Source organism: Erigeron canadensis, chromosome 2, assembly GCF_010389155.1.
Source record: "Erigeron canadensis isolate Cc75 chromosome 2, C_canadensis_v1, whole genome shotgun sequence".
Classification (NCBI taxonomy): Eukaryota; Viridiplantae; Streptophyta; class Magnoliopsida; order Asterales; family Asteraceae; genus Erigeron; species Erigeron canadensis.
Window position 1 is genome coordinate 23,456,751 of NC_057762.1, and position 72,089 is coordinate 23,528,839.

The 72,089-nt window shown below is 35.7% G+C and overlaps 1 pseudogene; it reads right to left on the reverse strand.

The window, feature by feature from the left end:
• Positions 1-44,299: 44,299 nt before the first annotated feature.
• Positions 44,300-55,324, reverse strand: LOC122587901 (annotated as a pseudogene).
• Between the last annotated feature and the right edge of the window lie 16,765 nt (positions 55,325-72,089).

The following is a 72,089-nucleotide window of genomic DNA, read 5'->3' on the forward strand; positions in this document are numbered from 1 at the left end:
TGGCAGTTGGATACAGGCGTAAGCCGCGTAACCCTTAACTCTAAGGGCTATATGGTTTTTTAATGGTTTCCATGGTTGTCACTCTTGTTTTAGTTCTCATTTGATCACTATACTATATACATATATATATACTAGTCCTAATACCCGTACAATGTACGGTAGCATTGTATTATAAGGAAATTTGAATTTACCTCATACATGATTCGAGAATATGAAAGAAATTCAGGTTAAAGTAAACCGATGATAGAAATTAAATTATAATACACAATAATGATAAATATAATGTATGTTTAGTTATAATTTTGGAATTACCTTAAGTTTTAAAATCACATCAAAACCGAAACTTGTAAGTATGGTGGATGTTGAAAAATAGCCTTTTGATTTCGAATCGTAAACTTAAACTTTGAAATCTTCAGGTTAATAACTTATTATAAATGATATAAGTAATAGGAATTGAAGAATTGAAAAACAAAAAAAAGATAATTAATTAATGAAAAACGATCAATCAAATAATAATGTCTTTTGTATTAATAAGTCAAAGAGTTAGAGTATATTTTTAATCCTAATAAAAAAATTGAATCTATATACAATTAAAAAATGTTAATTTAACAAAATAAATAAATTAAAAGGACACGTGCCGATTAAGGATTACGTCACGTGTCGTTTTAAAAATATCTCAATTCTGTTTTACTTTATTGGTAGATAATACACCATATGCAAATGTACAACAAAATTAAAACACCATAAGTGTGTACGTTGTACGTTTTAATTTCCTTTGAAGTTTTACAAATTATGATTAGGTACAACTGATTTTCATCCTCTAACATATTTGATTAACTGGTTTGATGATGGAGGAATAATAGAATATAATGCTAGTAGGATTTCTACAATTCCATCTACACAATATGAATACCATCTATAAGTGATCAACTAGACGGATTGTAACAAGTTTAGTAAAAAATTAAGCAGCAGGTATGGCAGGGTGCGGAATTTTTTTTGGTTCGTTCAAAAAATCGGTTTTTAGTATATTGTATATAAGCAAAGTAAAATTTTGATTGATCACTTGAAATTTAGGATATATTTTTAATCAATTGAGTTTTAAGACATTTATCTTTCTAAACTTAACAAACGAAAAGAAGCCAGGAATACATCATTAATAAATAAAATACGTAATTAACTAAGAATATGGGTGGCCACTATTTATATATATCATTATTAAGCTTTATACACTTTATTTATTTAACATACAAAAAGAAATTATACTTTCTTAAATGGAGTATACTTTTTCCCATAGCTTCCCCCCTATAAAGTATAAAAACGCCACCACACTAAATTAGTGGGTTAGATGAATGATTGGGTGTTTAAATCTTAATGCAAGATATAAAATAAATAAAATATGTAAATATATATGATGTTACTACATGTCGTTGCATGGTTCGGCTAAAAACTTACACACTTTCTACTTAAAATGGAATCTTCTATAAACTTCATATGATCCACTACAAATACGATAACATCAAAGAAAATTCTCACATACTTCAATTAATTAATATAGCATAATAGCCAAATGTTAAGTAAGAGTGTAGCTAATGCTATGGTATATGACTATAAGCTATAGCCATTAATTATATTAAATAAATGCAGAATCAAGACTTTAAAATATGAGTGGGGTCACCAACTCACATAAAACCATATATTATACGTGTAAAAAAGCATACATTTTGATATGTGGGGTTGCTATTCCTAATCAAACCATGTGGTGGGTGGAAAATAAAGAAAAACTTTAGTGCCTTAATGTATAGTATAGTCTAGTTCCCCTAATGGCTTCAATTTTCATATTCATTTCTATGCTACGAACATTGTACCTATTCGTGCATGCTACATGGGGTTCGCAATTTGTCTCTTCTGATTTCATTTAATAAGTAACATATAACGTGTCATTTTGAAGGTTAGTATCTAGAATAAAAGTGAATTTCTTACTATACAAATGTCCTAATTACGAAAAGACTACGTTCATCTTCTTTAATATTCTAATAAATATATATGTGGGTTACCGTTGTAGAATATAGTCCATCTATCTATACTTCTATACCCCCTATTAAAAATTATATGAGGTGTTGAAAAGTTTACATGTTTGGGACATGCAATTTTACTCTTTTACCATTTTCCTTAAAACAAAACTAAATATCCTTATACTCTTTTTCTCTCTCCAAAACAACACACAAAATATTCTTTCTTTCGATATACCAAAACAATGCACAACTCCTTTAGTTTCGTGAATAACCACCGCCGTCGTCCATAATATCCGTCGCAACGTACAGGTACCATGCTCGTCTTTTATGATCTTTATCTTAATTCATGTAAACAACTTATTAATTTCAATTCTTCTTTTTTTCTTTTGTTTTGTATGATGCAAGAAAAATGGTTATGTACGTGGTCTCATTTGATTTAACATAATACACAGATGTGAAATCAATAATATTAATGTTATATGAAATGGTATGAATTAGCAACTTTCTTCCTTTTCAATTGTGCAAAAGTGACCAAAATCATATGAAGTTTACTTGCTTGATTTCGAAAAACAATATAGTAACACTTTCTATATCTAGCTTGAACTTTTTGAAGATTTGTCACATCACTTTTTTTTTTTTTTTGGAAAATTAGGTTGATTATCCAACACATATAACCAAGGAAAAACCTTTTTCTTTTTGAACAACAAATACATTACTAGATACTAACACAAAAAAATAATCTTAAAACTATCTCAATATTAAGGATTAAACTTTGCTCTCTACCCCAAGAAACAAAAGTTTTTATCAAATGGGCTAATCCCATATTGACAACAAAAGAAAAACCTAATATCCAACAATGAATTACTTACTCAAGTGTATTTCCATACTCTGATACTCGCGTACTATATCATTTCCTACCCTCATAGAGATAATAGATAGTGAGATCATGTGAATCTCATGGGCATTAACTATAATTAAACTGATTCGAGCCTGAACACCATTTCTAGAAGACTGAAATAAGGATAGAAAGTCCTTCCAACGTTTTTTTTTATTTTAAAAAAGGTGAATTTCACTTGAAACTTCGTGTCGTGATTCGACAACGGGAGATCTAACATATATTATTCTATCTGAGTGAGTGCTAGAGAGTTCCTTCAAACTACAGAGAACAAGGATTGGACAAAGTAAGCTATCACCACTCGTACAACGGAGCTAAAAAATCAATGCTTTAAGACTACATTACACCTAAGCCTCTAAGTCTCTAACATTCTTAGGAGCTCTAGAACCGAATTCCATTTGATAATACCATTTTCGTGGTCTATCCATTCCACTCTTTTAGTCTTCTACACTTCAAGCTAGCTTAGATAGTATAAAAACTGGCACTCAAAACACGGAGATCGAGTACTGGAGTAGTAATAAATTGCAAGTGCCACCAAATCTGGATATAAGTCATACGACCCGTTATTAATAGCAAATTCACTTTTCATCTTGACAAACATGTAGAACACTTATCAATAATATGAAAAGTACTTGATATTAACATTGGGTTCAATGTTTTAAAAACCGGTATATTATTTATATCGGTGTGGAAAAAATGTTATTATCGGTATTACTAGAAATATCGGCCGGTATGACTATTTTAATTTATTTTTGTTTTATATAAAAATCCTACAAACTTGCTATAATTTAACGAAAATAGTAAAAATACAATTATAATACACTTTAAAAATATTATCAAATAGGTAACCATAACAAAATATAAGTTTTAAAGTTCACAAATAACGAAAAATAACATTAAAGTATCATAAAAATAATTTTATAAAAAAATGAAAATAGCAGAACGCTAATACTGGGAATACCAGCTAGTATTGAATAGTGAAAATACCGGGCTTAAAATACCGGAGTACCTTACGATACCGGTCGTATACTGGTATTTAAAACATTGATTGGGGTTGATTATTGTAAAATAAGTATTAAAGTAATACAAATAAAACAAGATTTTGATTTTTGGATCATATAATAAAAGTAGTCCATGAAAATTCATGAAACACAAATATATATATATATATATATATATATATATATATATATATATATATTGATGTATGGTTTTTTTCATGATGCATATTGATTTTCAATAAAAAAAAAACTTGTTGTTTTATTGGTTTTTACTTTAATACTTGTTTTATTTTAACTAAAATTTATTAACATCACTTATTGTTATTACAAACTTTATAATTAGTGTTACATAATTAAAATAATGATGCATATTACTAATTGATAGGTCTAAAAATATGAAGATAACACATGATGTGATAAATGATTAAGATTAAGAGTTAAAATTTGTATAAAATTATTGTTTTTTTTCCTTTTGAATTCTAACAATTGAATTCTAACAAATGATGAGAACTGCAGCAGTATCCTATTTCTCCTCACATCATCTTCTCTATTTCTTTACACGATTAAATAAATAACTCACCTCCTGAATGTGAGGGGTGCAAGACGGAAGATGGAAACTGTCCACAGTACAAATGCTATGCCCTAAATTTTTTAAATATATTTATATGTATTCTAAATTAGTCATATTTATCAAAATAAAAATAAAATAAAGTTATTAAGATTAATTGACAAGAAAGCATGTTTCAAAAAAGAGACACCAAATTTTTAAAGAAAAGGTCTATTCCTACAACATGTGAACTTTATAGAGAGCGTATATGCTGTCTTTTTTCCTAGGGTCTTATATATTGCAATTAACCCCTCCCAGTTTGGTTGAATGTGTATAAATGGGCTTCGTGGTGAACTTTTTGGCCACCTCGACCATTTCTTATTGGTATAGTGAACATACAACATTTTCTTTATCCTATCAAATAAACTTTTTTTTAACGAGAGATATGAATCACTAACGCATATAGTGCCATCATGGTATTGCCCGATTATATCCCTACTAGGAGAAACATAGTAATATCTATGTGAGAAATCTTAGGATAATTCTGGACACCAATGAATAATATTTAAGGTTGTAATGTTGTATAGGAGAAACATTGTAATATCATAGCCATTAATTAAATCCACTCATATTTTTGGATGGCATATATATTAAGGGAGATATTTATGGGTCAGTTTGGGGTTAGTCAAATATAGAGATTATTTCATATGTGCAAACATGTATACTATACGGTGCATTATAGTGTGTATATATATCTCAACATATGCGAGTGTAAATGATGACTGATGAGTAAGGGGGCACACTTTAGGGGCCCAATGGCGTGTGCCATATCCAAATTGGTTTCGGCTGCCAATGTGTATGCCTTTTAACAAAATACTTTCTTAAGAGACGTGTTTACCTATAACTAATTCAAAAAGAGAGGAAAAACAAACACATTTTTGTACGAAAAATCATGTAGGGTTATGATATGGGGACATGGCAATTTAAGAGGTGATTGTTGTTATTATAGGCATAATTCATATAGAGAAGTGATATTCATATTAAAACAATTATGTATTTATCACAAATATATTTTACTGATTTGTACAGTATGTTATAAAAGTTGTACATTGTGATAATTTAATCACTTTTTGTGGTACTAATATCATTTCCCATTCATATATAAACTAGTAATTTTCTAATATATTTGTTTAAACATAAGTCTACACCCGTTTAGGTATATCATTTATCTTTAAGTATTGGAGGATTACTCCTTGATCTATAAGGTGTAATGGGGAAAATTAGATTGTTGCTACTTCGAGTGGCGGTTTCCAATTGGTGACCACAAGATGTGACACCACAAACCGAAGTAGGCTAAGGAGTGTGTGTAAGACTATGAGGGGAAGAGAGAAAGTCACTTGGTTGGTGCCTTGATCTTCTATTTATAGAGGTGTTGCTAGGGTTTTAGAATTTGGGTCATGGGCTTTAAATGCTTGGGCCTAAATCAAGTCCATGACTTTACATAGATTAGGTAATGTTCAGGTCTGAAGGTTTCAGGAGCCTCCGCAGCTTAGGCCCGGAGGCTACGTCAGAAGCCTCCATGGAGCAGGATCCGGAGGCTATGTCAGGAGCCTCCATGGAGCAGGGTCCGGAGGCTATGTCAAGAGCATCTATGGAACAATCCGGAGGTTATGTACGCAGCCTCTAAGAATCGATCTAAAGGCTATGTCCGCAGCCTCTAAGGAGCAACCATGCTCATGTTCGGAGGCTACGTTTGGCTGGAGCCTAATAGCCTCCATAGGGTATTAGAGAGATTATTATCCTAGAGCTTTTAGGGAGATGGTACATTATCATGTACCGTGATGTTATGCACAATGACTAAGTCTAGGTTTAAAAAAAAATGTGTTCATCTTGTTTTAATATTACCTTTTATATGTTAATATTTAAAGTAATCTATATAGTAAGAACTTCTTTATGAAATGTGTAAAACACTCCATGACAACAAAACAAATAAATCATGGGGACATTTAGCATCAAAGTTGTCCAATGTAATATGTTATATGTTAATAACTTAATATGAAACATTTGTCTATAGTTTAAAATAAAATGATATGAAGAGCTAATGAATACTTATTTTGGAACTTCTCACTTGAGATGCTTTGTTTGCACCTACGATGCTAGGTCGCCTTTGGCTTTATTAAAGAAACGTATAAATTAACTTTTCGATGCCAGGCCACCTTTGGCTTTATTAGAAAAACGTCTAAACATTTCGTCTCCCTTCCTGACCGATTGTAGCTAATTACACATTGAATTTGGTCGATGGTCACAACCTGTGAGTCGATATGGAACTAGTTACATGTCGATTTGGGCTCAATGGTGTTGGGTATAGGTAGAATGATTATACTAATGGTCATTACTTATTAGTTTATAACATAATTGGGGTGATTTACTTCATCTTAATGATCATTAGAAGAAGTTTGGTATACATTGAAATGTGACATTGAAAGTTTTGGTGTCATTTGCCGTTATTTTGGACTAGACTAGAAAGATGTCGGATAGGAATCCAAAATACTGAACGGTAGAAAAGTGACTTTCAGTGATAGATAGGGACATGTGTTGACTTAAAGAAAAATGAGGGGGCGTAAAGTGTAAAAGTAGAAATTTTGGTTTGGTTGAGTCACGACTTTGTGAAATTCAGTGGGAAATAGACAGAAGTATGTGTAGTAAGGAGGTAGGACCTACACTGACTTTTGTGAACCTCTCCAAAAAAAGAAGGGGTTGTCAATCGTTGTCATAGCAAGAATGGGGGACCAAAAGGAAAATTAAAAGAATCTAAGTCGCATCCTATTCCAGTGTCATCTAATTTTTTTAAAAAAGGGATCAAATTATGTTAACATGACCAGTCATTTTAAAGTTTGAAAAATGATTAATCCTTTTAATTCATTAATTCATTAGTCTAAAAATTTTTCTAATTAATTTGATGGTGACATGTGAAAATTCAAAGGGGGAGATTAGGAAAAACATTATGTGAAATTCACTTGTCACATTCATAAGTTTTTAGGAAAATTTTTAAGATAATGTTTAGGAGAATCCATCATTTTCCTTTAAAGTAATATTGATCCTGAGAGCACTCAATGGGTTATTCCAATACACCCCAATGGCCCAATCACTATCAACTCAACATCAAATCACCAAAACCTGTTTCCAATACATTTGTCTTGATTTACATCCACGAAATCCAATATATTTCAATACTCACCGTTTAAATTGATAAACACAAATTTGTGAGAGAAAGGAATAAGAAACAAACACAATACGAAGCTAAATAACCGCCATGGTCTCCACTACATTTCCTCCAATACAAATGCCAATACACTACACCCCCAATGGTAATGGTGTAGTGTTGAATACTATGGAATGCAAACCCAATGCACTCCCCGTTGGGAGTGCTCTTAGATGAAAGAGAGTGATATCCCGAACACTATTCAGCCATCCATAACAATAGGGTGGTGATCTGTACACCACCAACTTTTAAACGTATTGTTAGGTTATATAACAAATTATCATATTAAATCACAAAGCACGCAGCGGAAGATAAAACTATGTAGTTAATTAATTAACCGAAAGAGATAGCATATACCTTTAATTAAAGATCAAAAGTAAGAAACTTTTATGAGGATTTGAAGTAAATCCCTCTACGATTGCACACACGACACACGGATGTACGTATGCTAGTACTTGATCACGAACCAAACAACCTTTGTTCTTTCCTTAATAATCGAACCAACCAAAACCGGAATCCCTTTGCTTTTGGGTGTGTTCGGCCGAAGCCAAGAGAGGAGGGAGAAGGAGAGAATTGAGAGGGTTTTTGTTTTCCTTGAATTGTATGTAAAAACCCTTAACCTAAGCCTTATATTTATAGGTATAGATTAGGGTTAATTTTCTTGGAAAATAAGTTAAATTAATAGGTTGCAAACCCATCAACAAAACCGCCAATGCTCCCAGAAATATTTAAGTATAATTTATTAAAGTATATTTAAATGGTTGAGGCATTTATTATCCCTTTGTTTCAGATACCTTATTAAATATGAATATGGATCAAGGTCATTTCATAATTTAACGATTATGTTTCTCATTCTATAACTAATTAATTATTACCAAATATAATCGAGAACCATCTCGATTTATTTGGGCACGGCCATGCAAACATCTTAATTAGTCCTAATGAGGGCGCCAATGGTATCATACTTTAACTTTCAAGTTGAAGGAATAAATCATGTATTGACTACACGTGTCAGTCATCATATTTCACTACACTTTCTGAAAATAGCCCTTTATGTACTCCCTTATTTAGGAGAGTTAGAACTATATCAAGTAAGTGCAATTCATACATGCTGATCTGCTTGTATCTCAAGTCTAAGGATAAATAAAGTAACCATTTACGAATTTCACTTAATGACTCCGATCCATAAAGTGCTAAATTCGTTAGTGGGGTAGTCCGATATACATCAACTATGGATATCATGTGAGTTTGGTGGGATCATCCATTATATATTCCAAGAATATAACCAATCACTCAGATTTGTCTTAGTTTAATTATATTCCCATATAATTAATCGACAATGGACAATTTAGAATATTTAATAAAATATTCAAGGATTAAACATGCAAATATAGGACACAATTTAGTATTAAATGAAATCAAACATATCAAGTACTTTATTTCATTATGAAAAATATATATTATTTAACATCCCTTATCCAAATACTGAAACAACAGATTTACATGAAATAACTAGCTAATTTAAGTCCTATACCCTCAGCATGCCTTTCAAGCTTGGGCCTAGACAAAGCTTTTGTGAAAGGATCAGCTAAGTTAAAATCTGTGTTAACTTTGAGTAATTTGATCTCCCCTAGTTCGATCTGCTCACGAACATAGTGATATCGTCTAGCATAATGTTTGGCACCTTTTTGAACTTCGGGTTCGTTGGTAATGATTAATGCACTAGTGTTATTACAGTACATATCATTGGGTAAGTCATTTGAAGGGATCACGTCAAGCCCGCTTATGAACTTCCTTATCCAGACGGCTTCCATTGCGGCTTCTGAGTTGGCAATGTACTCAGACTCTGTTGCAGACACGGCAACTGTGGATTCTTTTAGATCATAGCATTCCACCGTACCTTCATTTCAATAATGAAGACGTATCCTAACTGATATTTTGAATCATCTTTATCAGTCTGAAATCCAACATCACAGTATCTATTCACTTTGAATTCTGGATCAGGATTTCTTCCATACACCAAGAATAATTCTTTAGTAGCACACATGTACTTAAGAATATTCTTTACAGCAATTCAATGATCCTATCCAGGATTTTGCTGATAGTGGCTAACTATATTTTGCACGAACACAATATCAGGTCTAGTGCATCTTACCGCATACATAATAGATTCCACAGCCGAAGCATAAGGGATTTTTTGCATACGCTCCACCTCATTAGGTGTAGAAGCACTGTTCTTCCTAGATAAATTAAGTCTTACTTGCATGGGAATGAAACCATGCTCAGAATTCTCAATCTTGAAACGCTTCAAGATCCCTATCAATATAAGCACTTTAACTTAATCTAAACAACCGCTTTGATCTATCTCGGTAGATCTTGACTCCAAGAATAAATGTCGCTTCTCCTAAATCTTTCATGGCAAAACACTTTCCAAGATGGGATTTAACATCTTGCAACATTGGAATGTGTTTTCCTATGATCAATATGTAATCAACATACAAGACAAGGAAAGTAACATTACTCCCACTAGCTTTGCGATATACACATGGCTCATCAGGATTTTGAACAAAACCAAACTTTTTGATTTCTTCATCAAACCGCTTGTTCCAACTTCTATCAGCTTGCTTTAGTCGATAAATGGACCTTTGAAGCTTGCATAATTTGTTGGGATATTTTGGTTCAATAAAACCTTCAGGTTGATCCATAAAGACTTATTCATCCAAGTAACCATTTAAGAAGGCAGTCTTAACATCCATTTGCCATATCTCAAAGTCATAGTACGTAGCTATAGCTAAGAGAATCCTAATAGCTCTAATGTCCACAACCGGAGAAAAGGTCTCATCATAGTCAATACCGAAACGTTGAGTATAACCTTTTGCCACAAGACGAGCTTTATAGGTGTGTATATTTCCATCCATGTCTGTCTTCTTCTTGAAGATCCACTTACACCCAATAGTTTGAGCATTTTGTGGAAGATCAACCAAGCTCCAGACTTGATTGTCTTTCATGGATTTCATTTCCATCTTCGTAGCTTCAAGCCATTTGTCAGATTCCGGATCTGATAATGCAGCTTTGAAATTCGGAGGCTCATCGAGATCTCCTAAAACGTTTTCTTCTACCATCAGACATAATCTGTCAGTTGGACGTCTTGTGCTTTTGGACCTACGAAGTGGAATCGCTTCATCATCATCGACTTGAGGTTCATCACTTTGAACATTTTCCTCCCCAAGTTGATAATTGCTAGGAGTTTCAGAAGGTGAGACATCTTCCTCTTGAGTCTCATCAAGTTCTACAACCCTCCCACTATTCTCTTGAGCTAATTTCTTTTCAAAGAATTCAGCATATCGAGCAACGTGAACAGTGTTTTGACGGGATCATAGAAGTCGTAACCCATCATTTCTTTAGGGTATCCGACAAAGATGTACTTAGTAGTTCTGGGTTCAAGTTTGTCAGGTGTATCGCGCTTCACAAGTGTTTCACATCTCCAGACTCTTAAGTAAGACAGATTAGGGACATCTCCATGCCATAATTGATATGGCGTCTTGTCAACCTTCTTGGTTGGAACCATATTGAGAATGCCTACAACAGTCTCTAGAGCATAATCCCAAAACGAAAATGGGAGAGTCGTAAGGGTCATCATAGATCTCACCATGTCTAGCAAGGTTCGATTTCTCCTTTCAAACACTCCATTATGTTGAGGAGTGTATGAAGGAGTAAGCTGTTGGACAATTCCACATGCTTTCAGATAATCCTTAAACTCTTGGCTTAAGTATTCACCACCTCGATCCGAACGAAGAATCTTGATGGTTTTGCCGAGTTGATTTTCTACTTCAATTTTAAACTCTGTGAATGTTTCAAACACTTCATGTTTATGTTTAAGCAAGTAAACATAACCATAACGACTGAAATCATTCGTAAAAGTTATGAAGTAGCTAGCTCCTTTCCTTGACACATGTCTAAATCGGCTACATACATCCGAATGTATTACTCCAAGTAGTTCCTTAGTCTTTTCCGATTTTATGCGGAAAAGGTATTCTTGTCATCTTGCTGAAAACACAAGACATGCATTTGTCAAATGATTCATCATTTGATTGTAAGATCCCTTCACGTTGATGTTTTTCAATGCTTTTCTTGCTAACGACAATTCCAAAGACACACATTTATCAAATGATTTATCATTCGATTGTAAGATCTCTTCACATTGAAGACTGTTAATGCGTTTCTTGCTAATGATAATGCCGAAGACGCGCATTTATCAAATGAGTCATCATTTGATTTGTAAGATATCTTCACATTGAAGTCTTTAAATGCGTTTCTTGACAAAAATTAAACAAGATGACAATGTCAAAGATAAATAGAGTCCAATTTAACTTGACTCTTTTTGCTATTGAATTATCATTTGAATCGCATCAACACTTATAATTCAGTTAAGAAGATACTTGAAGAGCTGGTTAAACCAACTTGCTTCTTTTTCTTGTTCAACTGAGCTAGATACTTAGGACAATTCATCTTCCAGTGTCTCACCTTAGCATAGTGATGACAAGACTGGTCTTTAGCCGTACGCTCCTTTTTCCAAAGGGTCTTTTAAGGTTTTTGAGACTAAACACTTTGTTTTCTCTTACCAAAGTTCTTGCCTTTAGCTTTACGGTTGTTTTGCTTTCTAAACCATTCCCCCCTTGATCATAAGAACTTGGGGTGTCTCAGATTTCTTGAAAGGTTTTCTTCATACTCAATCAACTTGATATGAAGTCCAACTATGCTATGCAAATTGTATTTGTCTTTTATGCTAATAACAATCGACAGAAGATACGCATAGTTTAACCTTTCCAAAATGCTCAAAGTAACTCTTCATCTTGAGTACATGAGCACTCACCGGTTTCCCATACTCGTGTTCAAGTTATGGAGTGACTCATTTAACTCAAGTAACTCAACTCCAAGTTGTTTTCCGTACATAGACTTGAGTTATTTGATCATATCACACGGATTTTGCAATCCGAATTGCTTTTTGAAGCTCAAGAGACATGCTTCTAGCATCAAATAAGCAACCTCAATATGTCTATTGTACTAAGTATTTTTTGTTTCCAACTGCAAAGCAGTGACATTCGCATCAGGAATAGCGGCATCTGAGTTTCAATGACATTGGTTTTCTTTTCAACTCTTAGAACAATTCTCTATTGACAAAATAGTCATTGAAGTTGGTTTTAGAAAGTTTTTCCCTTTCTAGCATTGATCTGAAAGCCGATTGGTATATGTTTTGTGAATGATTTGTTTCCTTTTACAAAACAGATTAAGTTCAAAAATCAGTATTTTCGATAATTAATCCTTAAGAAATTAATTACCCAATGTTTACAAAATAAACAATTAATTCCATTAAGGCTAGGATCCAATTGACAAACAACCATTTCATCAGTTAATCTGCTAGAAATGATTGCACTCAAAAGGTAAATGACGAGCAATAATTGCATTACTTGTGCAATTCCTAGTAAGAATGGGACCTACAAAATGAAACTTGATTCATCAAGTGATTTGTAATCATGTTTTGTCCCATCTTTTGCCACGGGTTAAGGTCTCACCGCTTAACTTGCTTTAAGTCTCCAACCAAGAACGCGCAAATTTGTCCACCACTGTGTACCAGTGAGTGGGATTCGCCATGCAACTGCCATTTCACAACTGTGGGCCAGTAAGTAAAACAACAGCCACATGTGTCCTTTACAAGTTGGATGGCAAATGACTTGAGTTTATTGGGTCATTCAATTTGATGTGTGATCAAAAAGTTATGTTTTGAAGATTCATGCATATCTTCTAAACTTAATATGTTTATAAAACTCATTTTTATTGCATTTAAATACAAAAGATCTCGGTAGCTCCATTTGAACTCACAAAGAAGCGCAAGGGCAAAGGTTTGCGATGAACGCAATTAAAAACCCGCCCTTTTAGAAGGCTAACGCACTCCGACTTATACCTCTCTTAGAGTTCGTTCAAATGGGTGAGCCGGTGTATCTTTTGATTTTAGGGCACCAATTTTATAAACAAAATCATTATTTCAATAGTTATTAGTCAAGTTTATTTTTCCAAAAACAATTTTGCACACAATTTTCATAAAAGGCAAAATTAAACTTACTAAATTTACAACTTAACAATTAAGGTAACTTACTAAATATTCAACTTAACAATTAAGGTAATCAACCTAATTTTGGTCACTATGGTATAAGATTTGGATCTTTTTTTATAAGGAAAAAGACCACATATATCTAGTTGCCTTGATTGCGTAAGCCAAAAATTTTATAACAAATTATCTACCATAAATAAAAAGTTGCTGATCTGGAAAATCCAGCAGCTTCACGACCAAATCTGACCTTGAAGAAGGCCGAACTGGGATTCGCACAAAAAATAAAAGTTGTAGCCCTATGAGTCAAGCATCTACTGTAAAATTTTGAGCTTCCAACTCCTTACGGTTGATTAGTTATGATCGTTTTAGTGAACTAGTGTGAAACAGGGATTTTCACAAAACATAATCACATTGTCACACAATTAGTTATTCAATTATCTAGCATAATTAACCTTAATGATCAAGATTTCATATCAATATATCTAAGTAATAATCCTGAATAATTTGCATGAAAAATTCATGATTTTTACTTCTTTTTAACCATTAAATAATTTTAGGTATACAATAAATACATGCAATTTATCACATAAACATGTAATTAATCAAAACTTGGATTAGGAACCCTAAAAAACAATTTTTTTTTATTTTATGGAATTTTCGAACCATATATATATATTAAACATTATTTGTTTCCTATTTAAATAATGTAATTAAATTACAAAATTAATTTAAATATATATATATATATATATATTCGAAATTATAAAAATCAGGAACCCTAACCCCTTTCAAGTTTTGATTTAATTGGTAATCAAGAAACATACATAGTAGGCTCGTGATACCATTGTTGGGTTATATAACAAATTATCATATTAAATCACAAAGCACGCATCGGAAGATAAAACTATGTAGTTAAATAATTAACCGAAAGAGATAGCATATACCTTTAATTGAAGATCAAAAGTAAGAAACTTTTATGAGGATTTGAAGTAAATCCCTCTATGATTGCACACACGACACACAGATGTACGTATGCTAGTACTTGATCACGAACCAAACAACCTTTGTTCTTTCCTTAATAATCGAACCAACCAAAACCGGAAACCCTTTGTTTTTGGGTGTGTTCGGCCGAAGCCAAGAGAGGAGGGAGGAGGAGAGAATTGAGAGGGTTTTTGTTTTCCTTGAATTGTATGTAAAAACCCTTAACCTAAGCCTTATATTTATAGGTATAGATTAGAGTTAATTTTCTTTGAAAATAAGTTAAGTTAATGGGTTGAAAACCCATCAACAAAACCGCCCCCCCCTTAAGGATGATTAGGAAACTTTTAGAATCTTCTAATTACAAATTAAGTCCTCCTTAGCTAACGCCGTTAGCTAGTAACCGTTAGTTTTTAACATTTCTAACGACCATTCGTTAAATTAATCCGTGATCATATTAATTAAATACATTAAGTATATTAATTAATATTAAATACATTTGTGTCGAGACGTGTGATCCTGTAGGCTTAAATCATTTCTGGACATACGTTCATTTTACGTGATCATATACTAACACGTATACCACCAAACATGTTTTAAAGTGTTGTATTGTATAATAATGTGAAGTATGTTTAGTGGTGTGTTTGTGCACCAAACCGAGATTAGGTTTAGAAGGGAGAATGATGGGTGTTTTTGGTTGTTTGTTGGCGATTCCCCGAAGGTAGAGTGAATCTCTTTACGCCGGAAGAGCTTATTTGTTGTATGATATCCCAAAGTGAGCCCCGTCTTCCTCCTTTTATAGAAGAAGATTTTCTTGAAGAATAAGTAAACGACTTAGGGTTTCCTAAGTCTTAGGTTGGAGATATAATTTCCTTAGTTACCCATCGGAAATGATAGGACCAAATCCCGAAATTATAGGAAACAATCCTTATCCTTTTTACCTTACTGTGGAAGCCTTCGTGTTGTAACACATTACTTATTCCTTCGTGTGACAAGATCTGCGTATTGCTGAGAAGGTACGTCATCAAGCCCCCAGTCCAAGGGGATGTTTTTGCAAATCAAACATTGTCTTGGACTATTCCTGCTAAATCAATAATTAATGAGGACTTGCTGTGGTAAATGTCATCTAAGAAGTATTGCACGAATCTCAAGTATCTATATCGACGGGTATGGTGTCTTTCTCAGTTCCACAAAACTCTTCTTTCATTCAATACTGCTCTTATTTTCCTGTTTCTCTTTCCATTAACTCTCTGTCAATCTCTTCTACTTCCGCCGCCATATTCTGTTCATTTCCTCTTCTTCTTATATATATTTGTTTTGCAGATCTTCCATGTCTTCAAAGAGGAAAGTTACTGATGTTGGTTCTTCCGGCTCTCCTTTTGATGTTGTTGATTCCATGCTGAAGAAAGGGAAAGGCACCGCTGATGTGTCGCCTATTACTTTCTCTGGGACCTCCGCTCGCAAGTTTATGGAGGAAGAGCTTTTATCAAAGAACCTTGGTGATTGGGAAAATCTTCTAATTAGCAGTTTGTGTCGGGAGTATGAATATTCCCAATACATGTTGAAGGAATCTTAGTGTGTTGTTGGAAATCTGTTTGACAGGATATCAGATTTGGAAAAACGTTTATCGGAGCAAGATGTTATCATTAGGGCTTTGCGTGGTGGCTTGGCGAAGCGTCATGATGAGTTACTACAGAGGGATCTCGAGAATGGAGATCTTTTAAAGAAAGTTGATGGTCTTGTGAACCAAGTGATCCCTTATATTTGTGAAACACTTGCAACAGGTCCCGAGGCGGTGAAGTTGGTTGATCTGGTAGTGAATGCATCAAAGAAAAAGGGAGTGCTCTCTGCTTCGCACTCTGAACATGATCCTGGCTATGTGAAGGCGAAGGAGTCATTCGATCAAGCTATCAGGAACTTGTCTGCCTATCAAAGTAATTTTATTTATGATGTTACTCATTTATCTGACCCTGATGTGCATGACTTTCTGGTTGTGAAGCCTCGCTTGGATTAAACTCTTTATTTCATTTTATGGAACTTTATCGTAGAATATGTTTAGACTATGTATCGTCTTTTATTTCATTCCATTCTTATTGGGTTATCTACTCAGGCGTCCCTGCCAGTTTGTTCCCATTTGAGGTTGCGACCCTCCACCTAGCAGTTAGGTGATTCGGTATTTTGTTCACGGTTGGTGGTACCACGTGAGTATCTAAATCTTGTCACGATTATCTTTAAACTCCAGAGAATTTGTTCTTCGTTAAATGCAATCACATTTGAAGTTGAGGGAAGTCAAGGTGGATGACTTTTAATTATATTGTCTGAAGTTTCTTTTAAATTTATGCAATTATTTTGCAAACCAACTTACTTTATTTGTCAAAAGGATTTTCGAAGCAACACCTAATTTTCCAAACCATTTCATGAGCAACTAATCATTTCCAATCTCTGAGAACGAACTCAGACTTATCTCTTAACTATATTACAAACGATCGGGTCCACTGCCCGTGGGTGCGTAGTAGTGAGTTTTTAGGTAGTTTTAGTTTTATAAATTTAAAGCTCGATTTTGCACATCAAGTTTTTGGCGCCGCTACCGGGGACTGTGTGCCGATTTAGTTGTGAATTTAGTGGTTTGATCCTTCCTCACGCGTGAGGGAGTTATTTGCTTTATTAGTTTAAATTTGTTTACTTGAATTATCACAGGTGCATTTGACGTGTGGTGTTAGTTGTGTTTTGTAGGATTCTTTAATAGTTGATGATTTTGCGTTCTTCGGGGAAACCTCTTTTTAGTCCATTGAAAACTCCACCAAGACGCAAGATCAACTTTACAGCACCACCAGATTCAGACGAAGAAGGCTTCTATCTAGAGGAATTCTTTGAGCTTGCACTTGTGAAGGAAGAAATGGGTGACAATCCACCAAGAGACCCAAACGACATCCGGTATGGTGACCGAACCCGAACCATTCCTACGGCTCGTGGTTCCGCCATTAGACCACCGGGTGTTGATCAAAATTTCAACTCAAAGCCCAACCATCTCAAAAGTATTGAAGAGCAAAAATTTGATGGTAAGAAGAAATGGGATCCTTATAAGCACTTGGAGAGGTTTGAGAAGTTAGCAAGGCTTTATCAATATGGCCAAAACCAAATGAGTGCCGTTAAACTTGAAACCATTCCTATTACTCTCACCGGAGATGCCGAAGATTGGTTCAATGATCTTCCCGAGAATTCAATCCCTACATGGGATCAACTCAAAGAAGATTTTATTGGGGAGTTTTATTCGGTTAGAACTCAAAGACAATTGGAGAACTTGATAAGGTCCTTTGTGCAAGAAGATGGGGAAGATGTTGTCGATGCATGGATCCGATTCAAGGAAATGTTGAGAAGTTGTCCGGGACATGAGTTGACTAAGGAGAAGTATGTTGAACTATTCTTTGATGGTTTGAATAAGAGTTCCAAAAGAGAGATGGGGTATGCTTTCGGTGGAAGTTTTAGTAAGATCACTCCAAATGAAGGTTATGACATTTTGGAGCGTATGGTGAAAGATAATGCGGCCATGAACGATAAAAGATTTTTGAAGAATGAGAGCCGATTCAAGCAAAGTAAGGTTGCAAGAGCAGATCAAAGCAATAGTTCTAGTGTCATTGATGAGATACAAGCTTTGTCTGCAAGAATGGATAAAGGATTCGCTAATCAAGAATCACGGTTTGGATATCTTGAACGTGATATGAAGGTGCTTGCTGATGGGTGTGATCACTGTGGAGAGACACACTATTCTGAGGAGTGTCCCAACCGGGGACCTGAAGATGTTAGTTTTGTGCAGAATCAGCAAGGAGGTTTTCAGAGAAACACCGGTTTTCTGGTAACAGGTGGCAAAGGAACAATTATCAAAGTTAGCCACAGCAGCAGGAAACTCAACAAAGCCAAGGATCGGGCTCTTCTTCTTCTACTACCGATCCTAATGCCGAGTTGAGGGAAATGATGAAGCAGATGATGAGCAATCAGATGGAGACAAACACAAGTATCTAGAAAATAAGGGAGGATACCAGGGAGTTGAGTGAGAGGCTAGATAGGATTAATGGTAAGGTGGAGATGAATGCCAAAAATCAGGATATTAATTTTAAGGATCTTGAAAGTAGGATGGCTGCTATCACTAGGCCCCAGGGTGCTTTGCCTAGTAACACTCAGCAGAATCCGAAGCAGAATCAAGGGTCTAACAATGGTCAGAAGTACACTCCACCCCCTGTTCGTCAGGAGCAAGCAAAGGCCAATACTACTCGTACAGGTAGATCCTATGCCCCTCCTCCTAATCCTAATGATTTTGTTTCAGATGTGCAGGATACAGGAAATGAAGAAACTGAAGATGTTGATGAGGAGATTGTGATGGAAGATCAACTGACTATGAAGACTCCGGTTACTCCACCAAAACCGGACGTGACACCCGAGGCTAAGCCATATAAGCCTAAGGTTCCATTTCCACAGCGGTTCAGAAAAGCTAAGCTGAAGGAACAATATGAGAAGTTTGTTAATATGATTAAAAATGTTCACATTAATGTTCCTTTAGTTGATTTGATACAGGGAATGCCAAACTATGCCAAGTTTATCAAAGAACTTGTGACGGATAAAGGAAAGATGGATGGGGTGAATGCAGCTTATTTGAATGCCGAGTGTTCTGCTATCTTGCAGAGCCAACAGATTCCACCCAAGCTTGAGGATCCAGGGAGTTTCTTTATCACTTGTTCGATTCGTTCTTTGACTTGTAAGGCACTTGCCCATTTAGGTGCTAGTATAAACTTGATGCCTTACTCGGTATGGAGTAAGTTGCCTTCCGGGATTTTGAGACCTACTCGCTTGAGTATTCGTTTAGCTGACCATTCTTTTCAGTATCCCATTGGAATTGCTGAAAACATGACAGTCCAAGTAGGTCACATAGTTTTTCTTGTTGATTTTGTGATCCTCGAAATGGAGGAAGATACTAAGGTACCCTTGATTTTAGGTAGACCATTCCTTAACACCGCGGATGCTATCATCCGGGTGAAAGATAAGGAAATTTCTTTGGGTGTGGGTACTGATAGAATTGTATTTAATGTTGAAAGATCTATTAAGCATTCTTACTCTAATGATGAGTCTTGTTTCAGGATTGATGTCATTGATGATGCTTTGGATCAGGAATTTGAAGAATTGATGGAGATTGAGGTTGATGAAGAGCTCACTTGTTTAGGAGCTAGTGATATTGATAATGATGCGCTATTTGCAGAGGTTATGGGACTGAGTTTTGATGAGACACCTCCAGAAGATGAGAGCCTCGAAAAAGTAGTTGCTGATGGAAGCTCAAGGGTACCGAATTCGGTTGATGTACCCCCTACTGACCTGGAGCTTAAGCCATTGCCTGCCCACTTGGAGTATGCTTAGTTGGTAGGTAAATCCTCTCTACCAGTTGTTATCTCGTCTTCACTCTCGAGTGACGAGAAAAATCTTCTTTTGGCCGTGCTCTAAGCTCATAAGCGGGCTTTTGCTTGGAAAACTACCGACATTCCAGGTATTAGTCCTGATTTTTGCATGCATAAGATAGATTTTGTTGATGATGTTAAGCCTGTTGTCCAAAGACAAAGGAGGCTTAATCTAAATATGAAAGAGGTTGTGAAAAAAGAAGTAATTAAACTGTTAGATGCAGGGATCATTTTCCCGATTGCCGATAGTTCTTGGGTAAGTCCCGTCTACTGTGTTCCCAAAAAAGGGGGCAAGACGGTAATTGAAAATGAGAACAATGAACTTTTGGCTACTAGAACAGTTACGGGTTGGCGGGTTTGTATTGATTACCGTAAGCTTAATAATGCCACCCGTAAGGATCATTTTCCCCTCCCATTCATTGATCAAATGTTAGAAAGATTAGCAGGCAATAAATATTTTTGTTTCTTAGATGGATTTTTAGGGTACTTTCAAATACCCATTGATCCAAAAGACCAGGAAAAGACCACTTTCACATGCCCCTTTGGTACTTTCGCCTACCAACGAATGCCTGTAATAACACGATTTCTGCTCTTGATTCGATCTCAACAATGGTGGTTCAAGTGTGTGTGTTCTTGGTGTGTTTAGTGTGTGTGATTTTCTAGAGAGAGAGAGAGAGAGAGAGGATCTGAATTAAGTTGTATGTAAAAATGGATCAAAAAGGCTTATGATTTCTAAGGAGTTGGAGGTATTTATAGTCTAAATCTACAATTAAGTTAATTGACACTCCTAGTCCCTCATCCTTAGAAATCATTTCACCATGTCTTAACAACAACTAAGTCCACTAATTTAAATTACAATTTATCACTATTTTTGGATTTCTAACATTCTCCCCCTTAGTGATATATTGTAATGAATGAAGTACGTGTTATTTTGTCTTGTAGGAATTAAGTTGATGAGCCAGATTGTGAAGATAATTGGTGTGATGAAACAAGTCTTCAAAGCTTTCTCATCGTCTCTGGAGAACTTGAATCAATCTTGGTCTTGGACTTCTTGAAGTTAAAACATGATGAAATTCTCAATGTTGTTTTTGAACAGAGAATAAAATGAATGAGTCTAGAATCTTTAAAAATTGTTGAACCATGAATTAGAATTGTCTTTTGAAGTGTGGAAGGTATAAAATTGGCTTTGGCTCTTCAATCTTCGATTCTTGAATGAAAATTTGTTTCCTTGGAAGTATCAAAAACTTAAACTCTCCCCCTTGATATATGCATTGAAGCTTCTTGATCAAGTATTATTATATGACTTTGAAGATCTTGAATGAAATGTGTTGATGAAGACTCTTTCGAAGCTATTGTCTTGAATCTTCCAATCAATCTTTCAACTTTGTAGCTTTGATCTTTGTCATTTTGCCTTAAACACTTTGGAGAGTAAACTTTTGAACAAGACTTGAATTAATCATGCTCCCCCTTAATTCATGAGTGTAAGCATTTTGGAGCATCTTTGAACATCATATCCTTATCTTTGTAATTATCCTTTTTCAAGTCAAGAACTCAATTCTGAAAATTTAAGCTCAATTGACTGAAATTTCATTAATTGCAAGTTTTCCCATCAATCCCATAAAATATTCTCTCTTATATTTTATCTGTGACCTCCATACACTCACTACAACCTTCTTACTAACTCCATGTTTGCACAAATCAAGCTCAAAGATTTTTTTTCTCAATCAATCATAATCTTTTTCTCCCCCTTATAATGATAAAGTTGGAAACCATTGTCATTATGCAAACAATGATTGATCGAATACGAAAAGAAAATGTCACAAGTTAAAACTAGACTTGCATGGAGAAGTATCAAACAGCAACACATCAACTCAATTCAATAGTCCTAACCCAAAGAATTCTAAGGGTAACTAAAATGTAAGGTTGAAGTTGTTGATACAAATGTTATAGTATGATATTGGTGGTTTTTGTGTTTGTGAGATGAGAAAAGGAAAAACTGGATATGGATGATCCATTAACATGTTCAAAAATCAAAAAGATTAATGAAATGACCGAAAGAAATGTATGACAATTTTCGGATTTCCTATGTATCATTGAATTATGCATAAAACAATTTTCTAACATAGTTCGGTCTTATAGCTTTTCAACTACGAGATTGCTTCAAAGAATATAAATCATGGTCAGTGTCACCTAAAGCGTTCAATAACCACAATCTATTATCCTTAAAGACTTTTTAGGAAACATCCGAGGTCACTGATAGACTTCTCGTTTACTCAAACAATTACACTCGTGCAATTATGAGACCTACGTTCAACGTTGGAAAAGATATTAGCATTGGTAGGATTTCCATTTGATCATCGTGGAATATCATTGAAGATATCACTACAAATGTTCTGGCTATATCACATAGATATGCAATAGTATCACAAAGATATGACTCAAAAGTGTCTTAAGAAAATGAAAATGATCAAATGAATGATCGAGCAAGATAGCTCTAGACACAATGTGATCAAATGAAGTTGGGGACTGGAGCAGAATGTCTCCCTTTTTCAATATCAGCATCTTCGAAATGAAGAGTCAATAAACATGTGAAAAATCTCCGTGAGAAATGAAACAAGTATTTATTAAGAAACACTTGAGTGGTTAGGTAAAGATGTGCAACGCTTCACTGGGTTCATGAAGTCTTTATCAAGATATCAACAAATGACTTCCGATAGAAATGTGTTGTACCCGGCGATTTGAGAGTTTTTAGAGAAGGGTGTCATTTCTTTTAACCCTTTTCTCATAACATATCACCATAACCTCTCACTTTTCGACTTTACTCCCTCCATCCTATTTGCACGAAACCATCGTCACTCAAAATACCTTTACAATCTAATGGAAGAATTGAATACTCTGGGATTAGAACTTATCGGTGATGATGAAGTTCATGGAGTGAATGAATCTCTCAAGTGCAAACTAAACACCGAACTTCAATTGATGAGAATCATTTGAAAATCATCAAATGTGTGTAAGAAAATGATTTGAAACACAAACTCCCCTTGAATCTATGCAAAGGTAGATCTTAAAGAATTTTTATAGAACAGGTAGAGCAAAAATTGGTTTTTGTGAAGTCAAAAAAAATAAAATCTTTGTTATGATATATACATGGAAAACAATTTGAGAATCTAAAAGTGAACAAGTTTTTAAGAAACACAAAGTTTTGCGTCAACAACAATGTTCATAGTAAGACTACTAGAGAGTACACAAAGGCGTTCAATCTTTCGCATCTTACATCAACAAGTTGGATGCAAATAAAACATTTAAGCACAAATTTAACTCAATCAATTGTTCAAGATGAGACAACTAGGGAGTACACAAAGGCGTTCAATTCGTCGCTTCTCATGTCAACAATTGAGAGTAACAAAATCTTTTGATAAGAAAAATAATTCTTTTGAAAAAAAATAAAACTTTTTAAGAACGGGTTATACACAGAGTATGTATAAGCCATTTTGAAATAAATAAATTGTTTAAGCACGGGTTACATACAGAGTATATGTAAACCACTAAGATATAAAAGAAAAAAGAATAAAGAAAAATCTTTTTGTTATTTTTCCAAAATTTTATATTTTTGTATTTGATTTATGTCTTTTCAAATTTTGTATTTTTTTTTTCAAGAATGTATCAAGAACAAAATAAGTTAAGGTTCAAGATTTAACATGCCAAGCTTAGAGATAAGAAAGTTAAACCTTTTCTCATCCAGTGGTTTAGTGAACAAATCTGCAAGCTGATAGTCAGTTCCCACAAAATAGAGTTCGATGTCACCTTTCTCAATATGATCTTTGAGAAAATGATATCTCACATCTATATGCTTTGATCGAAAGTGGTTTACTGAGTTGACTGCAATAGCAATGACACTTTGAGAGTCACAATAGATGGGAATATGATCATATTTCACACCATAATCAGTAAGCTGAGTTTTCATCCATAACACTTGAGCACAACAACTAGCCGCAGCCCTTCAGCTGTTGATAGTGACACACAATTTTGTTTCTTGGAAGACCAACTCACAATCTTATCACCCAAAACTTGTAAAGTACCGGAAGTGCTCTTGCGATCAAGCTTACAACCTGCATGATCTGCATCTGAATAAGCAGTTAAATTGAATCCAGTATCCCTTGGATACCAGATACCTAAATTGGGTGTACTCTTCAGATAATGAAATATTCGGTTCACAGCTTGAAAATGTAAATCAGTTGGAGCAGCTTGATACCTAGCACACATACATGTTGCAAACAATATATCTGGGCGAGATGCTGTAAGATACAACAATGAACCAATCATACTTCTATATCTCTTTTGGTCAAATGGTTTCCCATTTTTATCAGCATTAATACTTGTACGAGCAGCCATTGGAGTTGAAATTGAAGAACAAGTAGTCATATCAAACTTTTTCAACATGTCATGAATATACTTACCTTGTGATATGAAAATACCATTTGGTAGTTGTTTGATTTGAGGACCCAAAAAGTAGTTCATTTCCCCAATCATGCTCATTTCAAAATGATTAACTATTAGAGATGAAAAGTTTCGGCAAAATGTTTGACTGGTTGACCCAAAGATAATGTCATCAACATATATTTGGACAAAAGAACATGCTTACCTTGTTTACGAATGAATAGGGTAGGGTCAATTGTGCCTTTGGTAAAGCCACCTTTAATCAAGAAAGTAGATAAGGAATCATACCATGCTCGGGGTGCTTGCTTAAGACCGTAGAGAGCATTGTCTAACCTGTAGACATGGTTTGGTCTTTTGAGATCAACAAAACCTTCTGGTTGTTCAACGTAAACTTCTTCTTTGAGATCACCATTCAAGAAAGCTGTCTTCACATCCATTTGAAACACAGTGAAGTTTCTTAATGCAGCATAAGCTAAGAAAATCCGAATGGCTTCCATTCTCGCAAGTGGAGCAAAAGTTTTGTCGAAATCAATACCAAGGTGCTGGCAATAACCCTTTGCAACTAGTTGAGCCTTGTTCCTTACTACCACTCCATTCTCATTCTTCTTGTTCTTGAAAATCCATTTTGTGCCAATAGGTTCATTTTTCCTTGGATTTGGAACTAATCTCCATACTTTCAGTCTTTCAAACTGAGCGAGTTCATCTTGCATAGCTTTAACCCATTCTGGATCTTGAAGAGCTTCAGAAATAGTTTTGGGTTCAATGTTGCTAAGAGAAAGTGCAACCGGACACTCATTTATTGAAGTACGAGTAGTTACTCCGGCTTGTGGATCTCCAATGATTTGATCTGTAGGATGATCTTTTCGCATACGTGACCATTTGCGATCATGAGAAAGAGTATCTTGTTGATTGACATCAACATCATCATCATTAAAACCAGAGTTTTGCTGAGAGATGGAATCATAGCTTGGTAGAACAGCTTCCTCGTAAGATGGATGATCAAAATCAAGAGGCACATATACATTTGGAGTGTTTATCGGATTGGTAGTCTGGGTAAATTGGGTAGGTTGTTCTTGAACATTCACTGAAGAAGAATTATCAGGAGAGGATTGAGAAAAAGAATCATTAGAAGAGGATGAAGAACTACTTGAAGAAGTAGCATTTTGCTCAGAAGAACTTGATGATGATTCATGATGGTTGTCAGGAACTGGATCATTGTTTGAAACTGGTTCCACGATGACTTGAGGTTCTTCATCATGAATTGGTTTAGAATTGTAGAATTCTTCAAAAAGAATATCTAACTCATCACTTGTTGGAGCTGGAAACTTCTTGAATTTAGATGCTAAAGTAGAAGTTCTTGATGAAGTATTTGAAACACTTGGATCATTACTTGTTGGTAGCAAACTTTCTTGCTCAAAGATCATACTCGACATCTCATCAAACCAAACATTCATTGTTTCTTGAATCATATTTGTTCGGCGATTGTAGATTCGGTAGGCAATCGATGTCTTGGAATAACCAACAAAGTAACCTTCATCACCTTTCTTCTCGAACTTTCCAAGATTTTCCCGATCATTCAGAGTATAACAAACACACCCAAAAATATGAAAATAGTTGATGTTGGGTTTCCGTTTGTTAACAACCTCATAAGGAGTCTTCTCAAAACGCTGATTAATAATGGACCGATTCTGCGTGTGACAAGCAGTGTCAACAGCTTCAGCCCACATGTTGGAAGGTAACTTAGAATAAGCAAGCATGGTTCTTGCAGCTTCCACAAGCATTCGATTTCTCCTTTCAACGACACCATTGTGTTGTGGGGTACGAACCGCAGAGAATTGGTGAGTAATGCCTTTGGATTTAAAAAATTCATCAAACACGACATTTTTGAACTCAGTTCCGTTATCCGAACGGATGTAACGGAATGGAAGTTGAAGATTTACTTGAGTAGAAGTGATGAAATCGATGAAAGTTTAAGTTGTTTCATCTTTGGAGGCAAGAAACTTGACCCAAATATATCTTGAATAATCATCAACAATAAACAAGATGTATTTCTTCCCATTTCGGCTTTGTACTTTCATTGGCCCACAAAGATCCATGTGAAGCAAATGAAGAGGTGCTAATGAATTTGGAGATTTCTTGGGTTTATGAGAAGCTCGTTTAATCTTCCCAACAGCACAAGAAGGACACACATGCTCACTTTCATACTTATAGTCTGGCAAGCCTTCAACAAGATGCTTGTTGACCAAAGTATTGATGGTAGGAAAGTTTAGGTGAGAAAGCCTTCTATGCCAAAACCAAGAATTCTTTGATGTAGCCTTCGAAATGAGACAAATATTATCGGTTGGTTGGTTATCATCGAGATTAACGGTAAAAAGGTTATCATCGCGGTCGCCACACAAAATGTCAACTCCATCAAGAGTTTGAACTTTGCAAAGAGATTGTCGAAAAAGAACTTGAAGATTGTTGTCACAAAATTGTCCAACACTGAACAAGTTATGACTTAATCCTTCAACATAGTGAACTTTCTTAATGACAATTCCATTGCGTTCAATATCACCATAGCCTAGGATAGGAGCGAAATTGTTGTTACCAAATCGAACAGTTCCCATGAATCGTTCGATAAAGTTCTTGAGCAATGCTTTATTGCCAGTCATGTGTTTTGAACACCCAGAATCGAGTATCCAAACACAGATGGTTATTTCCTGCAATCAAAGAAATTTAACCGACTTTAGGTACCCACTTGAAGACGGGTCCTTTGTGGTTAGTTAAAACAGGCAGGGTATATAACTTAGGATATGCATACAAACATGCTTTAGTATCAATATAGGCATTAACAAGCACATTATCAACAAGCACATTTGAATAAAACCAACGAACATTAACACACGAATCAAAAGTAACATGTCTACCACCATTCAAACCATACACACGAGAATCAACATTGTTTACAACATCACAAGGCTTAGCCTTGGCACCATTAACATTGTTTTTCAAAGAGGATTTAAAAGTTAAATTGTTTGATACATCAGAAACAAGCTTCTTCTTTCTACCCGCTTTTCTCCTTTGCCTTTTCTTCCTTTTATCAACATTAGTGATCTTAGGTACTAAAGACTTAGCTACCCATTTAGACTCACTAATTAAGCTCTTTCCACCTGTTGGATTGACACTAAGAAGATTAGAACGAGAGTTTTGAAGCACTTTTATCCTTTTAAACTCTTTTGAAGGTGCAGAAACTTCTTGTTTCTTAGGTTTATCATGAGAAAACCAGCCATATCTATCCCTATTCCTAGTTGCACCAGTTGAAGCATCCCTAGTTAGCAAAACTGAGCTAGATTTAGATACTTTAGGTAATGAACTAGATTGAGAGTTAGATGAAGAATCAATTGAATTGATTTCTAGAAGTTTCTCTTTGTTGTATTTGATTTTGGGAATGGTCTCAACTTGTTTGGTTTTGACATGCTTTTCAGAGGTAGGACACTTTGTTTTTAACTTATTGATTCTTGATTTTTTGACAGTCTTTGGTTCAGTCTTGACAAGTTTTGAAATAACTTGTTTCTTAGAATAATGTGAAGTTGGATATTTGGAAAACAATTTTGGAGATTCCTTTTTTGATTCAACTTTGATTTTGGTAGATTCAATCTTTTTCTCAGTTTCAGAATCAAAAGCATATTCTCCCTCCATGAATTTATCAAAATCATCTTTTGTGAAAGGTTCAACCGGAGAGATTTTTGAAAAATCAGGAATCTTGTTAGCCAACTTTACACTATGGGTAGTCTCAGGAATTAGATCAACTTGAACTGACACATCTTTGGTTTCACAAGAAATTAGAGTAGAAGTATCAACACCTATACTAGCACTAAGCTTAGGGTGAACAACTAATTCTTCAAAAGAATCACAAGTGAAAAACCTATAGTAGTACCATATCAAAACTAAACTATGTGCAAGTTCGTCATTAGATAAATCAGATTGCACATAATCATCAGCTATAGTAGCAGGAGTTTGACATGAACACTCAAGAGAATCAGTCAAGATCTGGGTGGAGGAATCAGTAGATGAAACACAAGTAGTCTGAGTGGAATGGTCTACTTTAGCACTTAGATAAGTTTGAGTAGAAACATTCACACAAACTTTCTTGGTGTCTACATCAATTAATTCATTCTCTGAACTTTGATTTTGAGACTTAAGATGACCAATGATTTGTTGTTGAGAATTCACCTTTTGTTGTAAACCTTCTATTTGTTTTTTCAAAATTTTGGATGGTACATACATTTTAGTAGGTTTAGGTGAAGTACCAATTGACTCTTGGTTTTGAAAATTTGATGCTATTTCTTCTAATTTGAAAATTGAAGATTCTTTAATATTACAGGAAGCATTTATAGCATCATAATTAACCAAAAATTCAGTTTGAGGTATTTTCTCAACATCATCAGTCTCAAATTCGTCATCTAGTGGACGAATAAATTGTTGTACCATACCAAGACGAAGAAATTTTTCATCATACAGATGTTCAATTTGGTCTTTTGCCTTTTGCAATGGTGTGATATTCTCAAATCCCACCCCATGAAGAAGTTCTGATTTGTCAATTTTCGACTTGTTGAAATAGGCGGTAAAATCCAAAAAAGGGTTTTGTTGAACTTTATATAACTTCTCTTGATAGAAAACTATATTCTTTTTGAATTCCTCAATTTGGTTTTTAAGATTTTGAATCTCAACACCTTTCAAAAAACAAGTATGATTTAAAACAGAAATCTTTCTTTCTAGGTCAACATTGTTTGGTTTGGATTCTTGAAGCTTTTTATTAAGAATATCAACATCCATTTGTCTAGCATTTGCTCGAAGCCACTCATTGGTCTTTTGAATTTCAAGATCTTGATTGGCTTTTTCAAGATCATGAATGGTCTTTTCAAGATTGTGACATTTATGTAATAACTTAGAATCAGGAGAGGCATTCAACTCACATTCTTTAACCAATATTTGATCTTTGTATGTTTGAAAATCTTGTTTAATAGTATCATAGTCAAAAAGTAATTTTGAATATTCTTCAAAGAGTTTTGAAAATTCACTTTTAGATAATGAAATACTATTTTTCAACTTCTTAATTTTGTTGGTTAAAGACATGATATGAGTTGTCAAATTTGATAAAGCTAAATCGAACGACTCTTTATCTTTAACTATTGAAAAAACAAAGTGTAGATTTACCTCATCATCTGGGTATTCATCATCAGTGCTTGGCCAACCTCGCCATGAAGCACACATTTGCAGAGAGATCTTCATCTTCATCATCTCAGAGCAACAACCATTTGTCATCTTCAGTAAGCAATGCATGACCGACTTCCACTTGCTTTGCCAACAACATCTTCTGCTTGTAGTACTCATAGTTCCGCTTACGAGGTTGCTTGCAATCAATTGCAAAATGACCTGGATTACCACAATTGTAGCACTTTTTATCAGAAGCTTTACCCTTCTCAACAACTTGTTTGTCATAACCTTCAACTTTCTTTTCAGCATGCTTGGATCCACTTGATTCACCTTGACCATTATTCTTTGAATGATAGTGTTCCGTCTTGGGAAATGCACTTGTGGAAGAAGTGCGGAGATTATTGTTTGTTGGCCTCGCTTTGTAGAACTTTTTCTTGAAGTGCTTGGAAACTGCGGCAAGAGCTTGATATAATTCGTCAGAAACACCATCTCTTGGAGCCAACAAATCATCTCCCTCCTCATCAGACGAAGAAACAACTACCATTTGCCTTTTAAGAGCTTCAGAAACCTTCTTTTCAACAATTAATGCCAAAGGATCAGAAGATACAACTTCTGGCATTTTGTTTGATGAAGCTTTGTTTAGGACTTGATGTTCATTGAGTTTGAAGGATTCATGAAGATTATGGATGGAGAACTTGGCCAGATTTTGATGTTGCTTAATCTGAGTTCCATAATCTTCGCACTCAGGACCAAGAGCTTTGATGAATTTTATGTTTAACTCAATCTCTGATTTCTTGACATTGTTCTTCCTAAGTTCATTTATGACATTGCAGAATCTACAGTAGACAGCCTCTAGAGATTCATTTGGCAATTTGCTGAAGTTGTCAAACTCAGTCAACACATTTGTCAATCTAATTGTTGAAGTTAGGTCAAATCCTTCCATTTGTCTTGCCACCTCATCCCATATCTCCTTGGCTGTATCATAAGAATCAACAGAACCATAGATTTCTTCTGGCAGTGGTTTGTATAAGCATGATCTAGCTCTGTTATCTGCAGCTGTTTGATCTTTTTGTTCAACATTCAAAAGATCAAGAGTGAGTATTGCACCAGTGGTGGGATGGCGATGAACTGCAAGTCCATTAAGTATGGAATCTTTAAGAAGGTGACCATTTGGTTGACATTCCACATAATCCATGAATCTTTTCTTCCATAGTCCATAAGAACCATGGTAGAGAACTGGAGGTCTTGTGTCAGAACCTAATGCCAAAGCTTTACGAGAAGCCATTTGAAAGAGATTTGATTTGGAACTTGAATTAGAATGAAAGTTGAAAATATCAGAATTTGAAACGATCTTGGTGAAGATCGTCCTAGGATAAGATCGTTTTGGAAGATCGTCCTATAAGAAGAAAGAAGTAAGATGAGTTGAAACAGATCGTCTTAGGATTTTAAAAGAATGAGACGATTCAAGAAAGATCATCTTGAAGAACCTTGGATGAAATTTGATTAAGTATGGAATGACAAGTGAAATTGAATGATGATTTTGTCTTTTGGAATTGGAAACTGATACTGAATGAAAGTGATTGAAAATTGAAATTTGAAACTGAAAGAAATGAAAATGAAACGATCTTGTGAAAGGTCGTCTTGGAAATTTGAAGATGAAAATGAAACGTTCTTGTTTAAGATCGTCTTAGGGAACTAGAAAATTTTCTAAGTATTTCTGAAAATTTTTTTTACAGAATTTTGTTTTTGGAAGGAATTAATTTTGAGCAAAACCAATCAAGAATGATCAGTTACCCAGGAAGTGTGTGATTCCCAATCACAACAACTTCAAACAATCAACCACAACAACTCAACAATCAACAGACAGTGAGACGATCTTGGTCAAGATCGTCCTAGAGTCAGGTAACTGAGACGATCTTAGCAAGATCGTCTTAGTTTTCTGCCAATAGTTTTCAAAGTATTAACTTGTGAGGATCGTCCTACAAGCCACAACACAGAAAGTATGAATGAATGAAAATTCAAGCACTAAGACGATTTGCAGAGGATCGCCCTAGTGAGAATCGTTCTTGGATCGTCTTCTTCATCAAACCAGTAAAAACACAACAGAATCAATTCCCGAAATTTGAGCGCCAAAAACTCAAAATTCAATTTCGAGTTCTAGATCGAATTGGAACTTGAAACTTGATAGGATTATGTTTAAAACTATCAGGAATCTAATGGTGAACAAAAAACGATGATTTTATGTGATTTTTCTGGTGAATAACGATGAAACAGTGACGGTATGAAAAATGGTTTTTAATATGAAATTGGATGAAAATTGAGATCAAAATCAGTTATGGATCGATATCAAAGTGATTTTAAGCTCTGATACCAAATGTAATAATACGATTTCTGCTCTTGATTCGATCTCAACAATGGTGGTTCAAGTGTGTGTGTTCTTGGTGTGTTTAATGTGTGTGATTTTCTAAAGAGAGGGAGAGAGAGAGAGAGAGAGAGAGAGAGAGAGAGGATTTGAATTAAGTTGTATGTAAAAATGGATCAAAAAGGTTTATGATTTCTAAGGAGTTGAGGGTATTTATAGTCTAAATCTACAATTAAGTTAATTGACACTCCTAGTCCCTCATCCTTAGAAATTATTTCACCATGTCTTAACAACAACTAAGTCCACTAATTTAAATTACAATTTCTCACTATTTTTGGATTTCTAACATTCTCCCCCTTAGCAAAATTACACTACTACAGAGAAGGAGTTGCTTGCGGTAGTCTTTGTATTTGATAAGTTTAGGTCATATCTAGTATTGAGCAAAACTGTTGTTTTCACTAACCATTCTACTTTGAAATATTTGTTTTCTAAGCAAGATTCAAAGCCTAGACTTATTCGATGGATTTTGTTGTTGCAAGAGTTTGATATCAAAATCAAAGATAAGAAAGGTGCCGAGAACTTAGCAGTCGATCACTTGAGCTGGTTGGAGGACCCAAACCGAGAGGAGCTTCAAGATGGGGAGATTAAGGATAACTTCCCCGATGAATATTTAAATGTCATTTCTAACTCTGATGAAGGTCCTTGGTTTGCTAATATTGCTAGTTATTTGGTTGCAGGTGAAATACCAAATGATTTTTCGGGTCAACAGAAGAAGAAGATCATATCGGATGCTAAGCACTATTTCTGGGATAACCCATATCTGTTTCGTACTTGTGCAGATGGTATGGTTAGAAGATGTGTCGTGAGAGCTGAAACTAGGGAGATATTGGATGATTGCCATTACGGACCAACCGGAGGTCACTATGGTCCGTCGGTTACAGGTAAAAAGGTTTTTGATGCGGGTTTCTATTGGCCTACAATTTTTAAAGAGGCTCAAACGTTGGTCGAAACCTGTGACAACGACAAGGAAGCATCACAAGACGGGATGAAATGCCACAACAAGGAATTCAGGTATGTTAAGTATTCGATATTTGGGGCATAGACTTGATGGGACCATTCCCACTGTCTAACAAGTTTCAGTATATTCTAGTTGCTGTTAACTACGTGTCTAAGTGGGCCAAAGCCAAGGCTTTGCCTACAAACGACGCGAGGGTAGTCATTGAGTTTTTGAAACAGTTGTTTAGTAGATTTGGTTACCCTAGAGCCTTAATTAGTGATCGTGGAACACATTTTGCTAATCATCAACTAGATAAGGTTCTTAAGAAGTATTGTGTTTGTCATTATTTTTTCAACTTCTTATCACCCACAGACCAGTGGTCAAGTGGAAAACACCAATAGGGCATTGAAAAGAATTCTATTGAAAACAGTCGGGGATAACCCCAAAGTTTGGTCGAAAAAGTTAGATGACGCCTTGTGGGCATTTAGGACAGCCTTTAAGACGCCGATTGGCACTACGCCATACAAGTTGCTCTATGGTAAGACTTGTCATTTATCGATTGAGTTAGAGCATAAGGCGTATTGGGAGTTGAGAAATTTGAACCTAGACATGATGGAGGCCGATGAACTTAGGTTGTTGCAACTTCATGAGCTCGATGAGCGTAGGTTAGGTGCATATGAAAACTCAAGACTTTATAAAGAGAAAACCAAAGTTTACCATGACAAAAGGATCCGTAGGAAGGAGTCTAAGGTTGGAGCAAAAGTTTTGCTATTTTTATCGAAATTTAAAATTAAACAACAAAAGTTAACTTCTAGGTGGATAGGTCCTTTTGTGATTAAACATGTGTATCCATCCGGTTATGTTGAACTTTTTAAAAGGGATGGAAATGGGTCTTTCATTGTCAATGGTCATTGATTAAAGTTGTATTTGGAAGAAGAGCAGGAGGAGGGGATGGTTGAAGAAATCCCCATTTTTGATTCACAAACTTGAATATGATGATCGAGTCTAGCTCACGACTCGTAAATAAATTAAGCGCTTCTCGGGAGGCAACCCGTGTTTAATTTGTTCTGTCAAATTTGATTTTCATTTTGTTAGATAGTTGTAATTTGTTTTGTCAAGAATGTGCAGGTTCAAATGTGGTGCGAAGCGGATGGAGGTAAGTTGTGTTTAAAAACCGAAAAGTTTTTCTGGAAAAGTCCCCCACTGCGGCGCAGTGGGGGTGGACACCTTGACTACGCCGCAGTCTAATCCCACGGCCTATCTTGACCATCACCCCACTGCCGCAGGTGGGGGTGTGGAGAATCGACTGCGCCGCAGTCCAAATGCTCGACACCAATTGTAATAAGCCCCACTGTGCCGCAGTGGGGGAGACTGAAGCCCACTGCGCCGCAGTGGGCGTGTTGACTGGTCAGAGGGGATCGGGGGTTTAAAGTAAAAAAGGAAAGAAGGTATGGTTGTCAATTAAGGGGTATAGATGATAATGTAGTGTTCAATTTCACGAATCTAACACTTGTTCATCCGGATTTGAGTCTAAATCAAACCTAGGGATTTGTTTGTCTTATGATTTGTGATTGTAGGATGCCTCAGGAACTGACAAGAGGAAGCAGGTTGAAGAGGGCCAAGGAAGCGGGTCGGCCCAAAAGCAAGCCAAAGCAACACGGGAGGCGGTTGAAGCGCCTACACTAAAGTTCTGGCCAGGGCAATTAAACGAGAAACACATGTGGTTGGAGTTCAGCAGGTGAAACAACCCCACAAGAACAACTTCCTTAATGAGTTGTACTCCATCCACAAGGGGGTGGTTTGCCCACCCAGGTATCTTGCCCCCACTACTGCTCAGCATTTCGGCATTCAAGCCAATATTAATGGATGGTTCAGGATAGAAGCTCAAGTTGGTGATAAGTTGGTTGTTAGCGACATGTGGCATAATGTGTTCAATAACCGGGAGCCTGTGTATAGGGAGCTGTGTTTGGAGTTCTATTCAACTCTGAAGGTTACAAAAGAGTTGAATAAAGTCAAGGATATTTTTGAGGAGCGATGTGTGACCTTCTACTGTAGAGGTGTTGCTAGGAAGATTTCGATAGCCCAGTTCGGCTTTTATACTAGTATATACACTTTGGACCAGTTTAAGAGTAGTGAGTTTAGGAGTCTGTTGAGGCAGGGGTTATATGTTGCATGTTTAAAACTGGTGATATTAATTTGGCAGAATAATAGAAATTGATATCATTTTTTAAAACTTGAGTTGAACTTGTCCGTGTGGTAAATTGCTTTTGACACTTAATTGATTACTTATTAAGCAATTTTGCTACAAAATGTTTACTTGACAAAAATTTTAATTGGCGAAGTGTGTCCTGAACGGTTATTTGGCTAGTCCTTTGGGATTGATAACATTACTTGCATACTCATATATATCCAAAACACCCAATTGTGAGATTTCATCATTTCATATATAGTGTGTCAGGTGACGGTTTTGGTTTGTTTGCCTCGTAAATACGTCCCTCTCTTGGGCTTTTGGATTTATTCAGAAGTAAGTGTTTCATTTTGATGCCCTGCACTAAGATGTGTGTGTTTGAGGTATTTCTAAGCCATTTCCGGGTTCTTTTCTTGATAAGAGTATACTGGTGATGTGTTGATTCTAGAACTTGGCCTGGTGATCGTGACGAGTACATTGGATGACGAATGGGCATTTAGGTTTGACCATACTTTTTATTTCTTTCTTTTCATTTTTCTTTTGTATACCCATATCCCTAGTATACAACCTTATACATATACTTGTCTATAGTCATACAAATTTTTTTTCTTTTATACCTTAGCAATATATACACATATACATCACTATAACTTACCTTTCCATTGTATAAATCCACCTATTCATGTAAACTTTACCTAATTATACCGTTAGTCTAATATGGGGGGCATTGATTGTCATTGGTTTGTTTGGATGGTTTGGGAGAATTTCAATGGGTTGAGTTATTGAAGATTGTCTTGGATTGTTCAAACAAAGAAAGTGAAGTGTTGTAGGCATGTTTATCATTGTAAGAGGGTATCTACTGATAGAGTAAAAATGGTTCAAAAACAATAAAAAGATTTAAAAAATATAAATAAAAAAAAAGAGAGAGAGAGAGAAAAGAAAGAACTTGGGCTACTAGTAGGTATTTCTCATCTTTAAATGTCTAGAAAGTTGTTGTATCATTAATTTTGGAAGATTTGGTTGACTGTAAGTTGTTTGAAGTCGAAACACCACAATGGTGTCGGGCTTGCTTGGTACTTTGGAGGTGTTTGCGGAATAGCATCTTATGAGTTAGTGGTTTGTTGGCAATCAATGGTATGGGTTGATTAGACTAATTTGTTCATATTCAATACAACTTATACTATAAACTCTTACCTTTCACTTTCAACCAATAAATTTCCCATACCCTATTGTACATAGTCCTTATACATAGTTTTAGTTTACAACCACCCTTAATGCCTATTTTGACGATGTACTTGATCCTTGCGCCTTAATGGTGGAGTGACGATCCTAGTTCAAGCCTATGGTAAAAGACTATACATCACGACTGAGCTATGAGTGATTCTTCATATATTCAACCACGAAAGTAAGTTTGTCGGAGTAGAATGATATTGATAGGATCGTTTGTTCTTTTATGCTTAGTTGATTATCGTGGCTTGCGGATTGTTCAGGTATTGTCAAACATTTCGAGTTTTCATTTAAGATTAAAACTGCTTCACCCGCTCTTTGTCATTTGACATGCTTGGTGTTGCTTCTTTTTGATACTTGTCACTTGTTTGATTGTTTGATTCTCAAGGATTACTTTTTCTTAAATTCCGGATTTGCTTGAGGACAAGTAATGCTCAAGTGTGGGGTGATTTGATGTGACTAATTTATACGCATTACCCACATCGTTATTGGCCATTTTACTATATGTTTTAAGTCGTTTTCGTATGCATTTGGCGCGTTTATGGTGTTTGTTAGTGTTTTCAGGCTCTAAACAGATTACGCGTTCATTTGGTACATTTTCGGAATACTTATTGGCCCAGAAGTGATTTATAATATTGAGAGTTGATTCGAGTTGAAGAAACGGCGAGTTAAGCAAGTTCAAAGATAAAAAGGAAGAATTTCTACACATATGATGACTGCACCGCAGTGGGGATGCACGTAGCCCACTGCGCCGCAACCAATATCCTCGGAAACAAATGAAGATTGCCCCACTGCGCCGCAGTGGGGGTCGTATGTGAATGACTGCGCCGCAGTCAGGAAAGGAAGAAAGGAGGCCGTGGATTCATACTGCGCCGTAGTGGTGGTCACACAAGCCACTGCGCCGCAGTCAGCCGAAGTCAAAGTCAAACCACACCTCACTGCGTCGCAGTGAGGGGAGGCTCAACCCCACTACGCCGCAGTAGGTGCACGGGAGAACCAGCCTTGCCTTGTTTTTGCATCTGATTTTGGAGGAGTATATATAGCAAACCCTAGGTCGAAAATTAACCATCAAAAATCTTTCTAGGAGCTGTTCTACAAGGGTTCTTCTTCCTCCAATCAAGATTATTTCTTAGGCGGACTCGTTGAAGATTGACGGGCACCCATCCAGATCGTATCTACTTATTGTCTTGCAATTTATTTTCATCGAACGATTGGTACATCATGTTTCTCTTCTATTTTATTTATTATTGTGGATTGATCATGAGCGGCTAAACGTTTAATCATCCACCTTGATGAAATGAGACTGATAATGTGATTGCAATATTTTTAATTCAAAAGAGTTTATTTAATTATCGTTGTTCTGTGATCTTGATGATGTTAATTCTTTTTATTAATTAAGTTTGATATTGGTTGCATATAATTCTTCGTTGGTGGTACCAATTGAATGTGTATGTGATTTTAAAACGGTTACGTGTCTATAAGTAATTATCACTAGTTCATGGTATGATAGTGAATATCATTTTAAAAAAAGATTAATTTTGTCAACGTGATTGATATCGGTTGGTGGTACCACGTTATTGTCACATAGGTTCAATTGATAATTTGATGGTCAATAAAACTGATTGTTAGAAGAATTGTCTTAGTTTTGGTGGTACCGGCTTGGGTAATTTAAGTAGCAGTTAGGTGATTCGGTATTTTGTTCACGGTTGGTGGTACCACGTGAGTATCTAAATCTTGTCACGATTATCTTTAAACTCCAGAGAATTTGTTCTTCGTTAAATGCAATCACATTTGAAGTTGAAGGAAGTCAAGGTGGATGCTTTTAATTATATTGTCTGAAGTTTCTTTTAAATTTATGCAATTATTTTGCAAACCAATTTACTTTATTTGTCAAAAGGATTTTCGAAGCAACACCCGTTTTTCCAAACCATTTCATGAGCAACTAATCATTTCCAATCCCTGAGAACGAACTCAGACTTATCTCTTAACTATATTACAAACGATCGGGTTCACTGCCCGTGAGTGCGTAGTAGTGAGTTTTTAGGTAGTTTTAGTTTTATAAATTTAAAGCTCGATTTTGCACATCATGGACCTTCCCACGTTGGCCCCAATTTTCCTTTATACTCCTTTTCACTAGCACTATTTAATCGTAGCACGTAGTCTCCGGTCTTGAAACTTGTGGGTTTCACTCTTTTGTTGTAGTATCCTTCTATTTTCTTTTTGAAAGTAACTTCTCGGATGGCTGCTATCTCCCTTCGTTCTTCGAGCAAGTCCAAATCTACTCGTAGTTCCTCATCGTTTCCTTCTGTGTCTAACATTCGATAAGTCAAGACTTGGAACTCTATCGGAGCTACGGCTTCCGTTCCAAATTCCAGGCTAAACGGGGTTTCTCCGTTGCTCCTTTTTGGTGTCGTCCTATTAGCCCAAAGCACCAAAGGCAATTCGTCTACCCACCCTTTATGGCTCCGTCCCAAACGCTTCTCTATCCCCTTAATTATTTCCTTGTTGGTCGCCTCTACTTGTCCATTTCCTTGGGGGTGGTAGACTGATGCGAAAGATTGCTTAATCTGTAACTGCTTACAGAACTCAGGGAAAACTCCTTTTGCAAATTGGGGTCCATTATCAGATATTATCACTTGTGGTATCCCGAATCTGCATATAATATGTTCCCACACAAATTTTTTCATTTGGTCCCCATTTGTTGAGGCAAGTGGCTTTGCTTTGACCCATTTTGTAAAATAGTCAATCGCAACCACCAGGAATCTTTTCTTGTTCTGCGCTTCGGGGAGTGGTCCTACAAGGTCGATTCCCCATTATATGAAGGGCCAAGCCGAGATAACTGAGGTCATGTCATTCTTTGGTTGTCTCGAGACATTGGCTCGCAGCTGGCACGTCTCGCAATTCTTCAGTAACGCTGTGGAGTCTTGGTGCATAGTTGGCCAAAAATATCCCAACCTCATTGCCTTCGTCGCGACAGACCTTGCCCCTAAATGGGCTCCGCAGATTCCCTCGTGTATTTCTCTTATTATCATCTCCGCTTGCTTAGGCCCTACACAACGAAGCCACGGCGTGACGAAGCCTATCCTGTATAATTTCTTGTCTAGGATTTTGTATTGTGGAGCTTTAACTCTAATTTTCCGGGCTTCGTCTTTATCGGCTGGGAGTATTCCGCTTAGCAAGAATTCGTAGATGGGGGTCATCCAATTTTTTCCTTCTTCCTCCACGAGGTCCGAGACCTGTTTTCCTTCTATTAATCTTTCCTTCAGGACTTCTACCAGTACTTGTTTTCCCAAATGTCCAAATGTGAGCGAAGCTAACTTACTCAAGGCATCTGCTTTTTTGTTATGGTTTCTTCGAATGTGTTCTATCTCAAAACGACTGAAGCATTCTATCAATTCTCGCACCTTTTGTAGGTATAACTTTGTTGTTCCCTGCTTTGCATCATACTCCCCTTTCACTTGACACGCCACTAATTGGGAGTCAACGTATGCATTGATATTGCGGATTTTCATGTCCCTGGCCATTCACAACCCTGCCAGCAATGCTTCGTATTCGGCCTCGTTGTTGGTTACTTCGAATTCAAACCTCAGCGCATAAGTGAATTCTTTGTCCTCTGGGCTAATTAACATGAGGCCCGCCCCGCAGCAGTCTGAACTGGCGGCCCCGTCAGTGTACAACTTCCAAGTGTCATATTCGACGCTTCCCGTCACCTCTAATGATACAGAATGCATCATGGAGTTCTTTCCCTCATGGACTTCGGTAATGAAGTCAGCCAGCACCTGTCCTTTAACAGCATTCCTCGCTCTAAATTCTATGTCATGTTCTCCCAACTCGATGGCCCACTTAGCTACCCGTCCTGATTTTTCCGGCTTCACCAGTATTTGTTTTATCGGTTTATCGGACAGAACAACGATAGGGTGCGCCTAGAAGTATCTTCGTAACCTATGTGTTTCGTGAACTAACGCCAGGGTAAGCTTTTCTAGCTCTGAGTAGTTGGCTTTCGCACCTTGTAGAACCCTGCTTACGAAATAGATCGGGACTTGATGTCTATCCCTTTCCGCCACTAGTACTGCACTTACACATTCAGCCGATGTTGCTAGATACACGAAGAGAGTTTCTTTTGACCTCGGGGTCGTAAGTGTTGGCAGATCTGCGATATATTCTTTCATTTGTTCTAGCGCTTTGTTTGCTTCGTCCGTCCCCTTAAAGTCCTTGTTGCTGGCGCAGCCTTTTAGTATCTTAAAGAAGGGGAGTTGCCTGTTTGCGCCTCTGGAAAGAAAGCGACTGAGTGCGGCGAGTTTGCCTTTTAAGCTTTGGGCCTCCTTAATTGTTTTCTGAGTCGGGATCTGCTTTAATTTATTTATCTTCGAGGGGTTTGCATGGATCCCTTTGTTGTTGATGTAATATCCTAAAAACTTGCCTTCTTTTACACCGAAGGAGCATTTTTTAGGGTTCAGCTTCATGTTTATCCTGCGGAGGTTCCCGAAGGTCTCGAGTACATCTTCCATGAGGCTTTCCTCGTCTCTACTTTTGACGACCATATCGTCCACATATGCTTCCAAGTTCCTCCCTATTTGTGTTATAAAGGCTTTATCGACCAATCGTTGATACGTTGCCCCTGCGTTCTTCAAACCAAACAGCATCTTTTTATAACAGTAGATCCCCCTACTCGTGTAAAATGCTGTCTTATCTTCATCTTCTTCCGCCATTTGTATTTGTTGGTACCCTTTATATGCATCCAGGAAGCACTTTAGTCTATGTTCCGTCAGCGACTACACCTTCCAATCAATTTCCGGCAGGGGATAACAATCTTTGGGGCAAGCCTTGTTTATGTTCGTGAAATCGACACACATCCGCCATCCCCCATCCCCTTTTCTTACCATTACGGGGTTAGCGATCCATTTTGGGTAGGTGCACTCCCTTTTTATGTTGGCTCGTAACAGCTCCTCTACCTCCTTTCTGGCAGCTTCATCCCTGTCCGCGGAGAGGCTGCATTTTTTCTGGTGGACTGGTTCTACATGTTTTCGCTCGTTCAGGCGATGCTCCATCACGAAGGGCTTGCCTTCTAATGTGAGGATCCGAGGTACTCCGGTCATATCTTCGTATTCCCAGGCGAAAATGTCCATGTTCGCCTGCAGCAGTTTTCGGAGCTTGTGTTTGCATTCATCCGAAAGGTGCACACCAATAGAGATTGTTTGGTCAGGGTAATCAGGGTTGATCATGACTTTCATCGTATTTTCCTCTCCTCGCGTATCCTTCAGGGCGGGCGGACTTCTGTCATCGCCCCTTTTTACGTCACTGACTTGTTTAGCTGCCTCGTAGGTAGAAGGGATCGTTCCTATCCCTGTCTCGGATTGGAACTTTATAAGCCTGTGAATTACTGAGGGCACTATCTCCAGCTTTTGCATTGCGGTTCTCCCCAGGAGAATATTATAGGGTGATGAGGAGCGTACTATCGAAAGATCCAGGGTTTCGGTTCTTTCATGTATTCCGCCGCTGATGGTGATGTCCAAGTCAATTTCCCCCAACGGCCATGCGTGCTCTCCCGAGAAGCCAATTAATGGGCCTCGGGGGTCTATTTTTTGGGCTCGCAGGGCGCCTGGGAGTTTGAGGAAGAAGTGCTCAAAGATTACGTCACACCACTTCCGCTATGTAAGTAGACCCTTGTCACTTCGATGTTGAACACCGTGGTTTGAATAATGAGATGGTTGTTGGATGGTTTATCCTTTCCCAAGGGAGGGAAGTAGAAACCTTCTGTCTCGATCCGACGCGGATCCAGGGGACCGGTGATTCCTTGGCTGATCGCCAAGGCTGCCCTCCTGTCCTTTAAGGGTCTGCTTTTGTTCTTCTTCACCATTTCGTGCGGTGGGAGTGCACAAAGATATTTGTCGTGGGTTCTTGATTCTGGTTCGGGTCCCACGGATGGCGCCAAATGTTTGTGCACCAAACAGAGATTAGGTTTAGAAGGGAGAATGATGGGTGCTTTTTGGTTGTTTGTTGGCGATTCCCTGAAGGTAGAGTGAATCTCTTTACGCCGGATGAGCTTATTTGTTGTATGATATCCCAAAGTGAGCCCCGTCTTCCTCCTTTTATAGAAGAAGATTTTCTTGAAGAATAAGTAAACGACTTAAGGTTTCCTAAGTCTTAGGTTGGAGATATAATTTCCTTAGTTACCCATCGGAAATGATAGGACCAAATCCCGAAATTATAGGAAACAATCCTTATCCTTTTTACTTTACTGTGGAATCCTTCGTTACGGACAGCCTTCGTGTTGTAACGCATTACTTGTTCCTTCGTGTGACAAGATCTGCGTATTGCTGAGAGGGTACGTCATCATGGTGTATGGTTAAAAATTGGTGGTGTACAGATCACTATATTTTATAACTATACAATATAATATATTAATATATACATTTGTTATATATGACTGGAAAATATGGAAAAAATATTACTATCTCAAATTGTAAAGGAAAAGGGATCTCCTATAATTCATGCATATATCCTCCGTATTGTACAATACGGGCCTACGGGGCGTAATTTAAGTGTTTAAATAGAAAAGTCCGGAGTAAATAGACAAGCTCTAGATACTCTCAACATGAACTTGAAACAAACATAAATCAAAAGTGACAACATCATTTAAGTCTAATGATTCTAATTTAATGTTAAAATTCATTAAAAGATCCTCACTTAATCAATAAGTTTAATGTTAAATTTCATTAAAACATCCCGCTAGCTACAACGACCTGCTCATTGTGCAACAATTTTGAAGAATCCTCCGTGCACTTATTTTTACATGGACAAAAACACCATTGATATCAAACCATCCTCGATCTGTGAACTGCTCAATCTCCATAAGGATCCAACCATTCACTCGGCGAAACGTAAGGCTCTCCAGCTATCCATATTAGCTTTCTGCTGGACCATTTGGAAGACACGTAACGAGCAGATTTTCTCCAACAAACCCCCATGTCTCCGCTTTGCCAACAAGGAATTGAAGTCCACTAGCTTCCTTTGGATATCGAATAGATCGAGATCGAATATCATCAATTGGCAACACTGGTGTAATTTCTGTTTTTAAGTTTCTATAATCCGTCTTATATTGTATTTGCTTGTATCTCTAGCATCTTGCTGATAAAAAATTGATTTGATCGTTCAAAAAAAAAAAAAAAAGATCCTCACTTGATCAATAAGTATTTTAAGACCCTTTTCTAATGTCCGGGGTTTGAGACTTATACAATAAACAAATTAACTTCACTATGTTGGATAGAGATATGATTCAACACATCCATGTAGAGGTATACGTCTCACCTCCCTAATCCCCAGACATACTTGATTGCCTGTTGATGTAAACCCAACAAAATATATTAGTTTTGTTTATAATTTTTTGAAAGTATAGTTTTATCACACAATTTCACACAACACAGTAAAAGGAATGGACTAAGTATGTTTGTAACAGGAAAGATATATAAAAGTGAAACAAAAAAACACAAGTGCTTTCATCTCAAAAAACTGATCAAAAGATCAAAAATACGTCCTATAGTTTTTTTTCATACATCTTAAACGGATGCAAAACTAATCTACTTTTGCTCCCCCCCTAATGACAAAATATTCAACCTCTAATGTCAATAAAATTTAGAACACAAATCACATATATGCATGTAATACGAAAACCCATTTGATTTGTTGTTTCTTTTGCTTTTTATGCTGTTTATAAAGCTGTACATACACCTACTTTTCGTTCGTCTCACGTCTTAATCTCCTGTTTTCTTCCATGTTGTTAACAGGCATGAAATGTTCTGAGAGTTTGGTTCCCACTACATTCTAATCCACCATAGACCCGTTCGTTCCATCTGCTGCTGGCAGTGGTGGAGTCCTGTTACCCTTCTTTCTCTTGGTCCGGTGCGTTTGTGATTGTTGAAATTCCAGATGCCATTGTTGACGCAGTTGGATGATATTGTTTTGATAAAAGGCTAAGCTCCCAAAGTACGGTTGCAGATGCACCCTTACATTTGGAAGCTTGGAGCGGTAGCTTTTGGCTGAAATTCTGCAGAGTAGTGAAAAACAATCAGTAACCCAGACAAATTCAATGTCTGTAACAAGTGCTGGTTTCAAATCCAAGCTTAAAAGGCAGGCCAAAAGAGACACGAGAAGTCTTACTTAGAACACTTAGTGGACAGGACATGAGAGCAATGCAAAACACCTGCAAAATATACAGAATATATGTCTGGCGTGAATCAAAATTTCTAAATGTCCAATTTTGACTTGTCAAGTCTCCTGCTTTCAATTTGAATGTAAGGAACTTTTGTTTGTATTATATAACACTTCATATAAATTATATGGACAAATTGAGTTTTAAATATACTATTCTATGATATAACTTTTATCAAACTACTATCTAACACAAACAAATAGATATATGGTCAAAATTGAAAGAAAAAAGTTTGGCAAGTCAAAATTAGACAATTAATATGATACAGAAGGAGTAATAGCCTGTTGAGGATAAAGATGTAATTATCCATATAAGAGGGTGGTTATCCTTTGTAATTAGTTCTAATTACTTAAAAAATGGGCTGGAAAATTGTCGTACAAATACAACATACAACTTTCACCACTTCTCCTCTCCTCCTTAACTTTCCAGGTCATCTAAAACTTAACAATGCATTTAATTTTTTCCCCCGTCCTAATCCTTTCCTTCCCCTCAAAAAAAAACTTAACAATACAATGTAAATGACCTTTAAAAGATATAAAAGGAAATCAAAAAGTGAAAACCAAAATCAAAATTACGAATCAGAAACCGTTTCATTTTTGGACATGGAAGGAAGAAATAAACTATTGCTATTTCTCTAGTTAAGTTTCATTTTTATATATATGGCCAATGACAGTTAGGAGCAGATAGAGTCTTACCGAGACAGATCCTGAAAATGAGCCACCACCAGGTTCGTTTTCTAAGAGGTCACGGCATTTGACATTCTTCTAAAGGAGATGCTTTACGGTAACCAAGGCTGAATATCACAAAGTATAGATATTAGATCATTCAACATACAAAATTGCACATCCCTAGAGGAATGGAGGGTGTACCAGCCATATATTCAGCAGCTCCAATGCTCAAAAAGAACGAAGCCAGATGCTTAATGAGTGCAGCAACCCGTTGCATGTCATGTTGTCTATCATCACACAACATTATCTTCGATGCTTCTGCTAAAGTTTTTCCCTGATCTCTATATATTTAAACAGCAAAACTTTACAGTTAATAATCACATCTAAAATTACGTCTATCAATAGATGTAGTGATTTTGACCCATGTCTAGCTACTTGAAAGCAGCTTAAGTGCATTCAATATACATAACCTAATAATAACAAGGGTGGTGGCTTATAAACCCCCTAGTGGCCACAGAGGTTCACCCACGATGACTTCGGGCTGCCCGCAAAGCAGGTGGTCGCTGTGGGATTCATTGGCTCACAAAGCAGGGAGGATCCCTAGTTTAACAAAAAATATTATACAAAACAACCTAAGAGTATCAAACTATTAGAAAAGCCTAGTTGTATGAAAACATGACCATCTTTTGTCAACATTCTATCGAAGGTAACTAAGTAATTAAGGCCAAAACAACTCAATCTTTCAAAAAATTACTGAGTAAACATAACCAACTCTCCAAAATTTCTACTGCAGGTAAACTGGTTGATTCTCGAAAACTAAAAGTACAAAACCACACCGATCAAAGCATATATAGGTCTGCCGGCCCAGACCTATATATTGGGGTATCTGTAATGCTTCATTTAAGGCATTCATCATAAAAAAAATAAAATAATAATAATAATAATAATAATAATAATAATAATAATAATAATAATAAATGCCCCAGGTTACGTCTAAATAGCCGTTATTAGTCAAAGGATACATTAATAATTAAGTAAAGATTAATTATTAAAATTTTTAATTACGTAACTAAACCTGTCAAGACACTATTTTTAAATCAAATGTCTGTCAATGATTAAACATCCAAACCACGCCAAACCCGGCTAAAATAGGGCTAGACCACGACCATGACACTGATTTATCCATAATGATTGCCTGGTTTAATAACAACCTTGACTTTAAGATTGTTTGGCTATTTAGACATAATCTAAGAGTTTATTTTATTAGACCCATGAAATTAGGATATGGATTGGTGACATCCAACATATTAATATTTAGCCTATCATTAGGCTTATCTAAATAACAAATAAAATTAAGAAAACCAACCTTATAGTAGAACTTAAGAAGTATGAACAATAATTAGGAACAATCAAGAGCTCACGTACTTCAAATCCTTTATTATTTTATTGAGTACTTTATTACAAGATACAAGAAAATTTTGAAAGTACAAAAACTAGTAAAAGAAAGCTTGATTTTTCTCTGGCTATTGCATGGCTTTTATGGTGCAGAAGAGATGCTTCTTGTAACTTGAATTGTGTCTTGGAAATTTGGTATCAACATGCATACTCCATCTGGCTCCATACGTGTCTTTCAAGTTGAATTTTTAATTCAATTAGAGTCTTATGATTTTTTGCCATATGATGACTATTGATGGAGGTAGGACCTCTTTTAACCATTGCTTTTGTCTTGTATTATTGTGAACTTTATCTCTTGTCTGATGTTGTCGGAGATTCTTGCTAAATCCGTAAAACGTTTGATTAACGTTTCTTCCATTTCATCAAAAATGTCTTCCAAAGGTATTTCTTCGGACTGCGGTTGAGATTCTCCAGCTAGATAATTGTCTTCAGAGTTCATGGAAGTGTCGGATTTGTTCCACTTGCTATTTTGAAGGATGTCCTTTCTCATTTCTTGAATGTAGGTTTTTATAATATCCTGCTTGGACACCACATTATGTCCTTGTCTTCTTAGTTTTTCTTCAATTTGTTGAAGAAGACCTGGATTCTCCTGGCTGTTGAGATATTCCCTTTGCTCTTTATATGATTCAAGAGCTTTCTTGAGTTTGTCCAATGTATCTTGGGATTGTATTAATCCCGTAGTATGATCTTTTTCTATCATTTTTCTCCAAAATTTTGTCAAGAATACCCTTTGTATACAAGGGGGATTATCTTCAGGAAAATTGACTTCTTGCATCCATTTCCAAATCCATGGGATTAAAAATTCAGTAAAGAAATGTAGCGAGGGTATGACCTCTTTAGAACTATTGTTCTTGATGATTGCATCTTTCAATTTTGGGCTAATATTAACCCATTCGATATAAAGACTTTTATAAGGATCTAGTAGAATTTGGACGGATGGTCCATGTGTTTTCCACCAAATAATAAACCAATTTGGAATTTTGCGGTTATAAACCTTTTCACAAACTTTAAAGAACCAAGTATGTTTCCTTTGAGGATTTTCGTATAAAAAAGCTTTATGAAAGCTATCTATATAATCCCAATAATTATATTTTACTTGGATGCGTGATTCTGCATAAATAAATTCTTTTTCTCTTAGAGTACTAAGTCCCCATTCATCAGGTAAAATTATATGTTTTATTATTGCTTTACTAAAATTAAAAATTTTTGAGTTTAAATTTGCATAAAAGTGTTGAAATTCACATATACTTGTAGCACTTAAAAGGGCTTCATAGTATGACCTTGGTTTGTATGATGTGGCTGCATATGATGCATTGTCTAAATACCTTGTCATAATATTCCAGAGATCATTACCTGTTTCATAATACCTTAAAACATCTTCATGTTCTAAGGTGAATATGACCTCCTTGTAGGGAATTCGAACATATTCAGCAGCATCATCTGATTCTTCTTCTGTTGTTGCTTTGAGATATGAAGGGATATTATCTCTTTTCTTATTTTTTAGGAATTCTATAAATTCCTCTCTGAATTCTCCATACATATCTTCTTTTGGAGATGATGATGATGAGGAGGAGGAAGCGAGATTTGCAGCTATTAGCTGTCTCCTTCCTTGTTGTGCAATTAGGGGCCTTTTCCCATTTTTGGGATGGCTACCTCTACCCCTTCTTGGGTAGCTTCCTATCTCTCTTGAATGTGGGATCATTTGGACATTTTCTGTAAAAACTCACAAGTTAGATAATCAGGGTGACTATTATCCTCCCCTTTCTTATATAGTATCTCAAAATCAAAAGGAGCTAAGTGGGCTTGCCATCTGGCAAACATTTGTTTTGACACATCATGCTTGAAATCTTTATTAAACATAAATTTTGCAGCTTGACAATCTGTTTTAATAATAAAATGTTGATTGTGTAAATCTTCTTGAAATTTTAAAACACACTTAATAATTGCGAGAATTTCTTTAGCAACAGTTGCATAATTCTTCTGTGCGTTGTTCCATTTCCCTGAATGGAACCTAATCAAATATTCTTGTTTATTTTCATCAATTTGTTTTAAAATTCCTCCGTATCCTATATCAAAGGCATCTGTTTCTATAATCTTTTTCCAATTAGGATTTGCCAATGTTCAACAAGGGATACTTTTAACCCTTTGTTTAATTTTTTGGATTGTTTCAGTATGCTTACCAGTTCAAGGACATGGAACTTTCTTTAGTCTATCATATAAGATAGCAGTATCTTGAGAAAGATTTTTGTAAAATGGGGAAATATAGTTTAAACTTCCCAAAAATCTTTGTAATTGAGTTTTATCTAAAATTTTATCCGGAAATTTTGTAGAAAATTCTATACTTCTATTAATAGGTATTATTTTTCCTTTCTCAATATTATGACCAAGAAATCTGACATTTGTTTGGAAAAGCATCATTTTTGATTTAGAAATTACTAGACCATTATTAATGATAATTTTCTCGAATATTTGAAGATGTCTAAAATGTGTTTCAATATCTTTCGAAAATACTAAGATGTCATCAATATAGACTATAATGAAATCACTATAAGGATTAAAAATGTCATTCATAATTTTTTGAAATTCCGAGGGAGCATTTTTAAACCCAAATGGCATAACATTCCATTCATATTGTCCAAAAGGGACATTAAAAGCAGTTTTATAAGTATCATTCTCACTAATTTGGATTTGCCAATATCCTGACTTTAAGTCAAACTTAGAAAAGATAAGTGCTTCACGTAACCTATTTAATAAATCTTTTATATTAGGAATTGGATATCTAATCCATTTTAAAACTATATTTAAGGGCTTATAATTTATAACAAGGCGGGGGACACCTCTTTCTTGCTCTGCATGTTTATTAACATAAAAAGCAGTACATGACCATTGTGATTTAGAAGGTTTTATTAACCTTTTTTGTAAAAGGGTATCAATTTCTTTTTGACATAGATCACGATATTGCGAGTTCATTTGACAAGGCCTAGCTTTTGTAGGTATTTTACTTTCATGAAATTCATCTTCATATGGAAGATTTACAATATGCTTTTTCCTATTCCAAAATGCATTTGGATGATCATCACAAATTTTTAGAGTACAATGATTGGTTAATAATTTAATTTTTTCTTTTAATTTGGGATTTTCTAATTTTTTTTCAATAGTGTTAATATTAATTTCTTCTTTAAGAAAGTTAACATGCTTATTTTTTGCTATTAGTAAATCTTTTACTTCTAAGAGTGATCTTGTAAAAGGTTGAGTAATAAATTCAAAAGTTATTGCTTTATTATTAAAAGTTCCTGTTATTCCGTTTTTATCAACCCCTTGTATTGGGAATATCTTCTCAATAAAAGGAGCGCCTAAAATCATCTGATTTGTTATATTTTTGATAAGTATAAAATTAGTTGGTATGCAAACATTATTTTTGCATATTTTAACATTTTGTAGTTTATATTTAATATTCATTTTTTCACCACTTGTTGTGCTTAATGAATGTGTAGTTTTTTGAAAATATTTAGTAGGAATTAATCCTTCTTGTAGACAATTTAAATCTGCTCCACTATCAACTAGAGCTATAAGTTCTTTTCTATAATGATTGTCTATTAATAAATTAATCTTAACAAACCATTTTCTTGAAGTCACCATTTCTAGTGTAGCTAAAAAATCATCTTCTTTATTTGGAATAACTTGTTTATTTTCTTCTATTATTGGATTAAGTTGTTTATTTTTTCCAATTATTTGATATTTTCCTTTTGTCTCTAAAATAGTAATTCTATTATCTAATTTATTATTATTGTTTTTGAGATTATTTATCTCGCCTTTTAAATTATTAATCTCATGTATTAAGTCTTGCATGGAGACATTAGTAGACAAATTGTCTTTTTGTTTTTGTTTAAGTATTTTATATACGTCGGACATTAATATTGTATAAGGTTCTGAATCATTTGATGATCCTTCTCCATTATTAGATAAATGACTAATGATTTTTGATCTTACCTCTTCATCTTGTACCATTTTTAGTACATCTAAAGTTTCACTATTTAAAACATTAATTTTTAAATCTTCAAATTGAGCTTGTATTTCATAAATATCATATTCTTCGTTTTTATTTTGACAACAATTATTATTGCAAAAATTTTCTTCTTCTTTTATACAATTTATTTCTTCTTCTGAATCTATATTTTCAGATTCATTTTCAGTTCCTGAATCTGATGAGTTTAATAAGATTCTCATTAAACCTTCTTTTAAATCTTCATCTATATTAAAATTATTAATCTTTTTCTTTACTCTGCATTTATTTGCATAATGGCCTATTTTGCCACACCTATAACATGTTTTTGGCTTATTATTATAATCTTTTTGTCTTTTATTTTTTCTCTCTTCTGTCTTTTCTCTCCTTTTTATTTTGGAGTGTTTATTATAATGTCTTTTTCGTTTGTAATTTTTGTTTTTTGGTATATATTTTTCCTTTGTAGTATTTTTACATTCCATACCAAATTGGTCACAAAAATTTCCCATTTGTTTCCTTGCTAAAAAACTATATCTTTTTATTTGTTGATTTAATTTTATTTAATTGCATAATGCTAATCCTTCTTGGACGCATGTGCCAATTAGTTTTCCATATGTATATTTATCATAATTTATTGTTGTCTCTGTTCCCCTAAGAGTTCTTCTAACTCTTTCAGCAAATAAATTAGGGAGACCGTCTATAAATTTAGACTTCCAATGAAACGTATTAGAATCTGGTAATTCCATTACTCTACTTAAAAATATATCTTTATACCATCTAAATGAGGTTAAAGTTGGACATTTTAAGCTATTTAGTAAAATTCTAATATTTTCAGAATTATCTGACCATCTACTTGTAAAGTGTTCTATAATATTAACCACTAGTGAGTAGACCGCATTCATTTTTGTTGTACCATTTTCTTCTTTAACTGTATTCAGTATTTGAGTTTGATCTGCGGTGGTAAGGTAATTATCCCACCATCCTTTTAATTGACCTGTAAAGCCTGCAACTATCATACTTGCTACTGTTCTATCATTATTTCCATTATTTTTACAAATTGTACAATACATCATCATTCTATGTACTATATTATAAATTTGTCTCTCAGTATAACCATCAATATTCAATTGGTAAATATTTTTACCGTTGTAACTATTATTTACAATATATTCTTGTTCCTCATGCAGGACATCTTGTGGGGTAGACCTTGGATAATAAAATAATCTTTGAGAAGGTTTATCTGAATATTTATTTGAAAACCTTTCTAATTTATTTATCTCATTATTAAATTCGTCTTTTGATATATCATCATCTTTGTCTATTACATTAATATTAAAACTTTTAAAATTTTCAGCTAATAGTTTTTCTAAGTCATTTGTTGTAGATTTTATTTTGAAATCATTGATTTCTAGAGGCAGCTGAATACTAGTTGTAGCTTCATTTACTACTATTTCATTTTTGTATTTTATATTTTTAATTAAATCTTCAACTCTTTTTTGTATTGAACCTATTTGTTCTCCTAAGACCACTAAATATAAATTAGTGAAAATATTTTGTTGTAATAAATTATTTACGTGTTCTATTGTGACACCTAATGTATTATTTTTAAATAATTTTTTATATGCAGCAAAATTTAAATTAACATTTTCCTTATCAATTTGGAATGGACTTTGAGGAAGATATATTGTTTTTAACATTTGTCCATTATTAAGTTTGTAATCTCTTTCAAAGGTACAAATAAAATTTATTATATAGTTATTAACAAACCGTGGTACAAAATATATTATTTTGTTTATTTTTATTAAATATTTATAAAATTCTTCTTGAAATATTTTTCTTTCTTCATTTGAGAAATTCTCAAAATGCCATTCTTTAAAGGGTTTCCATTTATCTTGATTAAATTCATCAGCTATCAATTTTCTTGTAGTTGATCCTGGACTAAAATCTAAATTTTGTTCTAAATCCATTAAATATTAAAATCCATTTCTGAGGCAGTATGATTCTCACTTTTATTTACTTCTTGAACAATATTATTTTCATTAATTTTTAAATTTTTTATTTTGTTAGGAAATTCTTCTCTATAATAAGAAGTTGAGGCTCTTGAGGGTAATTCAACTCTATAATCTATAGGTGAGATATAAGAATATGAAGACATATTAGATTTACTTCTACCTACAATTGAGCTTAATTGTTTATCTTCATTTTGTTCTTCTTCAAATTCTATTTGGACTGTACCATCAGAGGTTTGGATTATGTTAGTTAATTTACTATTAATTATTGGTTGTGGAGGCACTGCTCCTTCTAGTATCCAATTTTCTGGAAATTCTATTTCTTCCCATTTAATTGTTTTTCTTGTAGATATTTTTGACATATTAAAATTAGTTTCTATTAGAACTGTTTCATTTGTTGGTTTATTTATTCTTTTACATCTTGGATTCATGGTGGTAAGCGGTTTATAATATATTCTATAACATATAGATATTAATTCGGAACCAGGGATATAATTATAACAATGAGTTTTAACATTAAACCAGGGATATAATTATAACAATGAGTTTTAACAATTAATGTTAAAGAATCTAGTATATTAACATCAGTTAAGGATAATTGAAGGTTTGGATAAACATTAAAATATACTGGGCCATGTGACAAACTAGATTGAATAATTCCTATTAATGATTGTTACGTCCATCACGCAATACAGCTATAAAACTCTCAGGTAGACCTTGGAGAGTTAGAGGCTTAAAAGCAATTTGGACTAAACCTTTATGAATATAGTTGTAAAATTCTTGATATTTATGAATATCTCTTTCAGTTAAAAGTATTATTACCATTTCATTATTATCTAAAGTTAAAGTTTCTTCAGTAGTTTTAACAGTCTGAACAAAACCCAATTCTTCAAAAGTACGAAATTCATATATAACTTTTGGTTGAATTTTTGGAATAGTCCATTTATTCAAAAGATCAATATCTTTTGGAATTTAATATTCTTCAGTTAAGCTATTCTTAACTGAGGTCTTGTGTTGTTTCTTAAAAATGTTCAACATTTTTATGAGATTAATGTTGGATTTCACTAACCCATACCCCCGTTAATAATAATAATAATAATAATAATATAATAATAATAATAATAATAATAATAATAATAATAATAATAATAATAATAATAAAAACCCATCAAAGCATATATAGGTCTGCCGGCCCAGACCAGTCTTGACAGGTAAACCATTAGCCAACCCGGCCGGCATTCGTTTGCCTCATTTATCTATCTGAAAATGTCAAATAGTACCAACCTCCCTGGTCTGTAATCAAGTATGAGATTGTAAAGTTGATTAGAGAAGTCCTGTAAATCAACATTTAACGCGTCGTATATGATTGCTCTTCATCACTTAAAGAAACAATGCAGCACCTTCGGCATTCAGAGACAGTCAAATAACTTGAAACACTGTGAGACGGATTTTTGGTGTCACTACTTCCTCCAGCGAGCCTTCTCGAATAGTTCATTAGATCAGGCACAAAATCCTTATCAATCAAATGTGAAAATTTCCAAAATTCCTATTAAACATGGACCAAGAAGTGGGTGATCCCCCAATGGACCAGCAAATGATACATTTTCTCCATATCTGAACAATAGAATAACAAAAATAAGTGGAGTGAGAACATTAATACTGAGACATAAGGCAAATACTTGTTTGGGCGGCGCATACCCTTGATGCATAGTATGCTTCACTATACAAAAGTATATACTCTTTTCCATCACATCTGGGGGCAATGATGCAGCCATGAATTCAGCTTTGACCTGCTCAGCACCTGAAAGTCACTCACAAATTGAAAAATAATTTAAAAAAAATCTTCATGTAACTTCGAACAGAAAAGCAGATTTGTGATTAAAAATAGGTACCTTCTTTCGTCTTCGACACCATTTCCTGTTTATTTTTCTTTCTATAGTTGGCTTGACCTTGTTTTATTTCCTTGTTTCTTCTTCCTGTCTTAAAAAACTTATTTTTTATCTACTTACTGTCTGGCTTTGCAGTTTGAGGCTTTCTATGATCTTCATCAAACATTAGAGACGAGAAGGGCTGCATAAACACACGAGAGCAAACAAATCAAATATCCAACCAGAAAATACAATTACCTCAACAAAATCAGGATGTAATTGCCAATTATAACTTATAGGCAAAAACTACAATTACTCCAAAAGAATTAGAATGGGATTGACAATCATGGTCTTTTACGAGATTCGCAATAAGCTAAACAGCCTCTACTGTAACTTCACCACCATGTTTTCCCTCATTTGTAAACAGTGATTTAATAGTGCTACAGCAGAGTTTTCTGGTAACATGTGCCTGAAAAACAAATTAGTGTCACATAAATTAAACAATAGATGAAATATCAACAAAATAGCAAACTCTTTGGCTGTTACACATTAAAAAGGAAATAAAACACGGAACATAATAAAGACCGTATGACATCGTCTGTAAAATTTATATTTCTTATGACAACTCCCAGCAAGTTATCACGAAAATTGAAACGTGGATTTGCCTCTTAAAGAGTTCAGATGCAACGAATAGCCACACGCTTGAAATTATATACTTTTTCCAATGACATCAGCTTCTTGAACTATGCCTAAAGATATTCAACAATATAAAACATTAATATTCATGTTTAGCACTCGTATTACTTGATCCATAGCTTCATCCTTAGCACTCGTATTACTTGATCGACAAAAAGAAAAAAAGTGTCTCATGAAATTGACTGTAGTAAAACCAAATACTTAATTATAAGTATACAAGCATAATGCATAAGTCATTTTGTTTCTGTGTGAAAGTAAAGAAATTAGCCACTTCATCTAGCTTATCTTCTCTTAAATTTTGGTAGAAATTTTTTAAGCAGCATATGGGATCCTTTCAGAAGTACCGTGAAGGATCTGAAGAACACAACTTTGTGATCAAACAACTGTTGTGTATAAAACTATGAATACGTCTTTTGTGCAAATCTCACCTCCTAAAGGTGTTAAACAGGTAGGAACGATAACATTATGACATACCTTAAAAAAGAGTAAAAATCGTTGCATCAAGTTTATGAGAAAGGTGGATCGGGTACGTACGTATCAACACAAGAATCCTTGCTACCATTTTTAGCTTATAAAGTTCAACACAATGCATAACCCTATATAAATTCAAAATTAACTACATCATTGGTGTTAATAATCTTCTTAAGCACTTATAATGTATCTCCGCCAAAAAAAAGACAAAATGAGCAGGCTGGCAGTCGGGTCAGGTAACGGGTCAAATGATGTTAGAACAGGAACAAGCCAAATGGGTTCACATATATATATAACAAAACACAATACAATAACAACAACAACAGGACCCAATCTTTGCGCGGGGTATGGGGGAGGTAAGCTGTAGACAGTCTTACCTCTACACAAAGGTAGAGAGACTGCTTCCATAGGGACCTCCGGCCGCAAAGGAGTGCAAGATGGAAAATGAGAAATGTTTAGAAAATCATACCTGTCTACCGAGAATCTGGAAAGAAGAAATACCTGTCTGCTTGGTCCGGCTACTATGCGGGTCGAACGTTTATCCCTCATGCGTCCTACCGATATCTTAGAAACATATTTGACAATACAAATACAAATACAAATACGAAAGCAACCATATTGGGCATATTAAACAACATAAAAGTAGCAAACTAATACGTAACTCGAACAAGTAGTGGGAAACAACAAGACAAACATACAAATAAATAAGAAATGACAAAACCGGAAAAGATCCCGGTTGAGCCAAGGCAGTAACTACTTCTAAACAACCTATGGAAAAAAGGACCTTAGGCCACCTATCTATCCTAATCTTAATCCTCTCACTTGCTCTTCTAAACCAATAAACTAGTCCTAAACATGTTATCATTTTGATATCACTATTCTAAATTTATAAAAGAAAAATGTAAATAGTGAGCAAAATAAGCAAAATAAATTTAAGAGAATACAACTTTTTGTAGAATGAAAAAGTTGGAATATAACAATAACATAACAGTCTTAATATATACTATAAGACAGTTGAACTAATAACTTATTAACCAATCAAATCGCTTAATTTAATCAAATTGACTTTCGCTTATGTCATCATTTAATTTAAATATAAATTAAAAATCCTTATAATCATTATCCATATATATTATTATATTATTATTTTTAGAAAAAATCTCATTTATTTACACTTTTTGTTTTCTATCGATAATTTACACTTATTAGCCCTGATACTTAATTTATATTTATTTTTTGCCATCAGCTTGAGACGATTTTTTAAGAAGTTTTGTAAATACTTAGTTAATTAATAAAAGTTAAACATATGAAATGTTGTCTACAAAAAAATATTTTAAAAGACGAAATACAATATATGTGTTTAATGTTCTATAAGTATATTCTTTTAACCTTGTTTTTACAAAATCAAAAAATTATTTCAACTTAATCATGTTATAAGCATGCATCATGATTAAAGACATATACTTGAATATCAAGTACAAAATCACAAGTATATTTATATTTAATTCTTAATTAGCATTCATAATAATATCACATTATGAGTACTGATGTGTATTTTCTAGTTTTAAATTTATATCACGAAATACCTAGTAACTGTCTACTACACACTTGCGGGCAGTGTACCCGTTCGTATGCAATATAGTGACTTGGTAAGTACGAGGTCGAACACAAGGACTTATTAAGCAATTATTACAATAAAATGATTCAGATTAAAAAAGGGGGGTTTTGTGGCCGAATTGCCACTTTGCAAGAGTTAGTTGAAAAAATCAGTAATCCCGTAGGATTAATCGCAAGAGAATATTTGTTGTTGAATTTCAAACAATAATTTAAAAGGGACACCCACTAGGATCAGCTCACATGCCAATCATCGGGTCTAAACATTACTTGCATTTGTTGAACAACTCAAAAGATAGACAAGACGAACTTCCGTTATACTTGACACTTAAATTGCTCTAAATATAGTTATCGCTTCCGCGTTTAATTTCTACTCAAAACAATGAAGCATTAATATCCTGAATCGATTTTCACGATTTAACCTATAAAAGCTTTCTTCCGAACTGCTTATTCACCTAATTAGATTCCTCTATCATAAGTGTTTACACATTCAAAATGAGTTTAAATGTTTAAAATCTTTACCGTTGGTTTCTTCCGAACTCCAAGAATTTTAGGTTAATTATAGACCGATTAACCTTTTCATAAACTAATTGACAATGACATAGATTTCTTCCAAACTTCTAATTACGATTATCAATCAATAAATATAAAAGATAAAAACAATATTTAAACTCAAATAAATATGGATATTCGATTAAACATGAAAATCTTCTCCAACGATTGCAAGTAACATTCAAAACGACCCTATGACATGTTTACTACCCAAGAGGGTGTAAAGAGATTTAGCCTCTCATAATGAAAAGATGAAAACAAACAATAGTATATGAAAGCATAATGTACCGAATGTAGAAATCCTTCCAAGAATGACTAAATATCTAATACCGAATGATGAGAATAATCCAATTGTAATCTTGATCTTCAAGGATGAATAAACTGATGAAAAACCTCTTTGAATGATGCAAAAATCGGCTGGAGTAAGTAAGTTAGGGTTATCGAATGAATAAACAAGCTATTTATATGTTCTCTAATTTTTAGCACAGATTCGTCCTTAAGCTGCGTGGCAGCTTAGTAGCTGCGTGGCAGCTTAGTAGCTGCGGTGCAGCTTAACCTTTTGACTGCAGTTGACTTTAGACTTTCGTTGACTTCGCACAGATTAAGACTAGAGGGGCTGCTACGCAGCTTCTAAGCTGCTGCTCAGCTCATTTTGATTCCAGGTTTGACTTTTGTTGACTTTCGCCAAACTTCATCCAAACGACCCGGTAATCATCCGTAAGTACTTATTTCACTTCAAGAATGTTGTTTTCTTCAGAAATACGCTCATGTACCTGTTATTAACCTGAAACACTAACAAATACCCTAAACGCACCAATTGTATATAAAAACGACTCATTAAACATGCTAAAACAACTATATTCGTTGTGGGAAATGGGTATAAAATACGACATATCAAATCCCCCCACACTTAATGTTTGCTTGTCCTCAAGCAAATCCAAGCTGAAAACAAATTAAACCTTGGTACATTAAGGAACCACATTTCAGTAATCAAAAAGAAACTCAACCATAATCAAGAATAAGAATAGATGGTTAGGCAATTTTAATCTTAAATGAAAACCGGAATGTTTGACAATATTTGACTGATATACAAGCCTTAATAACACGACTAAGCACAAATGAAACGAAAAAGTGATATCTCGCCTATCCTACTCCAACTAACTTACCTTTGGGGTTGAATATTTGAATAATCACTCAATGCCAAGTCGTGATGCATAATCTTTTAACCATAGGCTTGTACTAGGTTCGTTCCTTCATCGCCAAGGCGCTAGCGCCCTATAACGTCTATCAGAAGAGGACTTTATGGGTTGTAACATATATGAGGCTAAACAAGGTATTTAAACAGGGTATGGAAATTTGGGTAACAAATAGTGTTAACAAAGAACTAACATAACATTTAACAAAGTTTTCACATATAGCCTAGTCCAAATAGTGCGGCGCAGCTTAGCCTCACTGTTTCAGGGTTGCGGCGCAGCTAGGGGTTTTCAGAACAGGTATCGAGCAGCAATAGTTTAGAGTAACAAAACCTCAAATAATCATTAGGGTTATTCTTCAAAATAATTAACCAATTAATTAAACCTTAATCATCTGCTTAAGTTTTTATTTGAACAAAACCCCAACCTTTTCAGTCAATCTAACCATCCCCGTATTTCTTTAACTAGTTAAACTTGAATTCAAAACAAGAGAGGTACAAATTCATATCAATTTGAATATAAAAACATAAAACCCTAATTCTACAAAGAAAAGGAACAATGAGATAGTGAGATGAGATACATACCTTTCCTTGTCTAGTCATGTTGAAAGATTAAAAATTAAGAAGATCAAGAGAGCAAAAGAGATTTAGATATGAAGATGGTTGGTGTGGTGTTATGGGTCGACAAAAGAGAGGGGGGGGGGGGGGAAGAAAGAAAGCTCAAAGAACTTCTAAGTGTTTGTGTGTGAAGACAAACGTCCCCACAATCCTTATTTGTTAATTAAAACGAGTTTGACTCGGTTTGACCAGAGCTGCTGCGCAACTAGATGACTGCGGCGCACCACTAAAACAGAATAGAATAGCTGTGGTGCAGTCAAGCTAGCTGCGGCGCACCCCTTTTTGTTGTTTTTTTTTGGGTTTTTCTAATTTTCACAAAACGACACAAGTTGCGTAGCAACAACATACCTGCAGAGCAACTTAAAAACAGGAAAGAATAGCTGCTGCTCAGCTAAGTTAGCTGCGGGACAGCTACATCCCCCACACTTACCTTCGTTTACTCCTGAAACGACCTACCGGAAAGCACGTGAGTGATTTCTACCTGCAATTTCTTATTAAAACACAACACCAACGACCAATAAATAAAATGTTCAAAGATAAGAGAAACGAGAATACACGGGTTGCCTCCTGCAAAGCGCTTAATTTATTTACGAGTCTTTAGCTTGACTCTAGGTCCTTTAAGTTCATTTGTTGATGGCATAGAAGCCAATCTCGAACACCTCCGCATTCTCTTCATCCACTTCATGGTAATGCTTCAAACGATGTCCATTTACAATAAAATTGTTTGTTGGACCAATCAACTCCACATAACCGGATGAAAAACTCTTCCTAACCTCATAAGGACCTGTCCATTTCGATTTGAGCTTGGGCGCCTTAAGTTTGTACTTAGATTGGAACAAAAGTACCTTGTCACCGGTTTTGAATTCCCTCCTTTTGATCTTACTATCATGCCAAGCTTTCGTGCGCTCCTTGTATAGCATGTAGGTGTCATAAGCTTGAAACCTCATTTCATCTAACTCGTGCAACTGCAAAAACCTTTTCTCACCAGCCAAGATTAGATCCATATTACAATTTTGGAAAGCCCAATAGGCTTTGTGCTCAATCTCAACCGGGAGATGACAAGTTTTACCATAAAGAAGCTTATAAGGGGTAGTACCAGTTGGAGTCTTGTAGGCGGTTCGAAACGCCCACAAGGCATCATCGAGCTTCTTAGCCCAAATTTTGGGGTTATCCTGCACGGTCTTTTCAAGGATCCTCTTCAAAGCCCTATTTGTGTTTTCCACTTGGCTGCTTGTTTGAGGGTGATAAGAGGTAGAGAACCTATGGGTGACCCCATACCTCTTTAAAACCTTAGCAAGCTGGTGATTCTCGAAATGGGACCCGCGATCACTAATTAAGGCCTTTGGTACACCAAAACGACTAAACAACTTTTTCAAGAATTCAATTACAACTTTAGCATCATTAGTAGGAAGAGCTTTAGCCTTCGCCCACTTGGACACATAATCAACGGCTACCAAAATATAAAGAAACTTATGTGACGGAGGAAAAGGACCCATAAAATCAACCCCCATACATCAAAAACCTCACATACTTGTATCATTTGTTGAGGCATTTCATCTCTCTTAGTGGTATTACCTTGATGTTGACATGCATCACAAACTTCTACCAACGTTTTTGCTTCCCTGAAAACGGTAGGCCAATAGAATCCTGCATCATATACCTTCTTACCCGTCACAGATGGTCCATAATGACCACCGGTAGGACCATGGTGGCATGCATCCAAAATCTCACGAGTTTCAGCACCGGAAACACATCTCCTGATCATTCCATCTGCACACATTCTAAACAAATACGGTTCCTCCCAAAAATAATGCTTAATCTTAGAAAAGAATTTCTTCTTTTGTTGAGATGTCATTTCTTCAGGAAGAACATTCGCACAAAGATAATTAGCAATGTCTGCAAACCACGGTTCTTCTTCACCTTGTACCTGCATCAAATCTTCATCAGGAAAATAGTCATTAATCTCATGCTCTTGCAACTCCTCAAGGTGAGGGTTTTCGAGCCTACTCAAGTGATCGGCCGCCACATTTTCCACCCCCTTTTTATCCTTGATCTCTATGTCAAATTCTTGCAAAAGCAAGACCCAACGGATGAGATGGGGTTTGGCATCTTGTTTTGAAAACAAGTACCTTAACGCGGAATGGTCCGTGTACACAATAGTCTTATTTAAAACCAAGTAGGAATGAAACTTGTCAAAAGCATACACAATGGCCAGCAACTCTTTCTCGGTCACAGTGTAATTTTGTTGGGCCGGATTCAAAGTCTTACTAGCATAAGAAATGGGACGGAAATGTTTATTCTCCCTTTGGCCTAAAACGGCCCCTAAGGCATAGTCACTAGCATCACACATTAACTCAAAAGGTAATGACCAATCGGGTGAAATCATAATCGATGCATTAATCAATTCTTTCTTTAACAAGTTAAATGCGTTAAGACAATCATCATCAAACACAAACGGAACATCTTTTTCTAACAACTTGGTCATTGGCCGGGTTATCTTTGAAAAATCCTTTATGAACCTACGATAAAAACCGACATTCCCCAAGAAGCTTCTAATCGACTTGACATTGGTAGGTGGAGGTAATTTAGCGATAACATCAATTTTTGCTTTATCAACCTCTAGACCTGCTTTAGAAACTTTATGTCCCAACACAATCCCTTCCTTTACCATAAAGTGACATTTCTCCCAATTCAAAACCAAGTGTGCCCTTTCACATCTTTCAAGCATTTTATCAAGACTTTCTAAACAACTCTCAAACGAACTACCAAAAACAGAAAAATCATCCATGAAAACTTCCATGGAAGTTTCGATCATGTCTTGAAAAATGGCAATCATACATCATTGAAAAGTTCTGGGGGCATTGCAAAGACCAAATGGCATCCTTCTGTAAGCATAAGTGCCATAGGGACAAGTAAACGTGGTCTTTTCTTGGTCTTTGGGGTCAATGGGTATTTGGAAGTACCCGGAGAACCCATCCAAAAAGTAAAAATACTCGTTTCTGGCTAACCGTTCGAGCATTTGATCAATAAAGGGCAAGGGAAAGTGATCTTTGCGGGTTGCATCATTCAATTTCCGATAATCAATACATACCCTCCACCCCGTGACAGTTCTAGTGGGAATCAATTCATTCTTTTCATTCAAAACTACGGTCATCCCACCCTTTTTCGGTACACAATGCACCGGACTTACCCATGAACTATCCGAAATGGGGAATATGATTCCCGCATCAAGTAATTTAATTATCACCTTTTTTACCACATCTTTCATGTTTGGGTTCAATCTACGTTGTCTTTGCACAACCGGTTTAAAATCATCAATAAAATTTATGGTGTGCTTACAAAATTCTGGACTTATACCCGGAATATCAGAAATTTTCCATGCAAAGGCCTTTTTATGGGCCTTAAGGACGGTCATAAGTCTAAATTTTTCATCCTCCAAAAGTGAGGAGGAAATGACAACGGGCAAGAAAGATGTACCTTCAAGATAAGCATATTCTAGATGGTCCAGAAGTGGTTTGAGTTCCAAATCGGTAGGAGGATTCTCTACCGAAGTTAGCACTCGTCTTCTATCATCAACGGTGATTTCTTCAAATGTTTCATCTTCCGGTGGCGTTTCATCAACACTCAACGCCATAATCTCCTGTACCATTTCACCAACCATTGCTTGTTCTTTTTCACTACAAGCTAGATATGCTTCATCTTCCTCCATATCCAAGAAATCCATAAGCTCCTTTTCCAAAGCATCTTCTTCATCGACAACATCAATCCTGAAACAAGATTCATCACATGAGTAAGGATGCTTAAGAGCTCTATCAACATTAAAAACTACCCGGTCATCGCCAACCCCTAAGGAAATCTCCTTAGCTTTAACACGGATGATAGCATCCGCGGTCATGAGGTGTTGATGCACGTTGATGTGACAACAGCAACTTAGATTTAATATGTTGTTTAGATTGAGACATTATGTTAATTTATGTCGTATCTATATATGTAATTGATAGATTATGGACTTTATGTTTTGGTAATGATCGATTACATGTTTTGGAGTTGTATATATATATATATATGTGTTATGTATGATGTTTGTTGTGTGATATACAAGTACAAACATAATATGTGTTAGGATTCCTTAAGATGAAACACTTAGGAATATAACCAAGTATTACATCAAACGAAGATAAACTTCGTTTGGTACAAACGAAGATTAACTTCGTTAGATGGGCTGGCAGCTAAGTTCGTAAGAACAAAGCCCAGCAAGCCCAGTTCGACCTGAAACATATATATACGAACGAATACCCTAAGATTAAAGAGGTTCGACATACAAGTACTCCAGAGACCTAAGTTCGTTCTATAGCTTATAGAAACGAAGATAGGACAATACGGCTGATTATTTATTTGATAATTAGCGATATACCAATTTACTAATCAAACTAGTTATCTCGTGAGGATTCCGCACTCACGACATAATCATAGACGATCTCGAGAGCGATCTATAGCTATCGAGGGACTCACAAGTGGTATCAGAGCCAATCGATTTCTTATCGAAGGTTCGACATACAAGTACTCCAGAGACCTAAGTTCGTTCTATAGCTTATAGAAACGAAGATAGGACAATACGGCTGATTATTTATTTGATAATTAGCGATATACCAATTTACTAATCAAACTAGTTATCTCGTGAGGATTCCGCACTCACGACATAATCATAGACGATCTCGAGAGCGATCTATAGCTATCGAGGGACTCACAAGTGGTATCAGAGCCAGGTTCCGGAAGAGGTCTGCAGATTGTCAGCAGTTCAACCACGACGTCAGAATGACGATGATGATGCTGATAATGCTGCTGCAAGGAATGTTTCTCGCCCAGTTGAAGATAGAGGAAAGGGTGCAGCGATCGAGGGGGAGACAGGAGGTGATACTTCTCAAACTTCTCAGCAAGGTGCTTCTGGTTCTGGTGCTGGTCCTTCTGGTGCTCCTCGTGATTCAGGTTTCTAATTTTGTCTATGATAAAGATTGATAGATAGAATGTATACTTGATTGTGTGTAATAAGTTATGACATTTTATGTAATGAAAATGTAATTTATCTTATTTTAATACAAGTACATTTCATCTTTATTATAATTATTATGTTTATTCTTTTATTCTGGTGTTCATTTTGTGTAAATTTAAATAGATGATCCAGATTATACAGATTTATTCTTTGATGGTGATGAGCTCGAGGAAGGCGAATTTGTCCCTGAACCAAATCTAGATATATTCAAGAAGCCTTATGGGTTTGATGAAGTGTGGGACTCAATTCCTGAAGATCCGTTGATTGAAGAAAATAGAGTGTTGGATCAGCAGAGATCAGATATTAGAGATAGAATGCTTCAAGTCCCATTCAGCAGCCTAACTCAAGTTCTACATTTTGTTGTGTATGCTAAGAATGGTGATGTGTCGATTCCATCTGAATATGAGATTAATGTGACAAGACCATTCAATTCAAATGATTTTCCAGTTTCTCTCAGAGATGATGATTCATTACATATTGTGGATCGACGTGTTCCCGAGAAAAGAGTAAATGATTGGATAGTACATAGGGAAACGTGGAAACCGAATTTGTATTGGACTCATATCTCAGATAAAGATGCTGCAAAGTACAAGACAATCATCTGGAGTTGGTTTTATGATGATGAATTGAAGTTGTTTGTGCTTAAAAGACCAGAAGGTTGTCAGTACTTAGCATGGTGTGAGAGACATTTCAGAAGTTTGTGTGAAGAAGATTTACATGAGCTTGGAAATAACTGGATTATCAATCCAAGTGATGATGGCTTAGCTGACGTTGTTGGTAAGAATCTTAGAAAAGATTTTTGGTTAAGGAAGAACATGAAAGATTCTGATAAACCACGATTTAAGATTGAGCCAAGATCGAAGAAAAGAGTGGTTAAGCCAGATGTGAGTTTGTTCAACATGATATTAAATGTATGATCAAGGTTCCTGCCAAGAAATGGGCACAAGATGTCTTGGACAAGATGGATAATTGGGAAATTGATCGAAATTCTGGTGAAGCCAAAATGTATGCAGATTCAAAGAAGCAGATTTTGTTGAGAAGAGTTTATGATCCGATGCAGCTGGTGAACTTCTCAAGAAATGATCTGAGGAAGTTATACGATACGGAGTGCTCGTTTTTGCCATTTTGGAAGCATGAAGAAAGTAGATATCGTAAGATACTTAAGCTCTGCTTACATGAAGATATTCATGCAAATAGCAAAAGATTGTTGTTTGATGAATGATCAGATTTTGAAGACTAAGAAATCGAAGGTGCTGCTGTCAAGGGGGAGTTTGTTGATGCACGTTGATGTGACAACAGCAACTTAGATTTAATATGTTGTTTAGATTGAGACATTATGTTAATTTATGTCGTATCTATATATGTAATTGATAGATTATGGACTTTATGTTTTGGTAATGATCGATTACATGTTTTGGAGTTGTATATATATATATATGTGTTATGTATGATGTTTGTTGTGTGATATACAAGTACAAACATAATATGTGTTAGGATTCCTTAAGATGAAACACTTAGGAATATAACCAAGTATTACATCAAACGAAGATAAACTTCGTTTGGTACAAACGAAGATTAACTTCGTTAGATGGGCTGGCAGCTAAGTTCGTAAGAACAAAGCCCAGCAAGCCCAGTTCGACCTGAAACATATATATACGAACGAATACCCTAAGATTAAAGAGGTTCGAGATCGTTTTGTTTGATTCTTTTCTCTGAAAATCAACCTCCCGACACCCTTACTGTCGCTAACTTCGTTTTCTCAAACGAATTTAGCAAACGAAATTAACCTCATCTTCGTTTCAAGTTCTTCCAACATTTTTAGCTTTATTTTCGTTAAGTTCCTTCAAACGAATTTCAAGTTATCTTCGTTACTCTCACCTTACGGATTTTTGCTTTATCTTCGTTCTTTCCTTCAAACGAAGATAATTCTATCTTCGTTTTCTCCTGCAAACGAAGTTAATCCTATCTTCGTTTCTCTCATTCAAACGAATTTAAGATCTATCTTCGTTCAGTGCAAAAAATTCCGAAATGGCTTCCTCGTCAACCAACATTGCTGTTGCTCAATACCTGAATTCTCTTGTCTATCATGATCATCTCGTTGGACGTACTAATTCTCCACCGAAGTTAGTTTCATTGGCTGACTTCTGGGCGTGGAGAGGTCGATTTGAAGATTATATTCAACGAGAAGATTTGAATATGTGGATTATGATCACTGAAGGATATGAATGGCCAACTCTTACTGTAAACGGTGTTACAACTAATTACAAAGTAGGAGAATTAAAAGGTGAAGAAAAATCCTTGTATGCTGTTGAAGTTAAGGCTCTTTCTACTCTTAGAATGTGCATTCCTCAAGAATTAGTGCACTTGTTTCCTAAACAGGAGTACAAGACTTCCAAGCAACTGTTCGATGCTATTGAAGCTCACTGTGAAGGTGATCCATTATTGAAGCAAAATCGAGTTAAGATGCTTAAGAAACAATTTGATTGCTTTAATGCTACCAAGAATGAACTAGTTGAGGATCTTATCTTGAGATTTCAACATCTTCTTGCTGAGTTAGCCTATTTTGATCTTAAGTATACTCCTACTGAGATAGTGGATAAATTCTTGGATGGTCTGCCGAAAGCTTATAAAGAATTTCGTCATGGATTGCAAGAAAGAGCTGATTATGCATCTCTTCGTATAGATGGTGTTATATCTACATTAAGAAACAGAGAAATGAAGGATAAGGCAAAGGATCTCCAAGACAACTTCACACAAGATCCATCTCTTTATCATGCCACTATGAAGAATCCTACAGCTGATATTAATGCATTCTTTTCTGGAGTTGGTTCTTCTGGCACGAAAGAAGGTCCTAATTGTATTATGGATGGAGATGATTCTGCAGGTTTCATGGCTTCTGATGCTGGTTTCAAGGCTCGAAAGACAAATGAGAATGCCAAGCCTGGAAATATGTCGTTTGGTAACATTTCATCTACTTCTGCTGGTTACAAGTCTATGCCTATGGATATGAAATCTGCTGAGGGAAGGATGAATGTCTTTGCTGCAATGTGTGCTGCACATGAAGCTTTTGTTGCTGGGAGGATCACGGATCCAGCACTCATTGATGAAGATTATGACCAAATAGATCCAGATGATGTTGAAGAAATGGATCTGAAATGGAATTTGGCGATGATCACTAGGAGAGTGCAAAGGTTTATGCAGCGAACAGGTCGACAGCTTATGGGGGTACTCAGGGCTTTGACAAGTCAAAGGTTAAGTGCTATAATTGCGATGGCTTTGGACATTTTGCCAAAGAATGTCAACGACCAAAGAGAGATGTCAACATTACCCCTACCCGTCAAGATAGAGGTGGTAATCGTCCTTTTAATCAGAATGCAAGTAGAGCTCTCTTGTTGACTGAAGATACTACTGGAAATAGCAATGACAAGGCTATCGTAGCTGCTCAACCTGATGGTTCTTATGTCTGGAATCTTCCACAGGATGAGACTAATAATGCTTATTTGGCCGAAATAGTTGATGATATGGCTCAAATAGCAGATTCTGTTGAGGATTTCTTGGACACCTCAGTTTACCACAGTGATGAGCATCTGTATGAAAATGCTCAAAGCTCGAACTTGGAATCTTCTACTCAGGTATATGACACTGATTCTGAGTCGGATGAAGAGGTTGAGGTTGCTGATACGAAAGATTCTGGAGAGGTGAACGCTGCTGAGAACAAAGACGATTCTGCTACTGAAAAGGTTGAAAAGACGATTGAAGAGCAGATGAACGAGTATGAAATTCCAGCAGGCATGAGTGTGGATGACTTTGTTGCGTACATGGCAGACTGCAAAGAAGCAGATCAACAGGTATCTTATTCTCTTCGTACTATTGTTCATGTTTGCCAAATTGTTAATCGAATGTTTGATGAAATTGAACAAAAGAATGAACGAATTAAGCATTTAGAATCCGTTGTTAATGCTGCTCATGAAGAAAGAGATAAATTGATTAAAAAAGATTTAACTGTCATTGAAAGAGAAAGATTTTTAAAGGATAGGATTAAATCTTTAGAGTCTGACATTAATGCTATGAAAGACAAAGTTAAACATGCTGTGGCTGTAGAAAGAGTAGGTGGTGAAGCTTATGCATTATTAGCTAAGAAGTGTTCTACTATCGAGAAAGAACTAGCTGATGCTAGAATAGAAATAGTGGACTTACAAGCTAAGGTTGATTCCACTAGACATGATGAGCTTTTGATGCATATGCAAAAATTTGGGGACTCTCCATCTAAGAGTTCTGACTCTGCTAAGGTTTCTTACAATAGCATGCCTCCTCCTTTCAACAATAATTATACTCCTGTAGAACCTAATATCCCGGAAGTCCTACTTCAACCTAGTGTTGATGTTGGTAAATCTCAAGACTCGTCTCCTAAGCCTACTTTGACTGAGGAGACAACAGTGTCTAAAGGAGTTTCTTCTCAACCTACCAAGGAAGAGAAATTGAAAGGTGTCGTCCTAGATTCGTCCACTTCTTATGGTCAAAAAGACAGTATTACTCACTTTACACTTCGTAAGAGTAGTAGGGTCTACACTGAGTTAGAATTCCCGTTATCATTAATTGACCCTAAGAGGATTGATAAAGTCTGGAATGTTGATATTAAGGATATGAAGCGATTAAGTCAGTTGCGTCAAACTCCTTTACCTAAGCAGTCTAGGATTAGTCAATCTGAAGATGAATTAGTTGTTAATATCGAAGCAACTAAGGCTTTGAAGCATATCTTAATGCCTGCTCGACAGAAGTCCCCAAGTAAGTCTAGGACATCACCGACCAAACGAGACCATAAGGATCCTAGTAAAACAAGTAAATCAGTGGACAATAGTGTATCTGTAAGTACCAATAATAAGGTAGATACAAAGAAACAACCTAAGGTCCTCTCTTGCTTTGCTTGTCATGAAAAAGGTCATGTTTACAGTGTATGTCCTAATCGACCTCGGCGATCAGGTTCTCCTTCAAAGGTTACCACCTCGGAAGGTAAAAGGGGGTTGGGTAATGCTAAACAGGTTTATGAAACTAAAGTTCAATCTTCTTCAAAACTGTTTACTATCCCTCAACGACGTGACTCTCCACCAAAAGGTTCTTCTCCTATGGGACAAAGATTCACTACCCCCAGTGGGAGTTCAAGTCGGTCACACACACCTTCAAGTCGTAATTTCTTTTATGACCGAAATCATTCAAGTGTTCGACCTTCTTTTGGCCTTCATTCCTCAAGACCTTCTCCAACGAACGGTCAGAAGTCTTCTCCAGTAAGAAGACAAGTTGAGAATCAAGTCACACCCACGGCTTCTAGCAATGGATATTGGACTGAACTGATTCTCAAGGATGAGAAGGGACGACCCAAACCTATGAAGGTTTGGGTCCCCAATGATAACTAATATTTCTCATTTGATGTGCAGGGAGTTCCTAGGAAACCTATTCATTTGTGGTACCTTGACAGTGGATGCTCCAGGCACATGACAGGGGACAAGAAGCTCTTGTCCAATTATACTGGTATAAATGGGTCATATGTTAGTTTTGCTGGTTCCAAGGGCGGCAACATCACCGGTCAAGGAGATGTCGTCAATGGACAACTAACTCTAGAAAGAGTTAATTATGTGGAACAACTTACTCACAATCTAATGAGTGTCTCACAGATCTGTGATAAGGGCAACAATGTTCATTTCACAGAAAAGGAGGCATACATCTTGAAGCCGGGTTTTGTTATTCCAGAAGAATGGATTATGCTCAAAGCTCCTAGGAAGAGAGACATCTATGGTTTAATTTTAGGTGTTGATAATCCAAAGGAGCCCCTTTGTTTGTTGAGCAAGGCAAATGAGTCTGAATCTCTCCTATGGCATCGTAGAATGGGACATATCAACTTTCGGAAAATGAATGAACTTATCAGTCTTGGGTTAGTTGACGGTGTGCCTGTTAAGAAGTTTGGGATGGAAGATAAGTGTGTACCGTGTTTGAAAGGAAAGCAACATAAGAATCCGCATAAATCCAAGGTACTCAACTCCATTTCCAAACCATTCGAATTACTTCATATGGATCTCTTTGGTCCTGTGAACAGAAGAAGCATTGGAGGGATGTCTTACTGTTTGGTGATCACTGATGATTACTCGCGGTACTCATGGGTATTTTTTCTGAAGACCAAGGATGAGACTGCCGAACGATTTATGGATTTTGTCAAGCAAGTTGAAAATGTCCATGGAGTCAAAGTTAAGAGAATCAGGAGTGACAATGGCACTGAGTTCAAGAATAATACTATTACTGTATTTTGCTTGACCAAAGGAATTCAACATCAGTACAGTGCACCATATGAGCCACAACAGAATGGAGTGGCTGAACGGAAGAACAGGACGCTAATTGAGACAGCCAGGACGATGCTTGCTGATTCAGGGCTTCCTACTACTTTCTGGGGAGAGGCAGTGAATACAGCTTGTCACATTCTGAATCGGGTTTTAACAGTGAAACGGTTTAAGAAGACTAGTTATGAACTATTGCACAACAAAAAACCCAATTTACAGAATGTTGAGCCTTTCGGTGTTCCGTGCACTTTTCTTAAAACTCTTCCTCAAGGGAAATTTGAACCTAAATCTGAGGAGGGTTTCTTTTTGGGCTATGTTCCAAGTACACCGATTAGGCGAGTGTACAATCAGAAGACTGGCAAAGTAGATCTTGGTACAAATGTTGTAATTGTCAGTCACAAACCTGCTGTACACCTTGGTCCTGCTAATCATTTTGATTATGACGGTGTCTTCACTTCTTTTCGTGGTCCTGTTTCTTTTGCAGGTGTTCCAACAGTGGAGGATGTCGTTACTCTTCATGATCCTTTGGATGGTGGACCGGTTTCTGGTTCTTCTTCCGGTCCCTCACCAATGGTTGAGCCTACCTCTGAATCTGGAGAATCTAGTGGGACAAAAGTAGCAGATTCAACCTTAGAGCCTGCTCCTATAGTTCCTACTGATCCTTTGCATGTACCTCTACCTGATTCTCCTTTCTATGATACTG